We start from the raw sequence: 65,752 nt of genomic DNA, 5'->3' as shown, positions 1-65,752 counted from the left end.
TGGTTTGGGCTTTGTTGTACACTAGAATCCAACGCTCATTACAGTCTGTAAATCTTCCAACAGTTTTAAGCTACATTTTTTACTTTGTCTTTTCACAGGGACAGAGCAAGACACTCGATAACCTTTTTACTGGTCGAAGGCACACTGCCAAGAAAGCCTGGGAGTGAGTGACATTTTCCTGGATTGGGAACATAATAGATCCGTATTTTACGGCCATGCATGAGGCCATCGGTGGGAGGCCATCCATCGACCCTCCCACCCTGACGGACTCGGCCACTGCTGCTGTGGCTTCTGGCAGTGGCTCAACATCCACTGAGGCTGTCCAGAGCCAGGCCACAGTGGAGGATGAGGAGGCCACAGAGTCTGGCTCGGACAGCCAGGAGTGTGTTGAGCCATCCACCTCTGCCGGTACCCCTCCCCGAAAAAAAAGAAAAAGTGCTTTGCTACAGTTCCTGGAGGCAGAGGCGGACAAGGAGGAGGACCGCTTCAACCGCCATCAGGCAGCCTCGGAGGAAGCCTCCGCCAAATTCCTCAAGCTCTTCGAGGAACTAGTTAGGAAGGAATAGTGTCTTTTCTTTCTTCTTTTTTCTGTACTTTGGATGTGTTCATTTATTCTTTATTTATATATGTTACAACATTTAGTAAACATATTTAAGTTTGACCTTAACTCTTGTGTGGTGTGTTCATATTTCTGTTATTCAGCCTGTGTTTGTGGGTCTGGTGGACCCGAACACTCTGTATGTAATATAAATGTGTAGGGGGGGGGGGGGGGTACAGTGGGTGGTCACTGAAAATGTGTTCTGATATCTGTTCTTCACAGAAAATTCAATTCAAATCCTTTATTTATCCAGTTGAAATCCCATTGAGATCATTGATCTCTTTTTCAAGGGAGACATGCAGAGCCAAGGCCATTAGTGAGTTAGAGAAAATAAATTATCAATTTTCTTTAGAAAAATAATAAACGGGTCCCACAGACCCGAACACCATACAAGGGTTACATCAAGCATGAAGCCTTCTTTACAATTAGACATACAGAAACACACATGTTTACTGAAGATAAAAGGAGATATTTATTTTATACAAAGCTGAATATACATTTTATGATTGTGACCTGACTGAAAAGCCAACGTTTTTAAAGTCTTCTTGCAACCCAAGGCATAACTGTCTATAGTCATACAGAAAGTCATGGCCACTGATTTCCGTTTTTAAATCTCCACCTCAAATAATTCTGCGAATAAACCAACCGTGTGTAAAGTATCCAAATGCAATATCAGGGATGTTTTATTTTAAATATTATATACATTAACATTGAGGCAAGTTACTACATGTAGCTCAAACACTACACAAGTAAAATTGCACACATGTCTCTTCTTTCTTTTCAAGTTCAGTCAAAGCATAACAATATTTTATCACTGAACATGACTAAATTTCAACACTAAACGTAACACTTTCTTAAGAGATTGTGTGATGGCCTATTTCACATATAATTTTCAATGAAGATATGGGTCTGTAAAGTCCTTTGCTCTAAATAAACTTGAGCAAGGTGAAATTGGAAATAAGGCATATAAATGGACGAACAAAAGAACTGAGTAATGCATCTGGCCAGTAAATGCATTTTTCACCAGTGAAGAAAACAAACGGGTAACAAAAAAACTGGCCATAAATAAAAATCATCTCAACAATAATCGTGGTCCTTCAGCTGGACCGGGTTGTGGTCAGGAGCCGAGATTTGGTCTGCCAGTCTGTCTCTCCGGCCCTGTCCACCTCGCTCCCCCCTCACAGGACGAGGTGGAGACCTCTCTACCCCCTCCTGCTGCTGCTGCTCCTCCTCCTCCTCCTCCTCCTCCTCCAACAGTTCAGTCATGTCTGCAGTAATGCTGCAGTAATGCACCACAGCAGGGACAAAGGTGTGGTTCACCTCCAAGGCCTTCGACAAGAGGCACCTCCATCGCCCCTTCAGTATCCCAAAAGCGCGCTCAATGATGCTGCGCGCTTTGGCATGGCATCCGTTGAAGCAGCTCTGTACCCTCCCCTGTAGTGGCTCCCGATACGGGGTTACGACCGTTATGGGGTGTACAATGCACGGATAGCCACCATCTCCCACAATAAAGTACCCTGGGGGAAGGTACAGAGCCTCTTTGTATAAGGTAGGCCTACTGTTTTTTAGGACACGGCCGTCGTGCACTGAGCCTGGAAATCCTACGAATGTTTGTAGGAATTTACCCTTCCCATCGCATACAGCCTGCAGCTGTATGGAAGGAAAGAGCTTCCGATTTATGTAGTCCTGGCCACTGGGTCCGGGTGGGTTCTTTATTCTAATGTGGCACCCATCAATGGCACCCACACATGAACTAAATGCCGGGCTATCGGCCAACTGCTGGAAGCCCTGCCCGACCTCCTCCAGCTCTGGACCAGCAAGCAGCCTGATCACAGACTACCTGAGAGCAGCGATGTTCTCCACTCCCTGGTGGACCAGTCTGCCCGGGACACCACACTGTATGACAAACCGTGTACCAGCCAGTACACAGTTGTCAATACAGTCATGTGGTGTCCCCAGGCCTGTCTCCTCTCAGGCCCCAGACACCGCATCAAGGACTCCAGGGAGTCTCGGCTCATCCTGAAATCCTTCAGCAGGCACCCATCTCCGAAGTACAGCTCCAGCACCGGGACACTGCTGTTCAAACTTTTGTATGAGTGTGGGTGTTGAACCTGCAGGAAGAATAAAATGTACAGGTCAATACCTTTATCCATCAAACTAAACTGCACATACATATTCTGTCATAACAAATTAATCCATTGTTGTATTCCAATGAAAAAAGCCATTTATTTTGCAAACTATTTAAAACAATTGTAATCGAACACTCAAATACCTCAAGATGAAGCAGGATGGCTTTGCGCATTCTCGCTTTCCAGCGCTGGGATCGGCGTCTCTCCTGATTCCTGATGTTGGTCAGAAGTTTTTGCCACTGCCGTAAGGCACATGCTACAGCGGGTTTCATGACTCAATTTGTTTCATGTGGTCACTGAATATGTTTTTCGTGGTTGAGATTTAAATCACAGGTGTGCCTGGACCTTATATAGCCTGTCAGGTCCCTCATGATTCATTAATTACTTGGATGAGAAATTCGTTGCAGGTGTTTTGTGAAAGAGGTGTGAGTTGATGATTTATCATGTCATTTAGCCTACTAGTTTAAAAAGGTTAACATAGCCTATAGTATAGTGTATAGACAGTCATTGTATTTTTTTTGTGTTTGTATGTGTGCATGTGTGAATATATGAAACGTACATAAGCCTCATGTAGCCTATGTCTCCCTTTATTTGTAGGGTACTTTTTATAATAATGTTTTAGTGCTGCCCAATACAGAAGAGATGTTAGTATGTGTCGAAAATACTCATACATTCGTTTCATACTTGTTGCAAATGGAATTAAAAGTAAATATGTGAGGGAACAATGTTCAGCTGATCTAACAGAGATTACAAAATACTGCGCTCTAACAAAACACTCACAGCTGATGCAGCTGTTGCCACGTCATAATTAACGGACGTCGCTTTAATATGACCGCCAGAGGAGAGGAGTTCTCATTTCTCTAACCGCCTGCTGCTTCCCCTGCTCTCTCCTCGGTTCCCCTCCTCGGCTCCTCGGCTCGCATCTCCTGTGGTCGGGACTAAGTATCGAGGATAGGAGTCGAGGAGGGGAGTCGAGGAGGGGAGTTGGAGAAATGAGAAAGGGCCAGGGTTTGGGGTTTACAGACGTGACGTCATGTCTTGTTTTGTATCATACACATTGATATTCTTCCTCTCTTCATCAGTTTCCAACTTGTTTATCAAATTCAGCTGATGATTTGTTTTGCTTAAGTTATTGGGAAGTTTGCTCTAAGAAAATGTTCAATTAGACAGGTAGTTTATCCCTAAAAGTTGTCCTGAGTCTTTTCCAGTTTTGATCAAGAAAACAAATTACAGGTTTGAATGTTTTATGTAGACTCATTTACTTCTGGTGAAGTCTGACGACTGGCATATTTATTGCTAAAACTGAAAGTTTCACTTTTAATGCTTTTCATGTATGATTCTTATATGCACATCTTGAGATTTGTATATTAATACAAGAATATGAGTGTGTTTTTTTACATTGTACTTTAGTCCTTTAAATGTATAAGCATCCGTCAGTTGCTTTTCATCCTAATTTCTCAGTGATACTAATAACATTTTAATGGATGGTGGCTAACTGTAAAATAAATTAAATAAAAGATGAGAAATATTAAAGTATCCCTTTTTTGTTTATTTTGTGGATTTAAATGACAGGTCTGATGACTGCAGAGATTGATCGACTTTATTGAACTCTAAGAAGAGCAGGAGTTGGTGATGAAGGTGGAGGATGAGGAGGATGAATAAAGGTCTCTGATGCTCGGCTCTGGATCAGCTGCTGTCGATCTGGAAGTCTGTGAAATCCACCAGGACCTGGAGGAAACCTGAGAAACTGGAGGTAGACTTTGACGGAGGTTGAAGAGGGAACAGGGTTTTAGCAGTTAGAGGTCCAACAGGTGGGAGGTTTCAGAAGAGTTTTTAGGTGGAGCATGCGCCTGCAGCTTCCTGCTATCTGCAGGTGGAGGGTATGAAGGCAGAGTTCAGATCTGCAGCTGGAAGAGGGGGGAGAAGTACTCAGATCTTGTACTTGAGTAAAAGTACAAGTACTAGAGTGTAAAACTCTGTTGCAAGTACAAGTCCTGCATTCAAAAGGTTTCTCAAGTAAAAGTACAAAAGTATTGGCATCAAAATATACTTAAAGTATCAAAAGTAAAAGTACTATGCAGATTGCGTCTTCTCAGAATATTATAGCCTATTATATGTTTCAAAATTATTGATGCATTAAAGTGTTTATCAAAGCTGGTAAAGGTGCAGCTATAGTTTTAATTACTTTGTATTCTGTGTATGTGTTACACAATCACAATATATATATTGTATTCGATGTTTTGTCAGTGGAATGAGACAACTGAAGTAAGTAGATTAAATGCAAACGTTAAAAAGAAAACAGCGGCTTGATGCTCCTTGCTGCTCTCCTCCAGGAGGACGCGCTGCAGGACAAACACACAGAAGTGGTTTGCGAAGGTTTCCACGTGAAGAACCAAATAAATGTAGAGAGATGAAGCTTCTGTAACATGTAAACACATTGTTGTTAAGTGTGTGTGTTGTCCCAGGTGTGTGTTCAGAGTGTATAAATACTGGGTCCCGTTGTATTGCCCAGGCTTCACTATTCACAGGCGCGATCCCACTACTGAGCGGCACGGGGGCTTTGACCTGCTCCGTGTCCGACCTGGGCCGGTGCCCCCCTCCTTAGACGACCTGGTAGTCCCGGGCTCCCCTAGGAGCACCATACCGAACATAGTGCGGACACCCGTTCGGCATAGTCCCTGCAGCTCAGAGCTCCTGAGCTCAAACGCTCCTCCAGCCTCAGCCTCCCGGTAACTGGGATTACAGGCGCGCGCCACCGCACCCGGCGAGAGGACTCTGCACCGGAGAGGTTTTGGGGTTTAGAGACGTGACGTCATGTCTTGTTTTGTATCATATACAATGATATTCTTCCTCTCTTCATCAGTTTCCAACTTGTTTATCAAATTCAGCTGATGATTTGTTTTGCTTAAGTTATTAGGAAGTTTGCTATAAGAACATTTTCAATTAGACAGGTAGTTTATGCCTAAAAGTTGTCCTGAGTCTTTTCCAGTTTTGATCAAGAAAACAAATTACAGGTCTGAATGTTTTATGGGGACTCATTTACTTCTGATGAAGTCTGACGACTGGCATATTTATTGCTAAAACTGAAAGTTTCACTTTTAATGCTGTTCATGTATGGTTCTTATATGCACATCTTGACATTTGTATATTAATACAAGAATATGAGTGTGTTTTTACATTGTAGTCCTTATGAGTTTAAATGTATACACATCCGTCAGTTGCTTTTCATCCTAATTTCTCAGTGATACTAATAACATTTAATGGATGGTGGCTAACTGTAAAATAAATTAAATAAAAGATGAGAAATATTAAAGTATCCCCTTTTTGTTTATTTTGTGGATTTAAATGACAGGTCTGATGACTGCAGAGATTGATGGACTTTATTGAACAAGAAGAGCAGGAGTTGGTGATAAAGGTGGAGGATGAGGAGGAGGAATAAAGGTATCTGATGCTCGGCTCTGGATCAGCTGCTGTAGATCTGGAAGTCTGTGAAGTCCACCAGGACCTGGAGGAAACCTGAGAAACTGGAGGTAGACTTTGACGGAGGTTGAAGAGGGAACAGGATTTTAGCAGTTAGAGGTCCAACAGGCGGGAGGTTTCAGAGGAGGTTTGAGGTGGAGCATGCGGCTGCAGTTTCCTGCTGTCTGCAGGTGGAGGGTATGAAGGCAGAGTTCAGATCTGCAGCTGGAAGAGGGGGGAGAAGTACTCAGATCTTATACTTGAGTAAAAGCACAAGTACTAGAGTGTAAAACTCTGTTGCAAGTAAAAGTCCTGCATTCAAAAGGTTTCTCAAGTAAAAGTACAAAAGTATTGGCATCAAAATATACTGAAAGTATCAAAAGTAAAAGTACTAAGCAGATTGCATCTTCTCAGAATATTATAGCCTAGTATTCGTTTCAATTATAATGATTGATGCATTAAAGTGTTTATCAAAGCTGGTAAAGGTGCAGCTATAGTTTTAATACTTTGTATTCTGTGTATTTGTTACACAATCATAAAATATATATTGTATTCGATGTTTTGTCAGTGGAATGAGACAACTGAAGTAAGTAGATTAAATGCAAACGTTAAAAAAGAAAACAGCTGGGGATTGATGCTCCTTGCAGCTCTCCTCCAGGAGGAGGCGCTGCAGGACAATCACACAGAAGTGGTTTGTGAAGGTTTCCATGTGAAGAACCAAATAAATGTAGAGAGATGAAGCTTCTGTAACTTGTAAACAGATTGCTGTTAAGTGTGTGTGTTGTCCCAGGTGTGTGTTCCGAGTATAAAGACTGGGTCCCGCTGTATTGCTCAGGCTTCACTACAGCGTCCATTCACAGGTGCGATCCCACTACTGAGCGGCACGGGGGATTTGACCTGCTCCGTGTCCGACCTGGGCCGGTGCCCCCCTCCTTAGACGACCTGGTAGTCCAGGGCTCCCCCAGGAGCACCATATCGATACCGAACTTAGTGCGGACACCCGTTCGGCATAGTCCCTGCAGCTCAGAGCTCCTCAGCCTCCCGGTAACTGGGATTACAGGCGCGCGCCACCGCACCCGGCGAGAGGACTCTGCACCGGAGAGGTTTTGGGGTTTAGAGACGTGACGTCATGTCTTGTTTTGTATCATATACAATGATATTCTTCCTCTCTTCATCAGTTTCCAACTTGTTTATCAAATTCAGCTGATGATTTGTTTTGCTTAAGTTATTAGGAAGTTTGCTATAAGAACATTTTCAATTAGACAGGTAGTTTATGCCTAAAAGTTGTCCTGAGTCTTTTCCAGTTTTGATCAAGAAAACAAATTACAGGTCTGAATGTTTTATGGGGACTCATTTACTTCTGATGAAGTCTGACGACTGGCATATTTATTGCTAAAACTGAAGGTTTCACTTTTAATGCTGTTCATGTATGGTTCTTATATGCACATCTTGACATTTGTATATTAATACAAGAATATGAGTGTGTTTTTACATTGTAGTCCTTATGAGTTTAAATGTATACACATCCGTCAGTTGCTTTTCATCCTAATTTCTCAGTGATACTAATAACATTTAATGGATGGTGGCTAACTGTAAAATAAATTAAATAAAAGATGAGAAATATTAAAGTATCCCCTTTTTGTTTATTTTGTGGATTTAAATGACAGGTCTGATGACTGCAGAGATTGATGGACTTTATTGAACAAGAAGAGCAGGAGTTGGTGATAAAGGTGGAGGATGAGGAGGAGGAATAAAGGTATCTGATGCTCGGCTCTGGATCAGCTGCTGTAGATCTGGAAGTCTGTGAAGTCCACCAGGACCTGGAGGAAACCTGAGAAACTGGAGGTAGACTTTGACGGAGGTTGAAGAGGGAACAGGATTTTAGCAGTTAGAGGTCCAACAGGCGGGAGGTTTCAGAGGAGGTTTGAGGTGGAGCATGCGGCTGCAGTTTCCTGCTGTCTGCAGGTGGAGGGTATGAAGGCAGAGTTCAGATCTGCAGCTGGAAGAGGGGGGAGAAGTACTCAGATCTTGTACTTGAGTAAAAGCACAAGTACTAGAGTGTAAAACTCTGTTGCAAGTAAAAGTCCTGCATTCAAAAGGTTTCTCAAGTAAAAGTACAAAAGTATTGGCATCAAAATATACTGAAAGTATCAAAAGTAAAAGTACTAAGCAGATTGCATCTTCTCAGAATATTATAGCCTAGTATTCGTTTCAATTATAATGATTGATGCATTAAAGTGTTTATCAAAGCTGGTAAAGGTGCAGCTATAGTTTTAATACTTTGTATTCTGTGTATTTGTTACACAATCATAAAATATATATTGTATTCGATGTTTTGTCAGTGGAATGAGACAACTGAAGTAAGTAGATTAAATGCAAACGTTAAAAAAGAAAACAGCTGGGGATTGATGCTCCTTGCAGCTCTCCTCCAGGAGGAGGCGCTGCAGGACAATCACACAGAAGTGGTTTGTGAAGGTTTCCATGTGAAGAACCAAATAAATGTAGAGAGATGAAGCTTCTGTAACTTGTAAACAGATTGCTGTTAAGTGTGTGTGTTGTCCCAGGTGTGTGTTCCGAGTATAAAGACTGGGTCCCGCTGTATTGCTCAGGCTTCACTACAGCGTCCATTCACAGGTGCGATCCCACTACTGAGCGGCACGGGGGATTTGACCTGCTCCGTGTCCGACCTGGGCCGGTGCCCCCCTCCTTAGACGACCTGGTAGTCCAGGGCTCCCCCAGGAGCACCATATCGATACCGAACTTAGTGCGGACACCCGTTCGGCATAGTCCCTGCAGCTCAGAGCTCCTGAGCTCAAACGCTCCTCCAGCCTCAGCCTCCCGGTAACTGGGATTACAGGCACGCGCCACCGCACCCGGCGAGAGGACTCTGCATCGGAGAGGTTTTGGGGTTTAGAGACGTGACGTCATGTCTTGTTTTGTATCATATACAATGATATTCTTCCTCTCTTCATCAGTTTCCAACTTGTTTATCAAATCCAGCTGATGATTTGTTTTGCTTAAGTTATTAGGAAGTTTGCTATAAGAACATTTTCAATTAGACAGGTAGTTTATGCCTAAAAGTTGTCCTGAGTCTTTTCCAGTTTTGATCAAGAAAACAAATTACAGGTCTGAATGTTTTATGGGGACTCATTTACTTCTGATGAAGTCTGACGACTGGCATATTTATTGCTAAAACTGAAGGTTTCACTTTTAATGCTGTTCATGTATGGTTCTTATATGCACATCTTGACATTTGTATATTAATACAAGAATATGAGTGTGTTTTTACATTGTAGTCCTTATGAGTTTAAATGTATACACATCCGTCAGTTGCTTTTCATCCTAATTTCTCAGTGATACTAATAACATTTAATGGATGGTGGCTAACTGTAAAATAAATTAAATAAAAGATGAGAAATATTAAAGTATCCCTTTTTTGTTTATTTTGTGGATTTAAATGACAGGTCTGATGACTGCAGAGATTGATGGACTTTATTGAACTTTAAGAAGAGCAGGAGTTGGTGATAAAGGTGGAGGATGAGGAGGAGGAATAAAGGTATCTGATGCTCGGCTCTGGATCAGCTGCTGTAGATCTGGAAATCTGTGAAGTCCACCAGGACCTGGAGGAAACCTGAGAAACTGGAGGTAGACTTTGACGGAGGTTGAAGAGGGAACAGGTTTTAGCAGTTAGAGGTCCAACAGGCTGTAGGTCTCCAGAAGAGGTTTGAGGTGGAGCATGCGGCTGCAGTTTCCTGCTGTCCGCAGGTGGAGGCTGGGTATGAAGGCAGAGTTCAGATCTGCAGCTGGAAGAGGGGGGAGAAGTACTCAGATCTTGTACTTGAGTAAAAGCACAAGTACTAGAGTGTAAAACTCTGTTGCAAGTAAAAGTCCTGCATTCAAAAGGTTTCTCAAGTAAAAGTACAAAAGTATTGGCATCAAAATATACTTAAAGTATCAAAAGTAAAAGTACTATGCAGATTGCGTCTTCTCAGAATATTATAGCCTAGTATTTGTTTCAATTATAATGATCGATGCATTAAAGTGTTTATCAAAGCTGGTAAAGGTGCAGCTATAGTTTTAATTACTTTGTATTCTGTGTATTTGTTACACAATCATAAAACATATATTGTATTCGATGTTTTGTCAGTGGAATGAGACAACTGAAGTAAGTAGATTAAATGCAAACGTTACAAAGAAAACCGCTGGGGATTGATGCTCCTTGCAGCTCTCCTCCAGGAGGAGGCGCTGCAGGACAAACACACAGAAGTGGTTTGTGAAGGTTTCCATGTGAAGAACCAAATAAATGTAGAGAGATGAAGCTTCTGTAACTTGTAAACAGATTGCTGTTAAATGTGTGTGTTGTCCCAGGTGTGTGCAAGCCCGCCTTAACCTGCCATCAGGCCCTGGGGCTGATAGTTTTTGTAGGCCCCCTATTTAAACAACAAATCAAAGTCATTTATAGCCTCGGCAGGCTCTGTGATCGCACTTCTCCACTCTGCTCTACACGCGCCTGGTCCTCTCCTCCAGATGAGTGACGTATCGGGCCTCCCTCATGTATTTGTCCGGTTGCCGTTGGCTCCCCTCCACGTAGCAAGTCCTCGTCGTCCTCTCCATCTCCTCCAACAGATAATGTCCCTCCTGTCTGTTTTTCCTCTCCCGCTACTCCATCGCTATCAGAACCAGACGGCCTACTTGTCTCCGAGGCCCCGCGGCCGGCACCGCTACCGCTCGGTACAGAACTCATCTGTCCTTCCTCCTCATCCTGGCCTACAGGTTTAAAATAACCTGTAAGCGTCGGCATTTTTTGTAATAGCTGCTTGTCTCGAAACTCCTTTTCCCTCAACAATTTCCTTTTCCGAGCGCCACTCAAACTTTTTCTTCACTCAATCACTCGCAATTTGAATAAGTCACATGTGAAACATATTCTCATTCTGACGTGTGTGTGTGTGTGTGTTTGTGTATATTTGCGTCTGTGTGTATTGTGTTTGTTTCCCGGGGAAAACCCTCACGAGAAACATCGGCTGTTGTTACGCCTGCTGTGACGTCAAGTTACTCCGTTCTCCGCTTGTAATTATGCCGTTACAAGCTTCAAAGTTGTATTTATCATCTGAATTTGCCGAAACAAGTTTAATATTCTGAAAGCCAAGACTTTGTTTTTTTAAAATCAGATGAAAACAAACTGTAACGGACCTTGCTGTGTTATCTATCATTACTCTACGTCTTACAATAATAATTTCAGTGGAGGGAGGGGGGCGGCGCTGTGGAACAGCAGAGTGGCGAGGGAGAGCTGTCGTCTTCCCTTTACAAGATTCAAAAATGTATTTATCGTGTGATTTTGGAAATGAAAGTTTCCTATTCTGAAAGCCAAGAATTTGTTTATTTAAAAAAAAAAAAAAACACCCGAAATAAAAAAAAAAGATTTTTTTTAAAAAAAAATTAATTTTTTAATTGGCTCATGATAGGCCCCCGATCTCCGTAGGCCCCTGGGCTTCAGCCCAGGTCAGCCCGTGCATTAAGGCGGCCCTGGGTGTGTGTGCAGAGTATATAAAGACTGGGTCCCGCTGTATTGCTCAGGCTTCACTACAGCGTCTATTCACAGGTGCGATCCCACTACTGAGCGGCACGGGGGATTTGACCTGCTCCGTGTCCGACCTGGGCCGGTGTCCTCCTCCTTAGACGACCTGGTAGTCCAGGGCTCCCCCAGGAGCACCATATCGATACCGAACTTAGTGCGGACACCGGTTCGGCATAGTCCCTGCAGCTCAGAGCTCCTGAGCTCAAACGCTCCTCCAGCCTCTGCCTCCCGGTAACTGGGATTACAGGCGCGCGCCACCGCACCCGGCGAGAGGACTCTGCACCGGAGAGGTTTTGGGGTTTAGAGACGTGACGTAATGTCTTGTTTTGTATCATATACAATGATATTCTTCCTCTCTTCATCAGTTTCCAACTTGTTTATCAAATTCAGCTGATAATTTGTTTTGCTTAAGTTATTAGGAAGTTTGCTATAAGAACATCTTCAATTAGACAGGTAGTTTATGCCTAAAAGTTGTCCTGAGTCTTTTCCAGTTTTGATCAAGAAAACAAATTACAGGTTTCAATGTTTTATGTCGACTCATTTACTTCTGGTGAAGTCTGACGACTGACATATTTATTGCTAAAACTGAAAGTTTCACTTTTAATGCTGTTCATGTATGATTCTTATATGCACATCTTGACATTTGTATATTAATACAAGAATATGAGTGTGTTTTTTTACATTATACTTTAGTCCTTATGAGTTTAAATGTATACACATCCGTCAGTTGCTTTTCATCCTAATTTCTCAGTGATACTAATAACATTTAATGGATGGTGGCTAACTGTAAAATAAATAAAATAAAATATGAGAAATATTAAAGTATCCCTTTTTTGTTTATTTTGTGGATTTAAATGACAGGTCTGATGACTGCAGAGATTGATGGACTTTATTGAACGTTAAGAAGAGCAGGAGTTGGTGATAAAGGTGGAGGATGAGGAGGAGGAATAAAGGTATCTGATGCTCGGCTCTGGATCAGCTGCTGTAGATCTGGAAATCTGTGAAGTCCACCAGGACCTGGAGGAAACCTGAGAAACTGGAGGTAGACTTTGACGGAGGTTGAAGAGGCAACAAGTTTTAGCAGTTAGAGGTCCAACAGGCGGTAGGTCTCCAGAAGAGGTTTGAGGTGGAGCATGCGGCTGCAGTTTCCTGCTGTCCGCAGGTGGAGGCTGGGTATGAAAGCAGAGTTCAGATCTGCAGCTGGAAGAGGGGGGAGAAGTACTCAGATCTTGTACTTGAGTAAAAGCACAAGTACTAGAGTGTAAAACTCTGTTGCAAGTAAAAGTCCTGCATTCAAATGGTTTCTCAAGTAAAAGTACAAAAGTATTGGCATCAAAATATACTTAAAGTATTAAAAGTAAAAGTACTATGCAGATTGCGTCTTCTCAGAATATTACAGCCTAGTATTTGTTTCAATTATAATGATCGATGCATTAAAGTGTTTATCAAAGCTGGTAAAGGTGCAGCTATAGTTTTAATTACTTTGTATTCTGTGTATTTGTTACACAATCATAAAATATATATTGTATTCGATGTTTTGTCAGTGGAATGAGACAACTGAAGTAAGTAGATTAAATGCAAACGTTAAAAATAAAACAGCTGGGGATTGATGCTCCTTCAGCTCTCCTCCAGGAGGAGGCGCTGCAGGACAAACACACAGAAGTGGTTTGTGAAGGTTTCCATGTGAAGAACCAAATAAATGTAGAGAGATGAAGCTTCTGTAACTTGTAAACAGATTGCTGTTAAGTGTGTGTGTGTTGTCCCAGGTGTGTTTTCAGAGTATATAAAGACTGGGTCCCGCTGTATTGCTCAGGCTTCACTACAGCGTCTATTCATAGGTTTGATCCCACTACGGAGCGGCACGGGGGATTTGACCTGCTCCGTGTCCGACCGGGGCCGGTGCCCCACTCCTTAGACGACCTGGTAGTCCAGGGCTCCCCCAGGAGCACCATATCGATACCGAATTTAGTGCGGACACCCGTTCGGCATAGTCCCTGCAGCTCAGAGCTCCTGAGCTCAAACGCTCCTCCAGCCTCAGCCTCCCGGTAACTGGGATTACAGGCGCGCGCCACCGCACCCGGCGAGAGGACTCTGCACCGGAGAGGCTTTGGGGTTTAGAGACGTGACGTCATGTCTTGTTTTGTATCATATACAATGATATTCTTCCTCTCTTCATCAGTTTCCAACTTGTTTATCAAATTCAGCTGATAATTTGTTTTGCTTAAGTTATTAGGAAGTTTGCTATAAGAACATTTTCAATTAGACAGGTAGTTTATGCCTGAAAGTTGTCCTGAGTCTTTTCCAGTTTTGATCAAAAAAACAAATTACAGGTTTCAATGTTTTATGTAGACTCATTTACTTCTGGTGAAGTCTGACGACTGGCATATTTATTGCTAAAACTGAAAGTTTCACTTTTAATGCTGTTCATGTATGATTCTTATATGCACATCTTGACATTTGTATATTAATACAAGAATATGAGTGTGTTTTTTTACATTGTACTTTAGTCCTTATGAGTTTAAATGTATACACATCCGTCAGTTGCTTTTCATCCTAATTTCTCAGTGATACTAATAACATTTAATGGATGGTGGCTAACTGTAAAATAAATAAAATAAAATATGAGAAATATTAAAGTATCCCTTTTTTGTTTATTTTGTGGATTTAAATGACAGGTCTGATGACTGCAGAGATTGATGGACTTTATTGAACGTTAAGAAGAGCAGGAGTTGGTGATAAAGGTGGAGGATGAGGAGGAGGAATAAAGGTATCTGATGCTCGGCTCTGGATCAGCTGCTGTAGATCTGGAAATCTGTGAAGTCCACCAGGACCTGGAGGAAACCTGAGAAACTGGAGGTAGACTTTGACGGAGGTTGAAGAGGCAACAAGTTTTAGCAGTTAGAGGTCCAACAGGCGGTAGGTCTCCAGAAGAGGTTTGAGGTGGAGCATGCGGCTGCAGTTTCCTGCTGTCCGCAGGTGGAGGCTGGGTATGAAAGCAGAGTTCAGATCTGCAGCTGGAAGAGGGGGGAGAAGTACTCAGATCTTGTACTTGAGTAAAAGCACAAGTACTAGAGTGTAAAACTCTGTTGCAAGTAAAAGTCCTGCATTCAAATGGTTTCTCAAGTAAAAGTACAAAAGTATTGGCATCAAAATATACTTAAAGTATTAAAAGTAAAAGTACTATGCAGATTGCGTCTTCTCAGAATATTACAGCCTAGTATTTGTTTCAATTATAATGATCGATGCATTAAAGTGTTTATCAAAGCTGGTAAAGGTGCAGCTATAGTTTTAATTACTTTGTATTCTGTGTATTTGTTACACAATCATAAAATATATATTGTATTCGATGTTTTGTCAGTGGAATGAGACAACTGAAGTAAGTAGATTAAATGCAAACGTTAAAAATAAAACAGCTGGGGATTGATGCTCCTTCAGCTCTCCTCCAGGAGGAGGCGCTGCAGGACAAACACACAGAAGTGGTTTGTGAAGGTTTCCATGTGAAGAACCAAATAAATGTAGAGAGATGAAGCTTCTGTAACTTGTAAACAGATTGCTGTTAAGTGTGTGTGTGTTGTCCCAGGTGTGTTTTCAGAGTATATAAAGACTGGGTCCCGCTGTATTGCTCAGGCTTCACTACAGCGTCTATTCATAGGTTTGATCCCACTACGGAGCGGCACGGGGGATTTGACCTGCTCCGTGTCCGACCGGGGCCGGTGCCCCACTCCTTAGACGACCTGGTAGTCCAGGGCTCCCCCAGGAGCACCATATCGATACCGAATTTAGTGCGGACACCCGTTCGGCATAGTCCCTGCAGCTCAGAGCTCCTGAGCTCAAACGCTCCTCCAGCCTCAGCCTCCCGGTAACTGGGATTACAGGCGCGCGCCACCGCACCCGGCGAGAGGACTCTGCACCGGAGAGGCTTTGGGGTTTAGAGACGTGACGTCATGTCTTGTTTTGTATCATACACAATGATATTCTTCCTCTCTTTATCAGTTTCCAACTTGTTTATCAAATTCAGCTGATGATTTGTTTTGCTTAAGTTATTAGGAAGTTTGTTATAAGAACATTTTCAATTAGACAGGTAGTTTATGCCTGAAAGTTGTCCTGAGTCTTTTCCAGTTTTGATCAAAAAAACAAATTACAGGTTTCAATGTTTTATGTAGACTAATTTACTTCTGGTGAAGTCTGACGACTGGCATATTTATTGCTAAAACTGAAAGTTTCACTTTTAATGCTGTTCATGTATGATTCTTATATGCACATCTTGACATTTGTATATTAATACAAGAATATGAGTGTGTTTTTTTACATTGTACTTTAGTCCTTATGAGTTTAAATGTATACACATCCGTCAGTTGCTTTTCATACTAATTTCTCAGTGATACTAATAACATTTAATGGATGGTGGCTAACTGCAAAATAAATAAAATAAAATATGAGAAGTATTAAAGTATCCCTTTTTTGTTTATTTTGTGGATTTAAATGACAGGTCTGATGACCGCAGAGATTTATTGAACTTTAAGAAGAGCAGGAGTTGGTGATAAAGGTGGAGGATGAGGAGGAGGAATAAAGGTATCTGATGCTCGGCTCTGGATCAGCTGCTGTAGATCTGGAAATCTGTGAAGTCCACCAGGACCTGGAGGAAACCTGAGAAACTGGAGGTAGACTTTGACGGAGGTTGAAGAGGCAACAAGTTTTAGCAGTTAGAGGTCCAACAGGCGGTAGGTCTCCAGAAGAGGTTTGAGGTGGAGCATGCGGCTGCAGTTTCCTGCTGTCCGCAGGTGGAGGCTGGGTATGAAGGCAGAGTTCAGATCTGCAGCTGGAAGAGGGGGGAGAAGTACTCAGATCTTGTACTTGAGTAAAAGCACAAGTACTAGAGTGTAAAACTCTGTTGCAAGTAAAAGTCCTGCATTCAAATGGTTTCTCAAGTAAAAGTACAAAAGTATTGGCATCAAAATATACTTAAAGTATCAAAAGTAAAAGTACTATGCAGATTGCGTCTTCTCAGAATATTATAGCCATGTTTCAATTATAATGATTGATGCATTAAAGTGTTTATCAAAGCTGGTAAAGGTGCAGCTATAGTTTTAATTACTTTGTATTCTGTGTATGTGTTACACGATCACAACATATTGTATTCGATGTTTTGTCAGTGCAATGAGGCAACTGAAGTAAGTAGATTAAATGCAAACGTTAAAAAGAAATCAACTGGGGATTGATGCTCCTTGCTGCTCTCCTCCAGGAGGTGGCGCTGCAGGACAAACACACATAAGTGGTTTGTGAAGGTTTCCATGTGAAGTGCCAAATAAATGTAGAGAGATGAAGCTGCTGTAACATGTAAACACATTGTTGTTAAGTGTAAGGTCAGAAAAAACACAAGTTAAGCTTCATCGAAATGCAGTTCATACTTAATTTTTCCAAAAATAAATTCTAACAGTTTTTATCCATAAAGTATTTGTTCTCATTTGTTTCCTATCTTGTTATTCATATTTGAATATATGACTTAAGATAAGAGTTACTTTTGAAGTATCGTTGACCTTCATACTTCAAACATTACAGCTTTGGCTCAATTATAAGAGTTAGGTTTGATAAAAGCAACACAGCTGGTCTTGAAGACATTAAATAACGCACATAAGCAAAAATAATATACTGCTTTACTTTAATGTTTCCAACATAATGAGTTTGACAGCAGCACAACGAAACACACATCATTAATTGTACACCAATACCGTTTATGATCCAGTCCATTGTACGATAGCGAACATAATTAACAAAGGAGCAATCATAAAACATGATTCACATACTCTCATGTGCTTATATTTCTTTGACAAAGTATTTTCACGAGATATATTTAAAGCTCACAATATCCAGTTTATAATAAGTTTATTAAGTTACAATGGACCATATTCACAACAATTCACAGTTAGCAGGTTCCTAACTGAATTAGGACAACAAGAGACAAAACACAAACATTTGAACCGAAAGACACAGTTGGTTCATTTATATTTCATAGTTTCTAAACTTCTGCAGCAGACTAGATGGGGAGTCAGTGGCCCAACGGAAACGCCGATGGCAGTAATCACCTAAGCAAGGAATAGAAAAGTCAGTCAGTTTTACATAGTTTAATACAGTCAGAGCAATACTCTTGGGTGATACATTACAATTAATGGATAGGAACAGTTGAGATACCCAGGCGAGTAAACTCTGCACTCTGGAATGATGCCAGCTAAACAACTGGATAACATGAATGTAAAGTCAAACTGTTTAAGAATTTCTAGACTATTTGATGTTACTATCCCTCCTTATTTAAAGGTATTACCTACAGTGTAAACAGACAGGAGTACCATGGAAACCTAAGCAATATACTGGTGTGGATAGGGGCATCAGGAACAAAATAAATGTTGCCAGCTAAACAAAAACATATCAGTTCAGGTGTATGCTATGTTATTATTATAGACAGCCCTTTCAGACAGGGATCTAAAGTAGTTATTTAAGCTATTCAAAAGCCACCAAACTCCATTCATTTAAAAAAATCTACCTTGCAGGACAGGCAAGTTGCAGGTCTACCCCTAACTTGTTCAGATACTTTGTTAGTTTTTTTTCGGGAATTTAGTGGTCACACAACTGTAGATGCAGTAGTAGACTCCTGTATTGGTAAAATTGTTGTTTTTGAAAATGGAATTTGGTGGCTCTTAAAAAATCATATATAATTGCTTTAGTTTGTGTCTGTTTTGCTGTTTCACAGTAAGGTAAAAATATTCTACATATAAACTAATGCTGATTTTAGGTGGGCCTGCCCTGAACCTTGCTTAGCTTCCGTGCTGGTACTCCTGTCTGTTTCTCCAAAGTGGGGGCGTGCTGACAGCCATCTCTATAATACACTGACTCTTGTTAAGTACCTCAACTCCAATCCCTTTGAGCATTATGTGACTACTAAACTAAAAATGCTAAATGCAATGTTGCAAACTATAATTGTTTTGCCCTGCCAATACATCAAAAGAGAAAGGGTTTGATACGTTTCATTAGAGAACATTTAAAAATGCACTCACTTGCGGATGACCTGGCTTCATAAGGAGGGATCTTCTGTTCTTCTGGCTCAGTCTGAAGGTCCTCTGCTTGGGAAACAACAGGGATTTCTGCATTTGAGGCCTCCAACATTGGTTCCTTCTTACTTCTCACAGCCCAGTGCATTGACTGCAAACACATAACCCAAATGTATTGGTAGGCTTTCAAAGTTAAACAGATAACACAATACTTTTTTTACTCCTCTACAAGAGTCAAGACATTACATACAGCTTTCACAGAGTCATTCAGGGCCTGCCAGTCATGAAATGGAATAGCAACTCCACTTCTTCCCCAAAGGTCATAGTTTTTTCTTTTGGCTTCATTGCATAAAACCTCTTTGGCTTCCTGGAGCTTTTGAAAATCAGCCACTGTCCAAAAGAAAGAAAACAACAGGTTATGAGATTCAACATTATGCTAACCAGTTAGTTATTTTTGCATGCAGATAAAAGAAGCCCTACATTATCATATGTTGCTTTGAAGTCAGAAAGAAGCATTAAAAGGCAGGTCTGTAAGGTAAGTTGTAAGAAATGTAATCAAAATAAAAGTTGTGTTAATCTTTGCTTTGCTTATGGCTTATATAATGATAAAAGTGTGTATGCATATACCTTTCTTTTTTTATTTGTCACCATTTCAAATGTCTAGCAGTGATTCACATGTACCTGCTGTTGGACTGTCTAGGTGTTTGTCTGGGTGACATGCCAAGGCTCGAATCTTGTACTCATTGAGAATCTGTTCAGTCTGCAAGGGAAAATGTTGAATAAAAAACATGAACATCTAAATATTTGAAATTGGGGAATAAGTCTATTATTTTATTTTCCAGCGACATTAAGCCCAGAGTAAAAACACATAAATATACACGCATTTGTTTCTCCCTTTTCATTTATTTTGATACATTAAAAAAATAACGATAATTTAATGTAACACGATATTATCATTGCAGTTACTCTACTGATAACGCTGTTGTCAGCATCACGTTCGCATGTTAAAGAATACATTAAGAACTACAAATACAGTGACACAGCGTACTCAGACCCTGATGACGCACGAACAGATCCTGTGACATCTTTTGCTGAAGCATCAACAGGTCTGTGTTGAATCAGACTAACCTCTGGTGCATACATCATTCATGAATCCAAAATATCAACAGTTTACAAGTTACTTAACGTTTGCGGATTACCATCATTCTACGGTATCTTTCACTTCTGAACATTTGAACCAGTAGGTTTTGGTTTGTTGATTCAAACAACATAATTTCACCCAGCAAATAGACTGGTCCTTAAAGCCCCTGTCTATTATTTACCGAAGATAATTCATCGCATCCTAATAACCCGTAGTAATCCTCCAAGTCCTCTGGTTTGCTGTTCAGAATAGCCTCCATAAAAATGTAATAAGAAATGTGAAGATTTTTGTTCTTGTCACGGAGAAGCTCTGCTCTCTTCGATCACAGATGTTCGGTTCAAGGACTGCTGGTGGGCTCCCCCTCGCTGCTGCTGTGGGTCACACACTGAGTATATTCTTAAAGTTCAACTTGCTATTACTTTTCAGCTAACTTTGAATAATTAACCAATAAACTGCCAGATGGTTAAAATTGTCAATGAAGATCTATCCTGAGTAGTGTGGAAAAGTGTCCCTTTACCACATGACGTATGCTGCATTCAAGTGTCTAAACGTAAGCTCCTCACTCAGCTAGACATTTCGAATGACGAATACAAAGGCATTTTTTGTTCAGTATGCAGTCACTGTCTTCAGTAGGCCTATATGGCACAAATTATCTGTTGCTGTGTGAAAAACGTTGTGGATGATTGTGCTATCATCATGATACCACATTGTATGAGCAAAAATGAAAATTGTAAGTTTGCAAGATGCGTAGCCTAGGTGACGTTGTGATTAAAAAATACACATGTGATACAATAGTATAATAATATATTAATACCAGTAGTATTCATTTATCCAAATAGCAGTATTAGTATCCGACAAATTGTATTGGTAGGCTATCCACATATTTGTGTCCAATTAGCCAAGTATTACTATTAGAATCCGAATATCAGTTTTCAGTTATCCGAATAGTAGTATTAATATCCTAATATCAGTTTCCAATTATTACAAGGACGTTTTAAATCAATTACGCATTTTCCCTCTGCCTTTTTTCATACAGTGTGTGAAGGCAGCAACATTTTGTTATGGTTTTACGTCATCGACGTAAAAGGGGGAAGTTCCAACCGTGATTCTATGACTGGTGATTACTGGTGGAGAATGAGTCACGTGCGCTATGCAAATGAGCCAGCTGTCGGAGAGGAAGGATCTGCTCAGCGGCTCTGCGGGCTGAAGATGGCGGACGAAGAGACTCGTCTCGGAGCGGCCTTTTCGGGCGCCTCAGATATGGAAGAACCTGCCGCGAAAAGGTCGAAAATCAGTACGGTAACTTACCATGTAGTTAATAGTGATAAAGCAGATCAATTATCATGCGTCTCCGGGGCCACCGAGAGCTGGGAGGTGGCGATGGATTGTTCTCAGCCCGCGGAGAAGGAAGCGAAGCCGGTGATAGCGGTAGAGCAGGCCCCAGCAGAGCCAGGCGGAGACAACAATGGCCTGGGACTCAAACAAGCAGTGAAATTAGACGACAGCGCTGTACTGGGGACAACTGAGGAGGATGCTGGTATGTAAAGAGATGGACATTCAACAACGTTTTATGTTTTTACTCGACTCAAAGTTGCCAGATCTTGTTTTACCAACTAAACCAGTGGGTTTGAAACAAATGATAAGTTAACTAACTTCAGACGGGAATAACGCTAACTTAGCTAGCTTACTTAGTAAAGGTGTGTGGGCGTTGACAGCGTTGTACTATGAACTTACTTCTCAAAACGATACGTTTCACTTTTCTTTGTCAAAACTGAAAGAGGAAACTGTCTGTGGCACGCATTGTTGGTATTTCACGTATTAACTTATTCCTTCACTGTACTTAACTATGATAGCCACTTAGCATTTGTTAGCCGGTTTAACTTATATATTTTCTATTGACGTTCACTTAGATAGGTTCCCACACTTACGTTGTTGCCATGGGTAATGGTTGTAAATGATCATAGTGGTTATTAGAGATAGACGCCACTTATCTCTAGTTTTAATTTTACAAGCTTCTCCATTCTCAGTTTTCCTCGGACATGACGACCTCCCCTCTAACGGTCTGGCTGTCACACCGGACCACAACAACGAAGACGATGACAGATCGTCTCACGCAAGCTCCAGCGACTGGGCACCGCGACCGCAAATAGGTAACTAGTTAGGTGAATTTAGGGACAATCTTTGCGTGCAGCTTTGAACAATCATCTAACATTTTGATTTAGTTGTACAAATAGTCAATCGTTCCAACTACTTTCATACCTCTCATACTGAGATGTTGTATTTCCCGGCCAGGTTCCTACGCGTTCATCCAGCAACACATCAGAGAGACAGATCCGAGGACCATTTTGAGAGATTTGCTGCCTGAGACTGAGCTCCCAGCAGATTTAGACGACATGACATTGTGGCAGATCATCATCAACATCTCAGAACCTCCGAAAAGAAAAAAACGAAAGGATATTAACACCTTAGAAGATGTGGTCAGGCTACTCCATGAAAGTAAAAGGATCCTTGTGCTGACTGGTGCAGGGGTGTGTATTTACAGTATTATAATACAGATGTTCTGTTTGAACTACCTGCTGGACTGAATACATAGTGCCAATGTTCATGATATTAAGTCAGTATGCATGTATGGTTTTCTTGCAGGTGTCGGTGTCATGTGGAATACCAGATTTTCGCTCCAGAGATGGTATTTATGCACGGCTTGCTGTAGATTTCCCTGATCTTCCAGACCCTCAAGCTATGTTTGACATTGAATACTTCAGAAGGGACCCAAGACCCTTTTTCAAGTTTGCTAAGGTTTGTTCATTGCCCCCACCTGCTTTTGTGCAAATCTAAATTGAAATAAGAATGACGTAATAATATAATAAAATGTGTTTAAAGGTATTTATTAGTATTGTATACAAATGTAATCATCACGTACATTTTTGCAAGGTGCTACAGAGAGTCTTGTGTTTAAATTGTGTTTTAAAATAGGATTCAGAACATTTGAAATACTTTCTAAAACTTTTCATTTAGACAACTTTTTGAGGCCTCATTAAACCCATCGCTTGTATTCATCGGGGGGAACTTGTCTTTTTTGCTACTTTTGCTGCTTTTGTATTCACTTAACCTTAAAACTACCAGTTTTCCACCAAGACTAATATCAACCAAACCTAATTGATAACAAACATTTAAGAATATAGCAAGCTTTGATCTCCTAATGCATTTCCCTTTTTTTTCAGGAGATCTACCCCGGTCAGTTTCAGCCGTCGCCTTGTCACAAATTCATATCTATGATGGATAAGCAGAAGAAGCTGCTGCGCAACTACACCCAAAACATTGATACATTAGAACAAGTGGCTGGAGTTCAGAGGATTATCCAGTGTCACGGTAAGTCTGAATTAATAAACAGATCTTGTTTATATTTATATAGTTTGTCATGTTGAAAGTCACTAATAATCTTTTTTTTCTCAGGGTCGTTTGCAACCGCTTCCTGTCTCGTCTGTAAACACAAAGTGGATTGTGAAGCTGTAAGGGAAGACATCTTTAACCAGGTATTTATTTATGAGGAACTGATCTGATATCACATGTAAACATGCAACAATGCAACAACATTTCATGGTTATTGCATGAAAATACTCTGCAGGTATCTTCCATGTGGAATCTTGCAGGGCTCGAAGAAGTGGATATGAGTACAGTCCCTTTGTATCAAATCTTGTTTGCTATACGCTTGATGTCGACACTGGTTCTAAAACGAGATTAAATAAATAAATGTATTATTTTCACTGCAGATTCAACAGGTTAAAAAAATAACCAGATGTATTGCTCCATTGCTTGGAAGTCCATCCCCTGCAGTAGAAATTGGTTATTTAGATTCTCATGCTCATAAAGAAATGCATTTATTTATTTGTTTTAAAATGTGTATTTTGTTTTGAATGCTATTAACATACATTCATCCTGCAGGTTGTCCCTCATTGTCCACGTTGTCCAGATATTCCCCTGGCAATCATGAAACCCGACATCGTCTTCTTTGGAGAGAATCTTCCAGAAATGTTTCACAGAGCCATGAAGCAGGATAAAGACGAGGTGGACCTCTTGATTGTCATCGGCTCCTCGCTTAAAGTCCGACCTGTTGCCCTTATCCCAAGTATGTCTTGATCTGATGAAAGTTTTCAATTGTGCCTTCAACAAAACCAAACATACAATAAGTAACTGTTTTCTCTTTATCCCATCCAGACTCCATTCCTCATGAAGTGCCTCAGGTCCTGATCAACAGGGAGCAGCTGCCTCACCTCAACTTTGACGTGGAGCTGCTCGGAGACTGCGACGTCATCGTCAACGAGCTCTGTCACCGGTTGGGTGGAGATTTTGAGCAGCTCTGCTTCAACACTTTAAGACTGACGGAGACCACAGATAAACCCCCGCGGCTACTGGAACAGCCACCAAGTGAGGCCTTGCCTGCTTCCAGCGACGCAGCTCAGGAGGAACAGAAGCAGCACAGTACAGACTCAGTAACTAAGCCTTCAGAGGAGACACACAGTCCGAATGTCACAGATACTGCCGGTAATAATGTCACACCTCCAGAGCCTTGTCCAAATGCCCAGTGTCCCAGTGAGGAGACTGCTGAGCCTTCAGAGTTACCGGCAGAAGACGTGCCAAAAGAAGAAGCCGCTGAAGTAAAGAGCCACACCTCCAACCTGGAATTCCGAAGACGATGCTGGATGAGTCGGATCAACAGAAGTCCGATCAGCAAACGCCTTGAGAGTAAGCTAAAGACTACAGCAGAGATTAGACTGCTTACTATAATAAGTCTATTTTTTCATGTATTAGAAATTGAGACGTACATGTATTTATACATAGGTTTAAATACAACCTAATAATCACAATTATTGCCAATTAGGTTTACACATCCCAAGTTTTTAGCTCTACTTTGTTGTGGTACATACATAAACACAGAAGGAGGAATTAAGTTGTAAGATAAGTTATAGAATATAAATAATAAATAGAAAGACAAAAAGAAAGTTTACAAGAAATATTGGTACATCAAAAAAGTTATACGGATATGAGAAATTGGAATAAAATGGATATATGTGCTGTATATTAGAATTTTAAAATGGGAATGCGACTGTTATCAAAACAGTTTTATCCCTGAACATGCGGTTAATACTTATATTAACATGTTAAAATCTTCTCCAGATGTTTATTTCCTCACTTTAAATTGTTCTTGTTATTTCCCTACAGCCGGTCAGTACCTGTTTCAAGCACCAAATCACTATATCTTCCACGGGGCGGAGGTTTACTCTGAATCTGAAGACGAGACATCAAGCTCCTGCGACAGCGACAGCGATGAGTCTGACTGCAGCGCAGACGGGGGGGAAGAAGACAGCGAGCTGGAGGACGCAGACACACTAGCAGCGGATGGAGAGACACGCCTCGGAGACACAATACAACTCACTTTATCCAACGAGGCCGCGTCGGGCGCGCAGACAGACAATACTCCTGAAAAGACTCAGAGCACCGTACACCTTTAAATGTAAAGTCGACAAAGCACTAATTGTCTTTTCGTATATTTTTTGAATCATCAACCTTACTATTATTTTTCATGAAGTTGAAATTGTGTGACAACTTTGTGAATATGCAGCAACTTCTCTTTATTTTGTATTGCTATTTGGCCACATGCATTGTCTGAAACCTCATACTCTATACTACTTACTAAATAGAATGCAGTAGTTATTTTTTTTCTTATTGAAGATTTCTTCCCATCTAATCTCTTTTGTATACACAGAGTAATTCTTCTTCTGAGAGATCCACTGTAGACACTAGATTAAGCTTTAATTCCTAAAATGCAGTTATTACAAGCAAAGACTTATTTTGTCTTACTCCATAGAGATAACTCAACTGTGGTCTAATGACGTGTTTTCAGAGTTGGTTATGTTACCATTGGGAAACATGTAAATATGTAAGCCCACTGCCAGCTAAATAGTGGGTACTGTGAGTTTCGGACACATACATAAATCTTCAAATGGTTTACTTGCCAATAACGCATTGTCTAACTTGCAATATAAAAGTCAAGCACTGCCTTTTCATGAGGGTAAATGCTTGGAAGAAAAAAAAGAACAATACTTTCATTTCAGACCAAAGAACACTTAGCACCACGGTTATGTTGTCATAAGCTTTGTATGTTAAACCTGTCATTTGACTCTTGGAGAAAAAAAAAAAAAAACGATTGAAAAGGTGTTCCTTCCGACATGTGGCAGCTACTTTTTACGGTCAAGCCTCTTATTTTTGTACTCTGATGTGACACATACTCATCAAAGAGTAGATGATAGTTTATATCTGTACAAAGTTATACTAAGTTGTATTATTAAGCCTTAGGAATATATTCAATGAGTTCACATTGAAAATGGCACTTTTGTTCCTTTCTTATATAAGCGGTATTGTTGCCCATGTCTTTTTTCATAAGATATCAAGTTATAATTCAGAGGGGTCTGATGCCTGTAAAGATAAAGTGTTGGTACGGAGAAATTTAAGCCAATGTGTTGGATAATGCTCTACACCGACATATTTCACATGCCATTTACAAGGTAGCCTTATGTTTTGTTTATGGAAATATGTTTTTTACATCCTTATAGTTATCTTGTCTTGGTTCTCAGTAAAATTGAATGAAAAACACTACCATCTCTTTTCTGTTATTTCATACACGCCAGCCATGTGTTCACATCAATATCTTCGATGTGGTGCAGGCATAAATAATGCGCCACCTAGCGCCTTAAACCCCACACTCACAGTTTACTTCACTGTACGGGGCTTTGAAAGAGCATGCATATGGAGTGAGAGACACATACGGGGCACAACGACTACATTTAATTTGAACAACTAGTATTCTGAAATAGTTGTATTTTTTACAGCAATACAATATGTAGGGATTTAACGGGGTTACAAACCATCGTGGAATGCAGCTACCGCTAAACGTTCCTAGTTTGCGCATGCGTCGTAAGGTATCAACCTAACATGTGGCTATTATAGTCAATCTGTTGACATGTGTATCATTCATATTAAGTTTTTAAAACGCTGTACACGACCCAGTTGAATACCGTTAACATAAATAAGGCATATAAACCTTCTTTATTCTGCTCAGTCTTTGGAACTACATTTCCCTGTTTCTCTCAGCTGTCCGGTATTACGACGTGTCGTAAAATTCAGCTAACAGCAAAACCGAGATGGACACCACCAAAGACCCCTGACAGTTTTTAGTGTTTATCTAAGTGCTATCAAAACATATTAATGTAGCGAAGGTAGGCTTCAGCACGCAGGACTGGTCTTGGACATGGAGGATATGGAAGATGACAGCTTAGACACAAAAGACGATCATAACCACAACTGTTGTGCGAGCAGCAGCAGCAAAGTCCGCACGTATCTGAGGAGCCAGCTGTCGGGTGTAGCGACGGTTCCGCAGCCAGCCTGCCCATTGGTGCCGGGTGGAGAACCGGGGACGCGACGAGGGAAACTGTGGTCCGGCAGCACCGGGGGGTCAAAGTTCATGGACTCGGATTCAGGCAGTGAGAGCAGCGAAGTCAGCGAGACCGACTGCACTGCTCCGCCAGCCGCTGTTGAGGGAAAATTCACCCTGGAGTCTACTTCCAAGTTCCGTAAGTTCACATTCAGCAGCTTCGTGTCAACAGGGCCTGGTATCCCGCAGTCCCCGAGCAGCTCCATGCAGTGTACTAACATGTGTTGACTGATGCTTTTGGTTTGGTTGGTTAGCCTTGGTTGTTTTGACCAGTAGGCTATTGTGTTTTTGACATAAGTAATGTTCAATCTTACTACTACTCCATTTTCACTCAGTTCTGAATGCAATGGCTGTAGAAGACTACCGGAAAAACCACTGGCCAAACCTGGAGAAGGCAATTGACCGTCTGCTGATCCAGAATCCCACAGACCACATCTCTGTTTCCTATGCACAGATATACAGGTAAGATTATAATAGTAAACTCACTTCAGCTAGGCCTCATTTCCCTGTAAACTGTGATTTGTGATGCCTCCATGATGCACCACTACTTAATTTAGTTCACCTGCAATCCTGGGTTTCTGAGTTTTTGCCTTTTTTGTCTTTCTTGCCCTAGTTACGTCTACAAGTGTGTTTGTCAGCAGCACTCTGAGCTCCTCTACAATGATCTGCTAATAAAATTAACCAATCATCTGCAACAGGTTTCCACCCATCTACAAGTAAGCAGATACAAATAGAAGGAAATGATCATATACAGAAATGGTAAAATTTGCTAACACTTTTATTGTTGTTTTCAGGCGAGCCCACCCGAAGACTTCATTGAGAACTTTAATGTTGCGCTGACGCAATACACAGCTTCTCTTCAGTGTATAGTTCCTGTTTTTATGTACTTGGTAGGCATCTTTTTAGTTCAGTGTATTTGTACTAGATTTTTGTGCACCCAACTATATCCTGGTGCTACGGTGTCACTTTTCTTCTCAACAGTTTTTCATGTTACATGTTTTCAGAACAAGTTCTACATCGAATCAAAGCTGAACAGAGACCTAAGGGAGGATCTGATGAAGCTGTTTGCTGATTGCGTAGCAGAAATACATCTGAGCACACTGATGCGTGAGTGCATTGCTTCATTCAAAGCCCTTATAGCTGTCATGATATTTTAAAATGCTTATTTTGCTTATTTTTTTTAACTCAACTTTCCATTAACACTTGGTAAACCAATGGCATATGTTTGTCTCAAGTCATTGTGCTGTTGTCTTATCTTTTATCATGTATTCTTTTCTTGTTCAGCTCTTCTCATCAAAGCTCATTCCATGCCGTTTCAAGTGCAGCCATCTACCATGGCTAGTGTGGTTAAAGGCCTCTACAGCCTCCGACCAGGTAAGCTGTGTTTATATGTGAATATCTCCTCCAGGTTTCAAACGATGTGTTCTGTTTGTGTGTCTGCGTGTGTGTCAACAGCATAGGCCTACAATCTTGTCTTTGTTTGTGAATGTATGCTCAAGGACCTATCATGGTTGCAGTGATTCACAATTTAAAAATAATATATTTAACTATTTTACAGTTGCTGATTGCTGACTCCTCCCTCACTCTTATCAAGCTATAGGCTGTATGCAGAGGTGGGAGAAGGACTCAGATTGTGTATTTAAGTAAAAATACCAGAATGTAGGGATACTCTGTTACAAGTAAAAGTCCTGCATTCAAAAGGTTTCTCAAGTAAAAGTATTAGCATCAAAATATACTAAAAGTACTCATTGTGCAGATTGGTCCGTTTCAGAATAATAATGATATGTGTTATAATGATTGATCATGAAAGTGTTATCAAAGCTGGTAAAGGTGCAGCTAGTTTGAATGACTTTGTATACTGCAGGGTAGCTTGTGAATTTACTCCAGGTGGAACTAAAGTCTGATTTAAGAGTTTATTATATTTCACATTATTTCCTCCAAGTCTCTAAAGTAACTAAAGGTACAAAATAAATGTAGCAGCGTAAAAGTACACAATGTACCTCTCATTTGAAGTGGATTAGAAGTACAAAGTGGCATAAAATGGAAAGACTCAATTAAAGTAGCTTACAAGTATCTCTTTTTTATCATATACGTGTTAGGAGAATAAAAAAGCTTTACAACACATCTATCTTACCTTTTGGTTTCCTTTTCAGACTGGGCCAAGTTAGCACCGGCTCTCTTCTCCGGGTTTATCCCGCAGATCAACCCTCCCGCTGTGGAGTCTCTGCTTCCTGACTACGCTGCTCATGACCAGAAGTTACAGATGGATCTCTCCATGAATGGATTTCCGCGGTGTGTTTTCTGAGGCATCACTTCTACAAAGTCAAAGTCTGAACATTGACACATTTTTGGGGAGGTCTTCTTTTTACTTGAATACTGATGTAATGTGTTTTTGTTTTCCAGAGGTGACCAGTCTCGCAAGCGTGCCAGCGAAGACTCCTGATAGCAGAGCCGGAGTCCCTGCGGAACTATTACTGTGCCTCCTACGTCTTTATCACAAGTTGGCTCACTGCACTAGGTACAATGTTGACAATGTGTCAGTCTCATCTCTCTCGACTCAAGGTCACAAAACACTGTGAACAACAACAAGGAGAACATGAGGGGCTGTTGGGCAGGAGCTTAATCTGACTGCACTAAAACAAGCACACAGACTTCCATTAAGGTGCTTCCCCTCTGTGATTATGATGCATCCTGCTTCAGTATTCGTAGGATGCCGCTGTTTGAGTCTCTTCATGTTCTCCTCATTTGAAGAGTGCCTTCATAGGGACTTCTGATCGGTTATCCCCCTCGAGGGATAGGCCGGTGATGGGTATTTCATTCCTAACCTTTAACATGGAAGAGTCTTTTTTGATAGACTGGGCTAATCGAGACTTTCCATTGCTGCTAATAATACTGTCCATGTGATGAACTACAACTCCCTCAGATTCACACACTGTGTCTGTAACCTAGTGGCTTCACTCAAAACAAATGAGTGTTTAAAACAAAAAGAGAACCAAGTCATTGACCTTAACTCAACTGAATCTCTTCCTCATGTTGCCTTTACTGTGTTGGTAAACCGGATTGTATTTTCCCGTTACGCCAAAGAGGATTTGCAGTTTTATTTTCCTTTTGTATAAATATGCATTGGATTCAAGCTGGCATTGTTAATGTTGTATACTGTCTGAGTCACTGAGCCATTAAATGTTTTTATACTAGCAGGTTTTCAGTTTTGGTTGACTTGTTTGTCAAACTCTAACTTTAAACGTACTGTTTTAGCATTGCATGCAGGAAGGGCGGGGACTGCCATGTAGGACATTACACTGTTTGCCACAAAGCTTAAACATCCACAGATTAGCCTTCTTTAATTTCTAGACAACTTACCCAAATCATCCCAATACTGTAAATAAATCCAACCTGATGCATGAGTTTTACGGAATGAATGAATGATATGCAGATACTGTTTGGTCCGTGTCAGCCGTACTTGTAAGACATGTAGAGCCTGTTCATTATGTAAATAGTTGTTGGTGTTTGCATAGTGGTCAGTGTACCCTAGCTTTTTGTCACCAATACATTTTTGTTAAATGATTCACTTGAAGTATTTGATACAAGGTCTTACACTGTTTTAAGTGTACATAGATGCTCAGGCTTGCTTTTCCTTTCCCGCGGTGGGTCTTGGTTATGGTTCTCATTGTCTTTCAAATAAACACATTTCATTAATTGTTGGGCAAAGAGGGGATTTTGTTTTTGTACTTTTCAAGATTTAAAATCTGGGTATTGACAGACGGTAGTCTTGTTAATAAACATATATACTGATACCAATCGGATAACATTGTTTAATGAAATAGCTCTATTCTTCACTATGAGGGAGGGACATTAATTGTTTGTCTTAATGCAACATCAGGCTTGACATTGCTTTCCGAACTTAAAAAAAATTGAACAAATAAATACATGGTTATACATTTACAGATTTGTCTTCTTCTATTAATTAAATACAAAATCAGCCTGCAACCTACAATCTTAAAAATGTACTGTATCTAATCGTAGAGCTGAATTGAATGGATATGAATTGATCAATGGCACCCAATCCAATTATTTGAAGCAGTATCAGTTCGATATCAGTATGTGTGGATCCCGCAGTGCTTGTTGAGATATCCCTTTCTCTTAAAAATGATCCATGTGAAAACTGCACCACAGTGAATAAAATGTAACTTGGCTCAAACACTGTTAAAAATCTGTTGCAAAGAAATCCTTTTCCAAACAAACATTGAATCCAGTCACAACCACTGCCATAACTTTTACCACATTCATTTATTTTTTTTATACAGTGTAACACACATTTCAAAGTGTATTATTGCTGTTAATCTGCTGTGTGAACCTTAGTGTCTGGGAGGCTCCACAAGGGGCTTCATATTCTGTAGGATGGTGGCCTGTGACGGAGCACTGGAGGAGGAATCTCTTTACAGCAGGGCCCCCCTGCCCAATGAGCTGGGACGCCACCCTGACACATGGGCCAGGCCTCCCCAAAATAACCTGCGACTACTGCGCTGACAAATGTTGCTACTTGTGCTGGTGACAAGTTACCGTAGCTACACGGCTCCATATATTCCCGTAAACTCTTCAAGGTGAACTGTGCGGTAAAACCGGGAAAGCTTGGCAGCTGCTCGTGTCCAAGATTTTCCCCAAGTGGCAGCCGCCGGAAGACCGGAATCTCCCTGTTTGAGCACAGGTGCACTCTGAGGATTTACCAGGGGCTGCTGGGGCTTATTCTGAAGGTAAAACACACCACCCCCTGGTTTAATTTTTCACAGATTCCTTTTGACTGCCTCATATGCTGTGTATAGCCTCAGAAAACCTCTGACATTGAGCCTCAGCAGGGCTGGAGTCTATTTCTGTGAATGTTAAATTGAATTATCTTAACGTGCCGCTGTTTATCCAGGGGCCCTTTAATCTGCTCACTCAGCAGTGTCCAATTTATGATCATTATAGTTTAATAATTGTTGTGGCTGATCAGAATCATGATAACAAGGGCCCTGGATGAGGGGCACTGCTTTTTTTGTGTTGATTTTCTTCATGTAAACTGACCCATCGCTATTATTAGATATGACTCGGTGGGCTCGGAGCCTGTTTGCAAAGGATTCATGTACACAACAGCTGCAGCTTCAGGTCCGTTGGAAGGGCATTGCTGCCTCTCTTATTGTGCTGATTTGACTGTCAGTAGCATATGTGTACCCTATCTCATGTCTGGACTCAATAACTTGCTCACGCCGAGTGTCGAAAAGTTGTGTGGAGTCTAAACGTCATATAAGAGTTGGTGCGAGGTGGAGGGGTCCCATCAGATCTGCTCTCAGTGCATGAAGCTGATACCCTGTCTGGTTTGAGGAAAACTGGAATTAGGCTTGAATAAAAAACTATTAATACCACATATCCCCTGCTTTTAACTTCAGTCTCTGCTCTCATGTTCTATGTTTGCTCTAAATATTGCAGCCGCAGGGAACGAAACACGATCTTTATTTTGTATTTGTTTAATTGACTGAGGTCTGCATCTTTGACATGTCAGTGAACTAAAAGACTGTTTCATTCTATGTACTGCAACCTGCATTCACTCCATTCATTACATTACTGCTCAGTATTGCAACCAAACATTAGCATTTAATATATCTTATTTCCTAATAATTAATACATTTCCCAGAGTTCTATCAGGTTTTTATTTGCTTGATATTCTAAATGTTTAAATATTTAGTTTCCTGTCAAAGCAGATAAAGAAACCCAGCACATCTTCATATTTAAAGGGGTTCACCACTTACTTAAGATTTCCAATTTGTTATTTCCATGACTTAAGAAAGTTCATTCAATTCAAAAGCAAGTAACCAGAGAAGTATGTTTCATATTTCCGATGTCGTCAAGTATAAAGTCCGGAGCTGCTCCTTTAAAAAATATTAAATAGGGAAAGACTTTAGGGAAGTTCTGAGTTCTGAAACGTAAATACTTAACGAGAGTTAATCGTATTTACTCATATTTTGGGAATTTCTTATCGAGGAATAACATGTATGCAGTTTTCAATTGGGCGTAGTTCTCCTTTAAGAACGTGGATCTTGTGCCTTTATAGAATATCAGCTTTTCTGTCAATCTAAAAATGTATTATTTGATGATAGATAGCCAGCCACTTTCAGTCATTTTATGGTTATGTACTTTCATTGATTGATCCATAACAGTGAGCATTTACATATGTCAGTTGGTACATTACCATTGAATTGTAATGCATGGCGTGGTTATAGGCTGTAGTGGGGAAACGGAGAGCATTTTCCTATGAATACTTGTTTTTAATGTAATTTATTGACAATCTTGTGATTATTCCCTCAGCATGCAGGAGAACGACATCGAGCAGCCCCCGTCACTGTCTCAGCTCCTCAGAGAGAACTACCTGGCAGAGGCCCGAGCCCAGCAGCGCCACAGCGAGATGAGCCGCTCAGACGCTTCCTCCTCACGCCTCCAGATCTACGGGTCGCTGAAAGGCAAGGCGGAGGACTCTGGGGCTCACAATGATCCCACATTCACAGACCTGTCAGCCTTCCTCAGCCAGGAGGAGCTGGATAAGAGCGTGAACCTGGCCCGGCAGGCCATCGGACATGAGCCTCGAGAGGAGAGGGCAGAGGTCAGAGCCTCTGTCGCACCATTAACCCAGTCCACAAGCCCCTCCGCCTCTTCCTCTGAACTCACATCTGTTCCCCTGGCCAACCCCTCTCCTGCTCCTTCCGCCGCCCCCTCCATGGTGCCCTTCACCCAGCCGGCCCCTGAACTCAAAGAACTGCAACACACAACATTCACACCAGACATAAAGGTGCATAAAGCGTCCGCACGGCAGGAAAACATGTCCAGGAACGCAAGGGACCCCGGTGAGGGGTTCAACGACATTGAAAGGTCGGCGAAGAACGCCCCGTACGGCATGGAGAACCAGTCCAAGAAGGAGTTCCTCAACAAGGCAGCAGACTTCATCGAGGAGCTCTCCTCTCTCTTCAAGGCCAACAGCTCCAAACGGGGACGACAGAGAGGGAGCAAACCCCACCGGAGCAGGAACCAGAACAAGAGCCAGGTGGATGGGGAGGTGTATCCCCTCGGCCCTGACAACAGAGAGCGCTCTCCCATGCCCCTGGAGGGGGAGGCAGAGGTGATGGTGGAGGAGGAGAGACCAAGCCCCGCTGTAAGCCACCAACCAGAGGCCCAGCTGGACTCTGGGATTGGGCACGTGGAGTTTCAGGACAGCAGGATTACTGAGGAGCAGCAGTGTGATTCTGTTTCCCAGGAGGCACCAGAGGAGGCAGAAAGCTGCACCCCGACAGACCCCGCGGAGTCTGCGTCTGAGCCTCCTTGTTTCATCCAGAAACTGAAAAGCAGGGAGGTTGCAGAGGGCAGCAAGGTCCAGCTGGACTGCATTGTTAGAGGACTCCCTGTGCCTGAAGTCAGGTAAGACAAACCAGTGCTGAGAGTACTTGAGTTCTTAGTATGCGGGAAATATAATACAGCAGGACATGGGCCTTAATTTGTCTTATTGGAATACTTGGAATTGCAGAAATGCCAGTGTGCTTTACCAGTACCATTTGGGAACAATTATGTTTGGAGATAATGTTATGAGGGTTTTAGGTTTAGGTGTCATAGCAGGGATTCTAATTGGTACAAATGTATTTCCTTAAGTATTTCCTTTTAATGCTGCTTTCTACTCTTTACTCCACTACATTTATTTGACATTTTTTGTTACTTTACAGAATAAGGATTTCACATACAAGACACAATAAATCTTATAATATAATGCATATGTTTATCGACTTAATTGACCAGTGATTAAAACTTTAAATAACATTTGCTAATAATACTATTTTAATGGTGGAATTTGAAAAAAATTGCCACTCGGATTGAAATGAAGGACCATGCTTCACAAAATATTTCTGCTATCATGATCTGTGTTAAGTTAATGCAATAGGCATTGGTTATATTATGTAAAGAAATGAAAGATTTGAACAATTTTTTTGATATTTTAAAATGAAACGTTAGAAGAAACTGATTTGTTAGTCCTACTTCCCACAACTTAACACAGAGACTTTTAAAAGATTGATTTAAGACATTTTAATACCAGTTCAGGCCTTTAATCTTTGATTAATTACTTCAATTCGTTTTAAGACTTGTTTAAGACCTTGGTATACAAGAGCCCAATATTATTATCTAATTATAACTTATTATATCTACTGGCTGTGCCACCTAGGTATTATACAGTAATACATTTCAGTAGACAAGTGGCCAAAGTATGTTTTTAGGTTTAGTGTAAATGTTTGTCCACCAGTGTTTTTGTTCTGTATAATATCCAAATCAGGATCAAATTTATCATGGTTTATAATCTTTCATGTACAAATATAAGTAACCAAAAATATGTATCAGAGTTTTCAACAATCAAATATGCATGTGGGCCTCAAAAGTACAGTTTTGGTCTGACTTGAGTGTTTATGAAGTGTTTAAGATGCCATGTTTGTTCCTTGGCCTGAGCTGATACTGAGGAATTACAAAGCCTTGTGAGAATTGTGACCCAAGATGAAGAGTGTTTCTTTCTTGGGGGATCCTAACAGAAGTGTGACCTGAGACGATAGCCAACAGCTGATTCTGAACGGTGTGAGTGTCTGTTTGTTATGTCAGGGGAGACATGTGGGACAAATAACATTTGACTGTCATTCGTTCTTTAGAAGAATACCGTCATATTTCAAGGAAGGGCCATCCTGAATAATGACCATTCACATTCAACAAGGGCCAAAATAGGAGAGGAGTGAACACATCTCATTGCAGTTAGCTGCTTTTGGTAGCAGGGTGAGCAGAGCACATTTTGAGGAAGAACATGGAAGTAATTCACTTTTATTAATGCTTGTCTTGAGGCAGTTTCGTTAGGTATTTGTTAAAACCCTGGCTTCATCACGAGGACACCAAAGCCTTGAATAAAAGTAAAGCTGAGGTCTCAGACTATGGGGGCATGGTCTTGTTGGTCTTCCAACATTGTTGAGCCACTAACATATGTGAGTGTCCGGGGAGAATGTAGCTCTTGGCCATTTTTAGCCCGGCCTGACAGTGCGAGCTGTAGTCGTGTCAGATAATGGATCCTACTGACAGAAGCTGGAAGACTGTGGTAAGATTATTTATACAGTTATTGTTTAACCATATGGTCTGTCCCAGTGTCTTACACTTGACCCGTCTGAAGATGTGAGTTCAATTTGAGTGTATTCCAATGAAAACAAAGGTGCTTTCTGTTAACAAAACGCTCTTTTGATCGACTTTGGTGTGATGTTGTTGCTTGTTTGTCCTGCTACTGCGTTAGTAACTATGACTTTACTGAGTGAAAATATAGTTGTCAGGTTCATATTTCCCATCAGTTTGCAGTGGTTTGCTGTCACCGGTGTGTCAGGGCACAGCATTGTGTGTTCACTGAGTCTATGTTTAGCGCTATGCATGCTTGTATATGCGTATGTGATTGGGTCAGCCAGTCAGAGCTCCCAGGCTCCAGAGGGAATCTCCTCTCCGGTTCTGAAGTCCAGAGGGAAAATAGCTCAGACAGGTGCAGATCACAGATCACAGATCAGCCACCTCCTCTACTACTAATGCTTTCCTTTTAGACCCTTACTCATTAGGAATGACGTAGCTCAGCCGCTGGCAGGACATTGACAGCACAGTGTTATAGCCAAAGTATCGGAAACATATCTTTTTGTTGTCACTGGAAACTACACTTTGATTTAAAATGAAATAAGGAATGAATTCCTCTTCATCCATAGAGAAGCAATGGGGAGCCTAGTTTGTGTTTTGATACTGTGAAAAACAGCTTTTAATGAAATATACAAGGACTGTCAAATGAATAATAGAACTTTCCTTGGATGCTTTTGTCTATCACCAAAGAAACTGTGTGTTATGTATTTTTGAAATTGACTTGAACAAAAAAAAACTCTGTTTATTGTAGATTTAAAAAAAAATTACATCTTATGAACGTATATTATGTAAATGTTTCAATAAAAAGGCAAAACTAACAAACAATAAAAAAATAGACATCGTAGATAAATCTGTGTTTGCTATCACAACTGTTGGGTTATTTTCTTATTGAAAAGTTGGAATTATTAAATAGGACATATTAACTGTGTCTCATCATGTCTTTTGGCTGAGTAAAAGTAGTTGAGGAATAGTTTCTTGACCCTTGGAGTTTTATTTAGTGCATATTTAGATGAAAATGTGAGTCTGGTGTAAGCACTCGATGTGATTTATGATCGTCTGATGACGTCCTGTCAGAGAGTAACACCTCACCTCATTCCTGCATGTTTATTGGCTGGATTTCATAAAGCACCTCATCTGCTCAAAATAGATTTGTGTAGACGTCGATGCTTCTGCATTATGTTGGACAGAGAGAATGAAAGTTTTACTATTAATATTTAAAATGAATAAATAGACTTTTGTCAACTTCAATTCCAAAAGAGTGGATGCTACTTGGTAGGAATAATTTCTGTAATTTAATATCAGCCAGGTCGGACTCTAGTCTGGTTTCCTTTTAAAGGGGTCATATTATGCTTTTTGGGGCTTTCCCTTTCCTGTAGTGTGTTAAATAGGTTTGTGTGCACGTAAATGGTCTGCAAAGGCTAAAATGTCAAAGTTCCGTCAAGAGGGAGTTTCTCTCCCACACTCCCCCCCTGCCTAAATACCCTTCCATTGTAGTCCTTTGTTTACTTTCGTGAAATAATGACATCACTATGTTACACTCAGGCTTCTTTTGGCTAGCGCTCCAACAGATTTTCTCTAAGCTGTTGATTAATCACAACAGATCCAGCCAGCTAACCAATCAGAGCTGACTGGGCTCTGGTTTCAGACCGAGGATGAAAAGAGGTGCTGCAGCACAGGTAATCTGAGAAAAATAAAGACCTTTTTGAACATTAAAGCATGGAAACATGTCACAGTAGAGGCACACAATACAAATATGGACCTGGAAATTAACATAATGGGGCCCCTTTAATTGAAAAAGGCAAAAAGCAACATAAGAAAACACCAGATTTGATGGACGCACAACACATTCTAGGTGGGCTGTTTTGTGCTCCTTAGATATTGTAACAACAACAGTGCGTTGAAGCACCTCTAAATTGGCACGCTGGCGTTGCTTCTTGTCTTACAGGGAAAGGGATAGGGCTTGGTCATCAAAACATTTTTCTCTTAGCCTGCAGAACTCCACAAAGTGGCAGAGAGCCAGAGGCACTTTTAGAGAACTGGCATCACATGAAAGCAGATTCTCAGAAATGGTGTCAGAAGGTTAAGAGGAGGAAAAAGAGAACTATGAACGGGGTTTTCAATTATATAGCAAGGATATCATAAAATATCCTACTATATTCATATTTAAGTCATATAAGACTATAACTAGTTATAGTACTATAACTTAAGTCATAGACAGGTGACCAATAAAAGGAAAATAACTCATTGATATGTTTGGAAACATTTAAATATTAAATGTTAAAGCTGCATGGACACTTAATACTTTATTCTTCTGTTTTATTACTTGTTTTTACATTATGTCAGGTTGCCATACTAAAAGGAAAACCATTTTATACAAATTCACACTATCCACAACGTCATGTCCACATACAATAAGGAACAATATAGTTGTCCCAGTAATTATACACATCCAGCCCTGACAAATAGGAATGGATTAGTTATAATATCCATTTAATGCAATATCAAAGCCTTTATTTTGAGATTTCTCTGAAAGGTTGACAAAAAAGGGGTTTCTCACCAAAATCAATCAATCAATCAATGTTTATTTATATAGCCCAATATCACAAATGTTACATTTGTCTCAGTGGACTTCACAGTTTGTACAGAATATCAGTATGACAATACGACACCCTCTGTCCTTAGACCCTCACATTGTACAAGGAAAAACTTCCGGAGAAAACCCACAGTTTAAAGGAGAACATGGGAGAAACCTCAGGGAGAGCAACAGAGGAGGGATCCCTCTCCCAGAACGGACAGACGTGCAATAGATGCCGTGTATAAATTGAAAAGATAATACATTTGCAACATAGGTAGAACAAATGTTTGGAAATGCATGTGTGTATAATAGGAAGATGAATCCACGAGGATATCCATCCAGGACTTATGATCCAGGACCACAGCCACGACTCAAGATCCAGGAATCGCGATCCATGACACAGGACCGCAGGATCATCCATGACTCCGGATCCCGGCGTATATAGACACCAAAAAGAAAGAAATTTGGGGAAGCTGGGTTAATCGGAACATGAGAGTACACAGGTATAGACAGAGAGAAGGAAGAAGTAAGATGTCCCTAGACAAACTAAGCCTATATCAGCAAAACTAGGGGCTGAATCTAATCAGCCCTAACTATAAGCTTTATCAAAAAGGAAGGTCTTAAGCGCACTCTTCAAAACGGATAGGGTGTCTGCCGCCCGAACACAAACTGGAAGCTGACTCCACAAAAGTGGAGCTTGATAAGAAAAGGCTCTGGCTCCCATTGTACTTTTAGAGACTCTAGGAACAACCAACAACCCTGCATTCTTGGAACGCAATGCACTTGTAGGACAGTAGGGTATAATGAGTTCTTTAAGGTAAGATGGCGCCTGCCCATTAAGGGCTTTGTAGGCGAGAAGAAGAATTTTTAATTCTATCCTGTGTTCTATAGGGAGCCAGTGTAAATATAACACCAAGATTCCTTACAGTCTCACTGGAGGCCAAATTAATGCCATCCATAGTTAGTATATCTTTAGATAATTTGTTTCGTAGATTCTTCGGGCCAAGTACAATAACTTCAGTTTTGGTCGTGTTTAACATAAAAAAATGTAAGGTCATCCGCGTTTTTAAGTCCTTGAGGCAGTCTTGAATTTTATTTAGATGATTAATTTCATCAGGCTTGATTTATAAATATAGTTGAGTATCATCCGCATAACAATGAAAGTTTACAGAATGATTCCTTATAATATTGCCTAACGGAAGCATATATAATGTGAACAAAATAGGTCCGAGCACTGAGCCCTGTGGCACTCCATGGCTAACTTTGGTTTGCGTGGAAGATTCATCGTTGACACGTACAAACTGAGAGCGTTCAGATAGATAGGACGTAAACCAGCCTAAAGCAGTTCCCTGTATGCCAACTAAGTGCTCTAGTCTTTGCAATAAGATGTCATGGTCGATAGTATAAAATGCAGCACTCAGATCGAGCAAGACAAGAATAGAGACAAGTCCTTTGTCTGAGGCTATTAGAATGTCATTTGTGACTTTAACCAGAGCTGTCTCTGTGCTATGATGTGTTCTAAAGCCAGACTGAAAATCTTCAAATAAATTCTAGTTTTTTAAGTAATCACACAGCTGTTTTGCGACTGCTTTCTCAAGAACTTTTGAGAGGAACGGAAGATTAGAAATAGGTCTATAGTTGGCTAAAACCTCTGGATCGAGGTTGTGCTTTTTAAGAAGCGGTTTTATCACTGCTACTTTGAGTGATTGTGGAACATAGCCTGATAATAAAGACATATTCATAATATTTAATAAAGAAGTGTTAATTAATGGAAAAACTTATTTTAACAGCTCAGTTGGAATCGGGTCTAAGATAGACGTTGATGGTTTAGAAGAGAGAATCATTGAATTCAATTGTTCAAGGTTTATGGCTAAAAAGCATTCTAGTTTACTATCTACTGTAATATTAGAACTTACGTTTCCGGGAGCTGTTGATAACACTATACTGGTCAAAGGCAACAGGTCATTAATTTTGTTTCTAAGAGTAACAATTTTATCGTTAAAAAAGCACATAAAATCATTACTACTGAGTGCTATGGGAACAGAAGGCTCAGTCGAGCTGTGGCTCTCTGTCAGCCTGGCTACAGTGCTGAAAAGAGATCTCGCATTATTCTTATTCTCATCTATTAATGAAGAGTAGTAGGCTGCTCTCGCTTTACGCACTGCTTTCTTATATTCATTGAGAGTAATATGGCAAATTAAACGAGATTCTTCAAGTTTAGTGGAACGCCATATCCTTTCAAGTTGTCTCGACTTTTGCTTTATTTTGCGGGTTTCGGCATTATGCCATGGAGCTAATCTATGTTGTTTTATTTTCTTCTTTATCAAAGGAGCAACAGAGTCTAATTTTATTCGCAGCGCATCTGTAGCACTATCAACAACATGATCAATTTGGGGTGGTGTACATTTTGTATAAGTTTCCTCCCTTACATGCAGACATGCTATCGAGTTAAGTATTGGTGGAATCTCTTCTTTAAATTTGGCTATAGCACTAACAGATATGTTTCTGCTGCAGGAGCTTTTGACTAATGCTTTGTAGTCTAGTAACAGTACTTCAAAAGTTACTAAGAAATGGTCGGATAAAGCAGGATTATGCGGTTCGACTAATAGTTACTCAATTTCAATACCATAAGTCAGAACAATGTCGAGAGTGTTATTATAGCAGTGGGTTGGTTTATTTACACTCTGACAGAAACCAACAGAATCTAATATAGAGTTAAATGCAACAGTAAGGCTATTTTTATCATCGTCAACATGAATATTAAAGTCACCTACGATAATTACTTTATCTGTTTTAAGTACCAAAGCTGATAAAAACTCAGAGAATTCTGATAAGAAACACATTGCATGTAAATTTAAAGTCTTATTAGTCTTATATTTGCAAAGCTGACTTTTAAAAATACATCAAATAACTCATCTACTTCTATTAATAAGTTAAACGGTTATGCGGTTATGCATTATTGACATCCACAAAAACTGATTTGCGCTACTTTTTAAGCATCATGACAATTATAACAATGTCCATTATTTGAAAGCCACAATATACCTACCAGTACGCTTCTCAGAGCCTAAAACATAAATGTATGTATTATCGTTATTGTGGAGCATTTTATAGTTTACATTTTTGGTAATGGTTTAATTGTCCAGCCATTGACTCTATAAAACCCTGCTTGGTAGCGCTACTACAGGTTAAAAGCTCTATAGATAAGTTTACAGCTTTAAGGATTTCCTCCAACATTATTGCATATGGAACTTTCTTTAAGTAATAACATGCTAAGTGTTTCTGAGCATTTTGTGCTTTCTTTTTGAATTGAAGATGGTTCTGTGAGGGCAAGGAGCTTGAGAACTGCCCAGACATCCAGATCATCACCGACGGAGCACATCACTCTCTGATCATCGCAGAGGCCTTCGAGGAAGATACTGGGCGCTACTCCTGCTTCGCTTCTAACTTCTATGGCACTGACTCCACGTCAGCCGAGATCTACGTCGAAGGTGGTTCTCCTGGTTCTTTTTCATTAAAGCTACTTAAAACCGCTTAAAACACTGAGTGACGAAATGTGTTTTCCGTAGGTACCTCCTCTTCGGATTCTGATGGGGAACAGCGATTTGAACATGTAGCACAGTGAGTTTTTACAATTATTACCAACTTTGAGTGTCATCTACCTTATTGTAGCACTAATCGAGACATTTCTGTGATTTCAAAGGCAGCAGAATAAATCTTCTCCATCATCGAGCCAAGCTCTTTCTACGGAAGAGGAAGACCCTCCATCATCTGACCCTGCAGCAGCCATCGAGGAGCCAGCAGAGCAAATCGTCTCTGCACAAACTAACCAAATAATCCCAGAACCTCTGCTACCAGTGAGGACACCAGCCACCATACTTTCAGTCGTTGAGCCTTTGAATGCATCCGTAGCACCTTCAGCACTCCCTGTTCAAGAGGAACCAACATTGGAAGAGCCAATAGTGTCACAGGTGCAGGTGTTTCCTACTTCATCACCAGGTGAAACAGGACTTTCAGAAGCCCAGGAGGTGTCTGTTACATCTCCTCCTCCTCCAGTGGAGACGGCTGCAGCAGAAGCTCTATCACTGCTCCAGAACTCAGTGGTCTCCTCTGTGCTGTCCCCTCCAACACAAACACTCCAGCCTGAGGTAGAAGAGCTCAAACACTGCCTTCCTCTATAACAACAATGATCACTTTTTCTATATGTATATCAACCTGCCTCTGTTTTTGTCGTTAATCATCAGAGTCAAACCTCTACCTACACCTACCCTCAAGTGTTGAACGGCCAACCTATCATGGCTGCCCCTGTATTCACAAAAGTAGGGATATTTTCAGATGACTGTACACTGCTGCTGTCTGGTATGTGTACATAAATGTAACACTCCCTGTGTTGTCCCTCCAGAGCCTGCAGGACCTCCTTGCGTCAGAAGGCCAGCTGGTGGTGCTAGAGTGCCGTGTGAAAGGGGTGCCTTCACCACGAGTGGACTGGTACAGAGATGGAACATTCATAGAGGACTCTCCTGAACACAGGATATTGCAGAAAAGTAAGCTCTGCCACACTACTGTCATATTGTGGAAAGTGGTAATGTTTTTTATATTGGTGAAAAGGACAAAGGAGGTGAGATGTAAAAGTACAATACATACCAATAGATGGAATCATGAATATAGACAAATGAGACAAAACACACAAACAAAATCAAGCCAATAAAACCAGCTGACAATTAGCAAAAGCACTTGTTGTTTCAAAAGGGTGGTTATGTTAGGTGTCTCTGTATGTGTATGAGTGTATATTTAACTCATAAAGAAGAGACAGGCAGGAAAAGGGAAGCCTGAGCAAGTAATATTGATATACAAATGAATTACAACTATACAAATAACATGTCATGCCATGTTTCATATTCGTTTTTTTCTTAATTGTGGATTCATTAAGATGTAAAGACTTCATTGTTTCCTAAATAAGCCAATTGAATACAGATTATTTTAAATATATTTCAGTATTCTTGCAGTTTAATGTTCTCTAAAACCTTGGTGTTGCAGGGAAGAAAATAGTAAATAAATAGTGATGCTTAATTTAACACAATACTATTATGTTTATCGCCTTATTGATTGTCTCACTTACTCACTTACTGACTTTCATTGCAAGTAAAAAATTGTTTTTTAAATGTACACTTTTCTTCCAAGGCCTGATTTTGTAATGTATGGACTAAAGGTGGGGTGATGAGCAAAAATATATGCATAGTACTTTAAAGGAATTTCAAATACTGTAAACTGTATATTATCATAAAAGTTTTGAACATGAATGTTTTTATTTCTTAAGGAAAAAAAACGAATAAAAATCAACTTGCATCAATGGTTTATGCTTTCTGATAACTGATAATAACAATTCTCTGAGAAGTGCAGAATATTTATTGCGTTTTCATAACGATAATGTTTTTTGTTTTCTGTTCCAGAGCCCAGGTCTCCAGCTGAATCAGGTACACACTAAATCCTCATCAGTCACAAGATGTTGACTGCACTAAAGCAGCTGCCTGTCTGTATATGATGCTGCAGTGTGTACATATGAATCTGCAAGTGTTTATAGTCCTTGGCGAGAGCTCCTGCTCTTCTTCAGTAAACCAGGGCTGCTGTTCCCTGAGTGTGGACCATATAAGGTCGTCTCTCATCCTGAGTGAAAACACTATGGCAGATCACTGCAACCTGCCTTACTGTAGCTGCACACACACTCTCAGTAACCTCACGGCAAGGCATCCGAAACACAAGTCATGTATCTTTCTCTGTTTAAAGTTAATAAGATACCATAGCAATTGATTATGTGATTATTCATTTATTTGTACTACTTCTAGAGGACATATGCACTCTGGTCATTGCTGAAGTCTTTCCTGAAGATTCGGGGATGTTTACTTGTACAGCAAGCAACAATTATGGAACCGTGTCCAGCGCTGCAGCACTGAGGGTCACAGGTAGAACTTAAGGTTTACTTCCAGCTTTTATGTATTCTTATAAAAGTGCAATATTGACACCTGTAATTCTCATCAGGCAATGCCAGCAACAGTAACCATGTGAGGCCTTCCAGCAATTCGATGCTGGAGCCAAACCAAAGCCAAGAACCTTCCCCCGCCCCCCCTGTAAACCTTCAAGCAAAGGTTACTATGACAACCAGCGTCAAGCCCCACTCCAGCACCATCCGCCTAGACCCTCTCATCTCCAGCAGCGTACGCCTGGACCCGTTGAGCACCAGCACCCTTCGTTTGGACCCCCTTGGATCCAGCATGCTGCGCCCAGACCCCTTCCGCTCCAGTCTCCCCAGCCTGGAGCCCTCCAGCCTCATCAGCAGCTTCAACTCTCGCAGCACCAGCACCCCCAACTTAGATCCTATCAACCTCCATCAGAACCATCCTTCACCCAGTGGAGCAGGTGCAGAACCACAGAGCAGCAGACAGGCGCTCTCCTACCTGAAACCTTTCACTTCTCCATTCTCTGTTGGGACGGTAGCAGAGCAGGAAGCGCCCACGCCTTCAGTGACACCACCCGACACCAGCGCCACAGTCAAGGTGACCCCTAACCATAAGAATGGGAGCCTCATCGTGCTGCCCCTGCCCGACCCCCCTCCGAACTCCTGCCTGAAGACTCGAACGAAACCCAAACACTCCCGCTCCGGGTCTCGGCGTGTCCACTTCAGACTGCCGGAGGAGGAGGAGCAGAGTGACGCGTCCAGCAGTCAGTGTGATGAAGACCCCAACATGTCGCTCAACAGGGAACCTCCACCTGTGCGGGCTAAACCCAAACTGTGAGTAGAGCTGATAAAGAAGCATCAGACTTTCAGCCTTGTGCTGAGACTATGAAACCAGGATGTTTTGATATACTGTATTATTTGTAATATTAAATCATGATATCATGCTAATAATACATAGGATACGATCGTGAAAATTATCTAGCAAATTGTCAATGAAACACTCTTATTTGATGTGGTAATAATTTGCCAAAAAAGAGACAAAGCGCACATTGAACAAATTTAAAGATGACTTTGACTGGAAGTATTAAAATAATTAATTAACATTCTTTATAGATATAGCAATAATATCATTAAGCAAAGACATTATCCTCCGGGACATTGAGAAAAAGCTTCGACTGAAAGACGACACTCAACATTTTTGCACATAAACAGGTACCAACAGTCTCCAGCTCTGCAGCTCGTATAGATTCCTAACTTTTTTGACTTGAATATAATAATGCAAACAACTTACATTAACAACACATATTTTACAAGATTAAGCTCAGCCCAAAATCTGTAAATCCAATGAATTTAGATAAAGCATTTTTGCATGCACTGTCAATTCTGAGAGTTTGGGGTGTTTTGCTTACAAAACATATTTTCTTTGAGACTAGTGGAAATGCAACATCCCAAGAAATGTAGGAGTCTACTAACATGGTCTATTTGCGTTCGTAGATCGTAGATATTACATAGTGGATCATTATTATCAGTATTAAACAATAAAAAATCCAAACAGTTATTATTCAAAACTTGATAAATGTTTTCCCTTAATATAGATATTCAACTGACTTTGACTGGAAGTATTACAATAATTAATTCACATTCTTTTTAGATATAGCAATAATATCATTACCATCAATTATTTTGGACACAATAATTGGAAATGGAAAATGCGTTATTGTTAAAGCCTTTCTGTCAGAATGGTCTAGAGCAGTCATGGTATAGTTATAGTATGATTAGTTGTCCATATTGGGTCCACAGTTTGTCAGTATCAAAGTAGATCAGCTGGGCTGTGTAGAAGTTGGGGGGGGGGGGGGGGGGTCCTGCTCCTCCTCTGGCTCATCTCACAGCTGTAATCAGATGCAACTCATACATGAACACAGGCGGACTTCAAATGTGGACCTTTCAGCTTTCAAAAACTAGGGATGGCGTTTTCTATTTGTAAGTGTACTTTTATGCGTTTATGTTTTTCTAATATTTCAGATAATGCTGTAAACAAAATCTTGAATGGTTTGATTAGCTGCTATGTACACGTTATGCTTAAAATACAAAGATAAATATGACAATGTATTTAGTGTTAGCTTAATTTGCAGTAATCCTAATAACTAAAATAATTACCAGTTAAGTATGAAAGCTGGAAATGCGTAGAGCTTGTTTTGCAGGCTACTTGTTTGTAGTCCATACATGGGCAGAGTGTTCTTCGTGCTGACTCTGGCTCAGTCCTGCTGGGTTTATAGTGTGGACTTAATTTATGAGAGCAGTGTACTGAGCCGCTCTGATTCTCACCATGTATAGTGTCGTTTTTTGGCTGTTCTTTAAATGTCGTTTTGCTTTGATCAACAGGGACCCGACCCAGCTGCGGATTCTGCACAACCAGGTCCTCATGGAGCAGCAGCAGGACCCTGAACCTCAAACACCCCCCCACCCTCAGTCCCAACCTCAGTCCCAACCAAAACCTCAGCCTCAGCCCCAGGCCCAACTTCAGCCACCATCTCTGCCCCAGCCTCAGTCTCACCCCCTACCCCAGACTCTGTCACAACCAAAGCCTCACCCTCACCCTCAGCCGCAACCACAACATCAGTCTCAGCTTCAGTTCCATCCCCAGCCTCAGTGTCCCACATACCCCCAGCCTCAGTCTCTGCCCCAGCACCAGCCTCAGTCTCTGCCCCAGCACCAGCCTCAGTCTCCCCCACACCCCCAGCCTCAGTCTCTGCCCCAGCACCAGCCTCAGTCTCTGCCCCAGCACCAGCCTCAGCCTCAGCCTCAGCCTCAGCCCCAGCAACAGTCCCAGCCTCAGTCTCTGCCCCAGCACCAGCCCCAGTCTCCCCTACACCCCCAGCCTCAGCCCCAGCCTCCCCCACACCCCCAGCCTCAGTCTCTGCCCAAGCACCAGCCCCAGCCTCAGCCCCAGTCTCAGTCTCAGTCTCACCCCCAGCCTCAGCTCATGACCTCCTCCCTGGTGAGCTCCCCTCCACCTGCCCCACAGCTGAAAACAGCTCCACCCATCAGCATAGCTCATGTAACCCAGATGAACACCATCCATGCCTCCCACCTCAACCTGACCCCTGCAGCTCTCGCCAAAACTCCCCCTACACCGCAGTTTTTCTCTGCTTTCGCACCAAAGTTTAGCGCAGCCTTAACAGATCTGTCCTCGGTCACGTCTCCTGCTCCTTTCCTGAGAAGCACCCACGCCTCCCTCATGAACCTCACCCCCACCTCCCACTCCTTCAGCTACGCCCGGCCTAAAGAGTTCATAGCAGCCCAGAGCTTCTCCCCGGTCAGGAGTCCTTCCCCGACAGAATCTCCGGTCCCTCTTCTCCAGGAACTGGCCGCTGAGCTCAACTCCTCCGCAGCCAGCTCCCCCACCCTCCCGCCTTTCTCCCCCCCACCCAGGACCTTCACCACCAGGGTGCTCAAGTCTCCCACCAGCCCTCAGTCTCTCGTGTCCTCACCCACACCTCTGTCGCCGCCCTACCTGAACAGCATGTACGCCATGCGAACCCAGTCGCCCCTCCAGGCCTCCTCTCCCACCTCCAGCAGCTCTACCTCCACCTCCAGCCCCATTCAGAACCCTGTAGCGTTCCTGAGCTCCGTCCTGCCCTCCCTGACCCCGACTCAGCCCACCAACTCTATGGGCCTGCCCAGGGGAGCTCCCATAGGGTACGCCCTCCCCTCTCTGACCAACGCTCATCAGATTAGTGAACTGTCCAATCTTCTAAAACTTTTTTTCCCTTCTCTCTCCTCAGACTAAAAAAGAGCATGCAAAAGGCACGCATCCCGTCATATGAAGACATTCGGGAAAGCAGAGAGAATATCCTCCAGGACATTGAGAAAAAGCTTCGACTTAGAGACGAAACTCAACATTTTGCACATCAACAGGTAACAAGCAGTCTCCAGCTCTGCAGCTCGGATAGATTCTAACTTTTTGACTTGCAGAGATGTAGTTGGTCATAAATATAATAATGCAATCAACTTACATACACAGCAAATATTTGACAAGATTAAGCTCAGCCCAAAATCTGCAAATCCAATTTATTCAGATAACAATTTTTTGTATGCACTGTTAATTCTGAGAATTTGGGGTGTTTTGCTCACAGAGCATATTTTCTTTGAGACTAGTGGAAATGAAACATCCCCAAAAAATGTAGGGTGTGTACTAACTTTGTCTATTTTGCGTATGTAGATTTCTCCACAAGTAAGCATTACATAGTGGATCATTTGCATATTTAAACAGTACAAAATGAAAACACTTGTTATTCAAAACTTGATAAATGTTTTCCCCTTAATGTAGGTAAACAACTGTGAAAGTTTCAAGGTGATATTTATCAAATTCATATTTATTTCCTTTACACCTGAGTTATGTAAAATGTAGGGAATCTTACAACGTGAGGGTTTTGTTTATACATTCAACTTGTAATACACAAAATTATTTTGTTATTATAACTATTCAATCTGGAGTTTCTCCTTAAAGGGGTCCTACTGTGCTTTTTGAACATTAAAGCATGTAAACAGTAGAGGCACAAAATACAAATATGATCCTGAAAAGAAGCATAATATGGCCCTTTAAATACATATAAAGTGGACTTCAACATCCATTACATCCCTGCTCAGAAAAAACTGAGTCTACTGTGTCTATTGATCATCATGTTTGTTGACATGTATATATGTATGTTGTCACATTTTAACTAACCAACTGTTGCAATCAATTAATTTGATCATTTAAAGGATAAATGTTACTGTATATTAACCACAACTGTGCTGCATTCTCATTTGTCTCCAGGTTTATTCTCATGTATTCATGTTGAAATGAATACATACGTGTCAGATGATAAAAGCATTGACTCTGAGGCAGTGAGGGACTTGATTTTATTCAGCATCAGCCATCATTCCCTCCCCAGTCATTCCTTGTTATGTCTCTATGTAGCTTAACAAATCACGCACGCTCTTAACAATTAGTGTGTGTGTGTGTGTTATTGATGTTTGTTGTAGGGTGTGTGTGTGTGTCTCAGTTGGTGTTCATCATCCATCCCTATCCCTCTCATAGAAGCTGAGTAATGAGGGGAAAACAGCGAGCAGACCCCTTGGACCAAACATTCCTGCTACTGTCTTTAACTATGATGAGGTACAAGGACCCCCGTCCCAAGCACGGCTTTGCTCCAGGCTGTATGGGTTAATAAAATGTGTCAGAACAAGATTACGACACTCTACTCTAAATACCACGGATAATACATATCTAATCTCGCATTCAAGCCTCTGCACTAATATAACCTGCACGAATAATTTTGTAAAATAATTGTAGGGTTAGAATGCATTAAGCTAATGAAATGTCAGTTCTCTTGCGTGTAGTGGAGTATTCTCCAGTTTCAACAAACCATTTCACATTTCACATTTCCTCCACTGAAGCTTGCAGCCTCTTTTTTCTGTTTGCTTTTCAGATCTTACCAAAATACCAAAATGTAAATCTTTCTTCTTCGCAACCCAAAAAAGTATTTTTAAAAACTGTCACACTTTTTGTTTACTTCCTTAATGAGCTGTATATTCATACTATAATTCTGTTTATTTTTAATAATTAGTTTTCAAACTGGATATGGATTGCTAATATAAGTTGCAACTCATCATAACAATACCTTATTCATTCAAATTGTATGTAAATCATGTATAAACAATATTTAAATATATTATTTTTTGTATCAAAAAGTTAATATATTATATAACTTTATTGTTATTATTTTAAAATATATAAATGTTATATATAATATTAAATATAATATACATATTAAATGATTGTACTTATGTTATTATAATGTAATTGTTTATTTCTTGCATCAGCTATGTTATACGTATATCATTTCTAAAATAATTATTTCATATTACACAAACCAAAATAACCCAAATGACAGCATTACTAATAATGATTAATTAAACATTATCATTGTTAACAGTAAATTCAGTATGAACTACATACATGTACTACCAAATGAAATAAAGCCTTTCATTAAGTAAATACTGTCTTTACATTTCACACACTTTTCACAGGCTCATCTTCTCTGTTCACTGTTTTACCTCCAGCCCTATTTTATTGTTGGATGAGCAACATGTTTTGACCAACCAGGAATGATGCCGTCAGGCAGATACAACTGCATGATTCTCATCATCTTGTGGTTTAAAGTCACAATCTGTACCTCTCTGTTTGAGTTGCAGATTGTTACTTTAACGGTTGCTAAATGATAAAAAACGCACGTTGTCTCATGTTCCTGATTGTTGCATTCCTTTCAGAAGCATTTGTGTCTTATCCCAGTTAGTCAATCGTCTATATAGTGCAACGTGACTTTTTTGTTGTTATTTTTTCTTTTCTAAGGAATACAAAGTGTCCAATTTTGAGCAGAGACTTATGAGCGAGATTGAATTCCGTTTGGAGCGGACGCCGGTGGAGGAATCGGACGATGAGGTGCAACACGATGACGTCCCTACAGGGAGATGCATCGCGCCCATATTAGACAAAAAACTGAAGAACTACAGGGCCATGGAGGGCGTGCCCGTCACTTTCTCATGTAAAGTAGTGGGAATCCCTTTTCCAAAGGTGAGAGGTCAACCCTATGCAACATGACAACATGATCTGTCACGCTCATCCTTATCATTTTATCATCCACACCCTCTGTGTCTCAAAAGGTGTACTGGTTCAAGGATGGCAAGCAGGTGTTGAGGAAGAACGTCCATTACAAGAAAATAAGGGAGAGGGACGGGACCTGTGCTCTTCACATAGAGACCACCACCCAAGACGACGATGGCAACTACACCATCATGGCATCTAATCCTCAGGTGATACTTCACACTTCCTGTTTATGTTCTCAACATTTTCCCTCCAGCTGCACTTCCTGATGTTTGATATTTAATGACCAACAGGGACGGATCAGCTGCTCGGGTCATTTGATTGTCCAATCTGGACCTCCCCGAAACCGAATGACACCTATTAGCTCTCAGAGGTGAGCAGTGTGCAGTGTGAGACGCAGAGGTAAGAAGACTTGAAGCATGAAGAACCAGCCAAGTTCTGATCTTACTTCCTGATAATAATCCTATTTAATGATCAATACAAACTTGTTAGCATACGCCACAATGAAGTCTAAACTGGATAAATGTCTAAGCTGGCTTTTGCCCCATAACTGTGTTGGCAGGAAGCTGCCATAATAAAAGTAAATGGCTTTAAAATAAAAAGATATGCCATAAAATGTACCTAAACCATAGCAAATAGATGTAGCCATTAATAATTATTAAAAAAACAACAACATACATGTATAGTTCTGTTTTTAGTTTGCGTCTTCATTTACAGTTGCAAGAAAAAGTATGTGAACCCTTTGGAATTACCCGGATTTCTGCATAAGTTGGTCATAAAATGGAGGAAGCCACTGCTGTCCAGAAAAAACATTGCTGCACGTTTGAAGTTTGCAAAAGAGCACCTGGATGTTCCATAGCACTACTGGCAAAATATTCTGTGGACAGGTGAAACCAAAGTTGAGTTGTTCGGAAGGAACACACAACGCTATGTGTGAAGAAAAAAAGGCACAGCACACCAACATCAAAACCTCATCCCAACTGTGAAGTATGGTGGAGGGAGCATCATGGTTTGGGGCTGCTTTGCTGCCTCAGGGCCTGGACAGATTGCCATCATCGAGGGAAAAATGAATTCTCAAGTTTATCAAGACGTTTGGCTGGAGAACTTAAGGCCATCTGTCCACCAATTGAAGCTCAATAGAAGATGGGTGATGCAACAGGACAACGACCCAAAGCACAGAAGTAAATCAACAACAGAATGGCTTCAACAGAAGAAAATACGCCTTCTGGAGTGGCCCAGTCAGAGTCCTGACCTCAACCCAATTGAGATGCTGTGGCATGACCTCAAGAGAGCGATTCACACCAGACCTCCCAAGAATATTGCTGAACTGAAACAGTTTTGTAAAGAGGAATGGTCCAAAATTCCTCCTGACCGTTGTGCAGGTCTGATATGCAACTATAGGAAACGTTTGGTTGAGGTTATTGCTGCCAAAGGAGCGTCAACCAGTTATTAAATCCAAGGGTTCACATACTTTTTACACCCTGCACTGTGAATGTTTACATGGTGTGTTCAATAAAAACATAAAAACATATTGTTTGTGTGGTTTTAGCAGACTGTGTTTGTCTATTGTTGTGACTGAGATGAAAATCAGAACACATTTTATGACCAATTTATGCAGAAATCCAGGTAGTTCCAAAGGGTTCACATACTTTTTTTTGCAACTGTAGTTACTTTCCCTATTTATTTACTCTTATTACATTTTATTTCTTTAATATTAATTATAACATGTAGTGACACATGTTTTCATTTACTAATTTATTTTAGATATTTATGTTTATTTCAGTATTATTTTAATTAGCATTTTGCCCCCTATTTATATTCTTCAAACTTATCTATTTATGTTTTATTTTTACCATGCATTTCTTCTTCTTCATAATACAAATGAGGGTGCTGTCATTCCAAGTGTGACCTGGGGTCATCTTTTCTCCTATGGGTTGTTGGAAGCATGCATGGATGTACTATACATACTTTGGTTCCGTCCTCCATACATCACATGCTCTGCTCACCTTTCACAGGGTGCGAGCCCGCATACAGGATGTTGAGAGTGAGCAAACCCAGGAGCGCTTTTTCCAGCCTCACTTCCTCCAGGCTCCGGGGGACATGCTGGCTCACGAGGGCAGACTGTGTAGGCTAGACTGTAAGGTAGGCAGCAGGTCCTTAATGTAATACAAAAGTTTTTCATGTTTGCCTCACCTTCCTTTAACATTTTGATGTGCTCCAGGTGAGCGGCCTCCCTAACCCAGAGCTGATGTGGTTGGTCAACGGGAGGCCAATCTATCCGGATCTTCTGCACAAGATGCTGGTGCGGGAGAATGGCGTCCACTCTCTGGTCATTGATCCTCTGACGCAGAATGATGCTGGGACATACACGTGCATTGCAAGCAACAAAGCAGGGCAGAGCTCCTTTAGTCTGGAGCTAAAAGTTGTAGGTAAGGGCTGGAAACAGTCAAAGAAAATGAACAAATTACTCATCATAAGCAAATCAGTTATTTTGACTGTGATGTGGCTTGTTTGTAAGTTCCATTAATACAATGAATGTCCACTGTAGAGAAAGAGATGAAGCACTCGCCCGAGTTTGTGGAGAAGCTGCAGAACATGGGTATTCCTGAAGGGACTCCAGTCAGGCTGGAGTGTCGGGTGGTGGGTATGCCCCCTCCACTCATCTTCTGGAAGAAAGACAATGAGACCATTCCTAGAACTAAGGACAGGATCAGGTGAGTAGGAGTAAAAGGCTTTCCCTGCTAGCTGTGTCGGTATCATGTACTAAAGGCAAATGTATATGAATGTTATGTAGTGGGGTTGTATGAGGTGCTTATACCTACAGTAGATGGTGGCAATTCGAAAATGTAAAGTACCAGTCTGGAAATAAAGCAATGTACTGCATTCAACGAGGGCAGTTGCAAAACCCATTTTAACCGTCTATAACAATTTGTATCAGTCAATGCTTTATTTAGAATAATTGATTTTCTGTACCTTCCTGTCAGACAGCCCTCTCCAACAGGGAACTGAAATGTTATCTATGCTTTCTTCAAGCCACCAGACTTAACATATAGAGTGATTTTACCTTGCAGAACACTGAGATATGTTTTGATGCTGCTCCAATCCACAGCAGTAAATTGCTAAGCTAGTTGCTAAACTAGCTTATCCTGTCTGTTTCTCTAAGCTTGGGGCTAGAAGACATGCCAGCTAGTGTACCTTTTTAAAACCCCATGTCTAAAAATATCTTTAATAGTTTCAAAGATCTTTATTGGATTTGGAATGAATTCTCCATGATCTGTTTATTTCAGCATGACACAGGATGCAACAGGATATGTGTGTCTCCTCATCCAGCCAACAACTAAAGAGGATGCCGGCTGGTACACTGTATCAGCAAAAAACGAGGCTGGAATTTCCTCCTGCACCTGCAGGCTTGATATCTATGGTGAATATCTTTTATAGCTGTAAAACTATCAGCTTTAATAAGAATGTTGCCAAATGTTGTAGTTTGTCACTCGAAGTAGTAATACTAGCTATCTGCTGCGCCTCCAGCACAGTGGCATCAGAGCATCCCTGCACCCATGAAAAAAGCTCCGCGCACAGGCAGCCGCTACGCAGCTCTGACGGGACAGGGGCTCGACATCAAGTCAGCTTTCCCCACGTCGGACAACAACCCCTTCCTGTTCTCCAGCTCCCCTCGTGAGGCCATGCTGGAGAGCGAGGAGCTGTGAACCTGCAGCATGGTAAACCTCAGGGCACGTGCTGAGGCCTCCCTTAGTTTAAACCAGTAGAGCAGATTGTCATGGGCTTTGTGTGATGCTTTTGAAGAAGAAGATTCAACTTATTGTCATTACGTAGTACAGGTACTATGTAACAAAACGGTTTCTCTGCATTTGACCCATCCTAGTGTTAGGAGCAGTGGGCTGCCATTATGTACGTCGTCCAGGGAGCAGTGTAGTGAACGTCCAGGGAGCAGTGTAGTGAACGGTGCCTTGCTCAGGGACACCTCGGTAGCACTTTGTCTTTCCGGGACTTGAACTGGTGACCTTCCAGTTGCCAAGCCAAGTCCCTATGGACTTCGCCACCACCGCCCCAAGTGATACACTCATGAAAGAATGGCAAATAAAGATTGTGTTAAAGCTATCAGCATTGATAGTGGGTTTGTCACCATTCCTATGTACTCAAGTCGAGTGTTTCGCATACAGAAAAAAACTGTTTTGCAAAGTCTTAGCTCATGAGCCATCAGTGGAATAGTGTTCTATGGCGTTAGTTTTCTACATCATATTAGCTATAGTAGCAAGGGAGTTGTGTTAACATCAGTTCTTAAATGTCCTATTGAAACCCCCTTTATTTTTATTGCGAATAAGATACCTGTACTGGTAGTAATAGTTTATTTTAAAATGAATATAAAAAATAGGTTAGAGTATAGCAATGGACATTTTTGTGTCATATAGTGCACTTTCTTTAAATGGCTCCAGCAAGGTGGGATTCTTTCTACATAAACCTAAATAAGTTGTTGACGTTCATCACTAGTTGATATTTTTGTACCATCGTGTGCATGCATGCCAATGGCTGATGAAGATGTCATACTGTATCCCTTAAAAACAATGTCTGCTCACGGTCATAATAATACAAATATGGTGATTTAATCCTTCTTTTATTGACAACGTTGTATCTACATTTGTATCTACAATTCCAAATGTATTACCTGAGGAATGAGACATATGAGACTTAAAAGCTTTTTTTTTTTTGATAAAATTGTTGGCTTTGCTTTAACTCCAACATTTTAAATGAATCTTAGAGAAGTTATAATTGAACTTTGATACAAAAAAAAAATTAAACATGTTTGAAACATTGAAGAAAAGTTGTAAAGCACATACTCAACTGATGTAAAGTTGCACATTGTAAAATAGTTTTGTCCTTCTCAGAATAAAGTTATATTTATTCAAATGAGTGTTTTCTTTGCTATAACAGGTGGTTATAATTCTGTATTGCTGCTTCAACAGCACCTGAAGTCATGTTTGCAAAATGTTCAGCGAATGATGAAGTGTTTCATTGCATCCTTCCTTTTTCTAGAATCAAATAAGGAAGAGAGATTACCAATGTTTTTTAAGTTTGCTCTAAAATATACATTTCTGCTGTCACCACTAAGAGCATTTATTGATTTGATAAAGCCCAGACAGTGCTTTAGCACATATACTCATGTGTTGTCTTTCAATACATTTGGAAAGGAATATAACTTATGTATTTAATACAAATGTTATTATTTAACAGCTTTAGTAAGTAAAAGACATAGATTAATATTACAATATATAATCAACAAATACATTATCTTTCATTCAATATATTAGATGTATTAATCCCTTGGTGAAATGTAGAGTGTGTGGTAAAGATTAGCTTCTACAATTACAATATTATAACACAAAAACAGCATTTCATTTTTTACAATATTATAAAACATATAATACTGAAAGGTTTTTTTCTACAGAATTAACACTTTTTGCACTCTGGGTATATTTAGTTGCTAATACTTTAGGATGTAAATACATATTTATATACAGGACCTTACCTTGTAACACAGTATTTATATACTGTGGTATTACTTCTTTTTTTCTGAAGTAAAGGATCTGAGTACTCACTTTGTTGTAATGAGAGCCCTATTAGCCTGAACCGAAGCCAAATGCAAAACAAATAGGAAAACTCAGAAGCCAATTAAGCATTGCTAATCAGACCAATTAGAGGGGGAGAGAGTTCAAATAGGCATAAAATTACATTCACCTTCCGTGACCTAATTATACCCGCAGCCTCATCCGACCAGCTGCCAGGCCTACTTGTCAACTGGCTGCTGTGTGTGTGGCTGGGTAGTACATATCTGAGGTTTTATATGAGATGGCTTTTGTTTTTTTTTAAATCCAAAGTTTGGGATTTCATTTCCTTTAAATCATTTATTATGCAGAGCACACTGAAACAGAAAATTGCCATGATGTTTAAAACATTTTTTTACATTTTCTAATTGCGCAACTTGAACTGCAGTCTGGACACATTAATAACAGTATTGTTTTAAGTTTCTTACAAAACCGGCAATTAAGTCCACACAGTGGAAATCAATAGAAGTAGCCCCCTATTTTTCTCAATGCTTCTTAATTATAAGCTTATCCACACTGCTCTTTTACATTAATCCTGTAATGATAATGAGATGTATCAAGTCAAAGCAACACATGCAGAGAAAATCCTTTTTTACACTTTCTCCCGTACTGAAACATACGCTTTGTGCCCTAATCTCCATTTCTCCATAAGGAGAGCTGGATTTACCAGGGTCCATGTTTCTGTCAGAGCAGACGGGTCACTCCTCAGTTGTGACATATGGCTTTTGACAGAGAGCATGTCTCAGACAAGCCAATCATGTGAGGGGTTGCACACAAAAAAAATAGAGTGGAAGACACGGAAGGGCCGGGCCACGTCTGAGACGAGGCCCTCAGACAAGACAAGCAGCAGCTGGCAAACTACATCAATCTGTAATCAATGAACCAACTGGTAGATGGGATTATATGCCTAATTGCACAGCTAACCAGTCCATCCCAAAATGAGCAGACAGCATCAGCTTGTGTCCATGACCCAGTACCAGAGACGGGCATTATTCTCGGCCTCCGACAGTGATTAATCATTCATAACCTGCCTCTACAGCCAAGCTTTGGACTGTCAGGGACAGGAGCTCACAAAGGCTGACGCAACAACAGAGAAGACCCTCCAGCACGGATACAGAGTCTAAAAGTGCTCCATTAGAAGTCCTCCATTTATATTTCACTTCAGTGACCAATACAAAAGTATAACTCAAAATGTATTTCCCTTTCAAAAGTAATATATTTATTTTTTGTCTTTGTATTGTTTTATTATTATTGTTTATTATTATTTTTTATTTATTATTTATTTTAGTTTAGTCCTGTTAGTCTGTACAAAACACTCTTACATTTTGGCTACACGATCTGTTTTGGTTATAATTGTGGTTTAAATATTGTACGCCTTCAAGTGAAGATCATCTATGTATGGCTAGTAGCTTTGAAGTGTTCAATCTAACCTAACGATATACCAAATGTCTTTTCTGTCTCTTAAAAAAAAAGATTCAAAGAAAGAAAAATAAACTTTCAAAAGTACTTTTTACAGTAGATATTGTAACATAGTATTATTAATATTGATGCATTAATGTATAAACATTATTTAAATGTTTAAACATATGTAGCCGGCCAAGATGATTGCTAATTTGCACTGTTGTGGATTTTCAAATTCTATGATAAAAAACGTTTGGTTGTCGTAATTGTATACGGTAAAAATGTTTCTATAAAAGTATATTTGTTAGGGTTATTACGGGTAAACGTCAGATTTTTATTCCACGTTTTACAGTGTAAAGTGAAGTTTTTACCATTGTAATAAATCCTGTTGTGCCATAAAATGAACATACAATTATCATACATATTATATTTAAATAACTTAAGATAATAGATTAACATAAAGGAGTACAACTTTGAATATTGTACCCCAAAAGGCACTGGATTGGAAGGTATTAATGTTTATCAAAATACTCAAAGTATTTATTTTACTGAAAAAGTTCAGGAAATGATCGCATTCTGTGTGTCTTTTTCTCAGATAAAAACAATGTGATCGAAATGAATGTTTTTGTGTTTTTACAGTAAACAGTCCCTCTTCTCACATCCATCCTCCTGAATTACAAAATGCAATGTCGGCAGATGGGAAGGACCGACAGACAAATTATTTAGTCTGCCTCATTTTTCTCGGACCACCACACAGATCAATTATTTATCTCACATGCGGTTCCAAGTACAAAAGGAACATTAATGCATCCCACATACTGTGATTCATTAGGACCCTCATAGTGGTGTATAAATGTGAACTTCATATTTCACCTGTTCACAAACTGCTCTTTAATCTCTGAGCAGTAATCTGTACACCATCTTGGTCCATATTGTCAGAGCCATAATCCCCTGATGTGCTTCTAAAGGCCCTCAGGTTATGGGCCACACTTCTACTTCTGTTGCCTCGGGCTAATCTCAGATTATCTTTATTTTCACATGCAGACCAGTGAAAGGCACTTCCTGATGTTTTATGTAATTCAATAAAAGCTTAAGGACCTGAGGCCAAGGGGCTTCCAAAAATGTTCTATCAAATGTATAAATAAATGTATTATTAAATTGTAATTATTTCTCACACACATGACAGCTTAATGTAACAATGATACAGTATATGATAAATTGTATTAACATTCCCTTCAATACATGTTACATTTTAGAACTTTTAAAATACTGAATTATGAAAATGTAAATAATGAACAAAAATAATAATTAAAACTTCAATTTTATTTTCTCTACTTGACTATTCTTATTATTTTCTCTACTTTATTACATGTTTTCTTCACTATAATATAAATAAACATAGTAGGAGTGCTTAAACTGCATTATATGTAAGCAATTCCAGTTTTTTGTTAAATCTTGCAATAAAAATAATAACATTTGCTTATGTTTTTATTGTTATACAATAAGGTTGGAACATTTCAATCCCTTCTTTGACAAAGTAAAGTGAATTTTAAGAACAAATCAAAATAGCCTTGGTGTTTTTTTAATTTGCCAATTTAGAAGCATTGATGTAGATTTAATAGCTAATAGCTGACTTTAATTTTATTAAATCATTTGTTGATATTCTGTTTAATTAAAAAAACTAATAAAGATTTAAATCATGAATAGTCCATTTTAAGATTTGTATAGCATAAAGCATGTTTAACTGGTAAAAGCCCACACCCTAAGCCCTTTAAAAGTTTGTTTGCACAATCAGCTGTGGTGAGTTGTGATACCAGATGGTAGATTTTGGTGTTTGTGACACATGGACCTGAGTGAAGCCCCGGCCAGAGAGCCCAGCCCAAGATAATTGGAATTTCATTACGGTTTTGTTTATAAGTGTGTGTGAGTGTACTGAATGTGCATATATGTGCATATATGTGCATGTGTGTGTGTGTGTGTGTGTGTGTGTGTGTGTGTGTGTGTGGGTGTGTGGGTGTGTGTGTGGGTGTGTGTGTGTGTATGGTTGTGTGTGTTGGTGTGTGTGTGTGCTGAGAGTGGGTTATGAGTCTGCATGGGTGTGTTCCTCTATATGCAATATTAAGGATGGAAGGGGGTGGGGGGGGGGACTCCACCTGCTGCCACCTGTTCATCAGCTCCATCTTATAAAAGCTGCTCCCTCTCTGTCTCCAGGACCACAGACACCTTGGACTCTGCAGCCTGTCCACTATCTGGAGTTACACACATCTGAAAGGACACATTGAGGAGACCTGTGAGGAAGCCTGAAGCTGAAACTGGACACTAATACAACTTTGATTCTTCAACCAGAAACCATGAAGTCTAGGAGACCCAGCTGCACCGACTCCGGATCCGAGTCCTCGGAGGCAGACCCCCAGAGCCCGGAGAAGTACGAGACCTCCACGAAGCGACGGATGGCTGCCAATGCCAGAGAGAGGAAGAGGATGGAGGGTTTGAACACAGCCTTCGACCGCTTGCGTAAAGTGGTCCCCCAGTGGGGCGAGGACAAGAAGCTATCCAAGTATGAAACCCTGCAGATGGCGCTCAGCTACATCCTGGCCCTCAACCGGATCCTGACAGACCCCAGGAGACACAACGCTCCTCAAAGGCAGTGGCGGGACCTGCAGTTGGACTGTGTGCAGCCTGAGAACTACGCCTGCCTCATGAGGTACGACTCTCCCGCTGAGCAGGACTACATCTCGTCCTTCTCCTATCAGTTCGATGGACATCAGCTCCACGCATAAACTGCTGCCATTCGGCACACGACCAGTCATGTTGTTGGATGTGAGTGACAATGTGAAAAAGTCTCCTTCAATCAAGGAGACAGTAAATACATTTGTATTTCATTATTTTGTATTTATCTAGTTTTTGTATGATCAGAAATAATTCTATTTCAGTCTTATTTATTTTTGCTAGAATAAACCCAGCAATGTTGAGCATTTTTTTCTTCAAGTTATAGAAATGACAGAAGCGTAGTGTCATTATAATGCCCATGAGCTTGTACTGAAGATACAGGAAGAGGGAATTTTCTATCAGTTGTTTTGATACGGCCCTAAAAATGTTGTGCAATGTTCAATGGATTCTGAGAAAATCATTGTGGTCTAAGTTGCATTGATAAAGTCAATATGTAACTATTTTTGTCAAAGTGTAAGTACGTGATTGTAGAGTTAAAAAATTGATGTTATTTTTCACATGCAGACTTCTATTTTGTTGAAATATAGCTTTTTGATCAAAAATAAAAAAAATATTTTGTATGAAAAATAATTTCTCTTGTTCTCTTTGGAATATAATTTGTCCTATACTGTAAGTGGAATCATCCCATTCCATTTCTGTGGAGTCAACTGTACGTAATTACTTAACATGCTATAAGTAAGCCAGTTTATAGAAAGCAAATTTCGAATATTACATAATTTCCTTGCATCATTAAAAACCTTTAAATCTGCAAAATATAAACCTGACACACTAAAAATCCTAATAGTTCAATTTACTGAATATGCATCCTTCTCTAATTGCAATAAAATATTGCTTTTATTATGAGAGAGCTCTGGCATTTAACCCCCATAATATCACATTGTGTGATAATACAACCTAAAAACACGGGTTGTCAAGGAGGAAAACTCATTTACAGCACATCCTTTGTGTTGTGGGTGTCAAGTTCTCAGCAGGAGTAATGGCAGGTCATGTCTGCTCTCTGCCTCGCTCCGCACCCCGGGGAATAAATCAACCTTTTGTCCTGAGCTCCTGCACTCTGAGATAACACTGTTTTACGTCAATGGGGAATCAAAATAAAACATCTAAAATAGGGGTTGACAAGTACAACCATATTGCATTTTCAAATGTTCTCTACGACATATTGGATTTTAAAAGTATCAAACTTATGTACGTGGGCAAGCCAATGTAAGCGGAGCTGCACCAGGCTGCCATATGATCGCCCATTGTTGGAGACACGGCTACTGTTTTAAATGGTAATCATCAGCCGCTGAAAAGTGATTGTTATGAATTTGAAAAACTTTGAATGGTGGCACAAGCCGCAGCAGATTAAGGAAGCCGGTGTGCCAGATCCTGCCCCGGCTTCAGAGGGGGGGCAGAAATTAAACTCTATTGTGTGGTAATGGCTGTGTGTAATCGCTCTGTTCACAGCCGCTGGAGCATGAACGGCCATAGCTGGACCCAAACTCTATCTGCATTAAGGATAGGACATCTACAGAAGCACTAACTGTACTGACCAACTGCTTATACACTATATGCATTATATCCTAATATTAATAATATTGGGAATAGGTTTTTTTTTTTTAGATCACCTTATTATCCATTCTGCCTGGTTTATGCCTCTAGCTGCTTGAAATAGAAAGATAAGAATATACATAGAAAAACTAATTAGAGATGACATACATTAAATATAGCTAAAGTATTAATTATTTAATCTGAATAACACTTTTTTGACAACACTTAATGCATATTGCCTACGTGTTGCTTGGGGATTGTTTGAAGAAGTGAGGCCGAAAACTGATACAGATGGTCATAATGATTCAAACGCCACGGCAAATGTTTGCATACTTAATAAACGCTTCCTGACAGTTGGCCCGTTGGAAATGAATAGATGGCAGAGTCAAAAGTGTGTAATGGTAACGAGGCGGTGACACTGCAATTACACTCCTCATTAATTCAGACACAAGCCGCAAACAGTTGGTGACAACAAAAATAATCGAAGTGCAATTAATTGATTTCCTCAATGGGAGCAGGTTATTGGATGAGTTGTTAATCAATAGTGACAACAATGTGCTCAGCATGGAAGTAATTGAGAGGGCAAAACTATTTGAATTGTCTTTTAGCAGCTGAATTATTCCGCCATTATGCAAATGTTGCTCCAGCATATCAATGGGTGAATATAAGGGAAATACAAATCTATAGAATGAATTTCCTGAAGTGTTTTTATAATTCAGCTCGTTAGTGCTAGTTTAAAGATGGGTTGTTATCATAGTTTGTACATTTATTGTATTGTACCAAATTGCCTACTGCTGAGATGAAAATGATGTATCACTGACCATATCTAGGTGACTTTGTTTTGGTAAACCTTGCTGTGGTGTCCATGCACAACAGAACACACGCACGTCATTGCTGTGTTGGGTCTCAATCTCAAGGCTACAAAAGCTCCAGAAGCAGCTCCTCCCTCAACAAAGCTTTTGTCCTCCACTCTTTATAAACATCTCTCCAGCAGGTGTACAGAAACCACTCTGCCTCCCTTCCCTCTTTGATCTGAACACCAGCAGTCCACTGAGGGACACACAGGTGTGTAACAGCATGAAGTGCCTGAACAACCGGGCCGACAGCCACCTGACCGGGCAGGTGGAGCTGGACAGCATGGGAAACGAACCCTGGGTCAACCACGGCTACTGTGGCTCTCCTCCGGCCCTGCCTCGAGCTGTCAGCACCATCTACAACCCCCAACCCCTCTTCCAGGGCTCCATGGACAGCATGTACAAACTGGACACCCCAGGCCCATTCCCAGAGGAACCAACATCCACCGACCAAAGTCTGGTGAAGAAACCAAGAGGCTGCTGTTCTTTTATCAAAGGTAGGAACTCATTCAGTTTACTTCAGTATTTATTCTGTAATATGTACAGCTCAGCATGGATAGATGGATAGCACCAAAGATCTTGACAAAACCCTTTATCTTACAGGAAACTTTCTCTGGTTCTGGTTCTGTAAATTCAACTGATGTGATTTTAGTTACCTTACATTTTTGTGGACGATCTCGTTGGCTAGTCAATTTAGGCTTGATTTTTAATTGCAAAGCAACTTTATGTCAACACCGGATCAAAGTTATTTTGCATGAAAGGTCTTTAAAATAACTTGTTAAATCATACAGTATCATAAGAAAATAAATCACTGTAACTTGTCCTTAGGCTTGTGGGGCACAACCTTGACTGAAAACACCTCAAACAACAGAGAACTTTTTGTCCGAACCACGCTACGGGAGTTAATGGTCTATCTGGTGTTCCTGGTGGATATATGTCTCTGTAAGTATTCTACTGTCCTACATTTTGCACTTTCAATGTGGATGTCAATCATTTTGAAGTTGTGGTAGTCCAACAAGCATTTTCATTAAAGTCTTTGCATTAATATTAAAAATACCAGAAATGTGATATTCGAAGGAAAGTTGAGAAAATGCATTTAAACTTAGTTTGTGTTTACCTGGATTGAATACATAATAATAATAATAATAATAATAATAATACATGGGATTTGTATAGCTCTTTTCCTAATGCTCAACACTTTACATAAAATCAGAACAGAAACAAGACAAAGAAAATATATATATCATGAAAATAGTTGAAATTACATCAAAATTAGTTCCAAATACAAACGGTTTGCTTTTCCTGCATGAATGGTCCATAATGTGCCTCAAACCCTTAATGCATCACAGTGTATTTCCATTAAGTGAATTGTGCATCAGAAATGCTTGTTGATCAATTGTTAAATGCTTGTCACGATGTTACTGCTTAGGGCACTTTGGACTGTTTATTTGATTTGCCATCAAAAGCTTCTCCCCTGCATTAATGCCTACCACAAATGCCCACCCCACCCCTCTGCCTGAAAGCATTGTCCAGCTGAGCATTAGGAGTGAAAAGGACATGGGTACTGCTCCATTGCCGTTTAGCGATAAGAGCATTTTGCCTCATCTATTGTTGCTTTGTCTGGGCTAGATGTACACTGTTTGAAGAGGCTATTTCCATCAGGCCGGCATGTTCTCTCTGTAAACAAATGACGGCCTCTAATCTAGATCTGTTTGACCGCAGGGCCGTAAACACAGCAACAAGAACAAGTCTTCAATAAGGCCTTGCGTGTCTGCTTTTGAGTTGTCTTATCTTG

The 65,752-nt window shown here is 40.5% G+C and overlaps 6 protein-coding genes across 7 annotated transcripts in view; 5 read left to right on the top strand and 1 right to left on the bottom strand.

Moving 5' to 3' along the window:
- Positions 1-17,403: 17,403 nt before the first annotated feature.
- On the bottom strand, positions 17,404-20,998 carry dnajc12 (DnaJ (Hsp40) homolog, subfamily C, member 12). Its single transcript, XM_079688987.1, has 5 exons — positions 20,127-20,998; positions 19,486-19,564; positions 19,055-19,194; positions 18,811-18,955; positions 17,404-17,844 (listed from the first exon to the last, which is right to left on the bottom strand). Exons 1-5 carry the CDS (start codon positions 20,202-20,204, stop codon positions 17,762-17,764), a joined length of 525 nt encoding a protein of 174 aa, XP_079545113.1. The 5' UTR covers positions 20,205-20,998; the 3' UTR covers positions 17,404-17,761.
- Positions 20,999-21,080: 82 nt separating this feature from the next.
- On the top strand, positions 21,081-26,596 carry sirt1 (sirtuin 1). Its single transcript, XM_079688985.1, is given in 10 exon segments — positions 21,081-21,123; positions 21,126-21,482; positions 21,973-22,095; positions 22,238-22,473; positions 22,589-22,741; positions 23,167-23,314; positions 23,399-23,478; positions 23,888-24,071; positions 24,161-24,688; positions 25,166-26,596. Coding segments are annotated over 10 exon segments (2,127 nt in total). The 5' UTR covers positions 21,081-21,095; the 3' UTR covers positions 25,456-26,596.
- Positions 26,597-26,856: 260 nt separating this feature from the next.
- Positions 26,857-31,131, top strand: cacul1 (CDK2 associated cullin domain 1). The gene is made up of 8 exons (XM_079688986.1): positions 26,857-27,573; positions 27,770-27,896; positions 28,048-28,150; positions 28,229-28,324; positions 28,439-28,541; positions 28,719-28,808; positions 29,588-29,726; positions 29,838-31,131. Exons 1-8 carry the CDS (start codon positions 27,252-27,254, stop codon positions 29,875-29,877), a joined length of 1,020 nt encoding a protein of 339 aa, XP_079545112.1. The 5' UTR covers positions 26,857-27,251; the 3' UTR covers positions 29,878-31,131.
- Positions 31,132-31,851: 720 nt separating this feature from the next.
- mypn (myopalladin) lies at positions 31,852-56,747 on the top strand. 2 transcript variants are annotated; one of them, XM_079688626.1, is made up of 21 exons: positions 31,852-32,185; positions 33,774-34,874; positions 42,535-42,710; positions 42,789-42,840; positions 42,923-43,367; positions 43,464-43,538; positions 43,622-43,763; positions 44,670-44,693; positions 45,063-45,179; positions 45,256-46,006; positions 47,555-48,871; positions 48,958-49,090; positions 50,256-50,333; positions 51,570-51,791; positions 51,881-52,030; positions 52,115-52,194; positions 53,837-53,963; positions 54,043-54,250; positions 54,370-54,535; positions 55,109-55,242; positions 55,355-56,747. In XM_079688626.1, the coding sequence occupies exons 2-21, from the start codon at positions 33,775-33,777 to the stop codon at positions 55,498-55,500; spliced, it is 5,643 nt and encodes a 1,880-aa protein (XP_079544752.1). In that variant the 5' UTR covers positions 31,852-32,185; position 33,774; the 3' UTR covers positions 55,501-56,747. The 2 variants fall into 2 exon arrangements, with proteins under 2 accessions (XP_079544752.1, XP_079544751.1); XM_079688625.1 differs by having other exon boundaries at positions 31,855-32,185; positions 55,350-56,747.
- Positions 56,748-61,080: 4,333 nt separating this feature from the next.
- atoh7 (atonal bHLH transcription factor 7) lies at positions 61,081-61,924 on the top strand. Its single transcript, XM_079688705.1, has one exon. It carries the CDS (start codon positions 61,195-61,197, stop codon positions 61,621-61,623), a length of 429 nt encoding a protein of 142 aa, XP_079544831.1. The 5' UTR covers positions 61,081-61,194; the 3' UTR covers positions 61,624-61,924.
- A 2,256-nt stretch (positions 61,925-64,180) lies between these two features.
- Positions 64,181-65,752, top strand: part of pkd2l1 (polycystic kidney disease 2-like 1) — a gene marked incomplete at its 5' end in the record, with an annotated part of 4,884 nt that continues 3,312 nt past the window's right edge. Inside the window, 2 exons of the mRNA XM_079688650.1 lie at positions 64,181-64,454; positions 64,786-64,899. Of these exons, the coding sequence (XP_079544776.1) occupies positions 64,181-64,454; positions 64,786-64,899 (388 nt within the window). The remainder of the gene's footprint in view (positions 64,455-64,785; positions 64,900-65,752) is intronic.

Source organism: Notothenia rossii (genome assembly GCF_949606895.1).
Source record: "Notothenia rossii genome assembly, chromosome: 6".
Taxonomy (NCBI): domain Eukaryota; kingdom Metazoa; phylum Chordata; class Actinopteri; order Perciformes; family Nototheniidae; genus Notothenia; species Notothenia rossii.
Note: the sequence above shows the minus strand (reverse complement) of the source record. Positions and strands in the feature narration are given on the sequence as shown.

What these genes read in the sequence shown, in the direction of transcription:
- dnajc12 (XM_079688987.1), bottom strand. Translation starts at nt 20,204, where the DNA reads ATGGAGGCTATTCTGAACAGCAAACCAGAGGACTTGGAGGATTACTAC. An exon ending in GATGCGATGAATTATCTTCG is followed by an intron (nt 19,565 to 20,126) that starts GTAAATAATAGA and finishes TTTCCCTTGCAG; the next exon opens with ACTGAACAGATTCTCAATGA. An exon ending in CCTAGACAGTCCAACAGCAG is followed by an intron (nt 19,195 to 19,485) that starts GTACATGTGAAT and finishes TCTTTTGGACAG; the next exon opens with TGGCTGATTTTCAAAAGCTC.
- cacul1 (XM_079688986.1), top strand. Translation starts at nt 27,252, where the DNA reads ATGGAGGATATGGAAGATGACAGCTTAGACACAAAAGACGATCATAAC. An exon ending in TTCCTGTTTTTATGTACTTG is followed by an intron (nt 28,325 to 28,438) that starts GTAGGCATCTTT and finishes ACATGTTTTCAG; the next exon opens with AACAAGTTCTACATCGAATC. An exon ending in ACATCTGAGCACACTGATGC is followed by an intron (nt 28,542 to 28,718) that starts GTGAGTGCATTG and finishes TTTCTTGTTCAG; the next exon opens with CTCTTCTCATCAAAGCTCAT.
- mypn (XM_079688625.1), top strand. Translation starts at nt 33,775, where the DNA reads ATGCAGGAGAACGACATCGAGCAGCCCCCGTCACTGTCTCAGCTCCTC. An exon ending in AGCCGAGATCTACGTCGAAG is followed by an intron (nt 42,711 to 42,788) that starts GTGGTTCTCCTG and finishes TGTTTTCCGTAG; the next exon opens with GTACCTCCTCTTCGGATTCT. An exon ending in CTGCAGGCTTGATATCTATG is followed by an intron (nt 55,243 to 55,349) that starts GTGAATATCTTT and finishes CTGCGCCTCCAG; the next exon opens with CACAGTGGCATCAGAGCATC.
- atoh7 (XM_079688705.1), top strand. Translation starts at nt 61,195, where the DNA reads ATGAAGTCTAGGAGACCCAGCTGCACCGACTCCGGATCCGAGTCCTCG.